Below are 72,089 nucleotides of genomic sequence, written 5' to 3'. Positions count from 1 at the left end.
TGAGTCCATGTAGTTGTTGAGTTGAAAATGATGTTCTGAAACTCATGAGTTGAACATGTCATGAGACAGATGTATAGTTCTTACGATGAGGTGAGCAAGTATTTCTCATTCGATGGATCGTTGAATATTGATTGTTGAACCAATATTCCTTGGTTTGAGCAAATATTTATCATCTGAGCAAGTGTTGCTCATGTGATGAATTGTTGAATATTTGATCGTCTGAGCATGTGTTGCTCATCTGATGGATTATTGGCAGCGTACCAAAAATATTAATTAGAATACTGGTCGTTGAACCGAGCATAATTAATAAAATTAATGACCACGATGTCGTCGTAAAATTATTAAGGTTGGAATCTGGAATGATGATCCTTGGATTCAGAAACCCTAATTTGATCAATTGATGATCAATTCATGGTTCATCGGAAGTTTAACCATAGGACGAAGGAGGGAGCGACTATATGGGACCGTGGACAACCATGTAGTGTCCATATGCTCACGTGAGAAAATACGAAGAACTCCTGAAGAGTTGAAGATTTGTTGGTGGAAGAATGATTAAATGCTGGCTTAATCATTTATTAAAAAATGCTCGTCTGAGCCTTAGGTGAGAAAACCTAATTAATTATGACGAGGCGAGGGACCGACCATAGAGTCGTGCAACCGGCCCTGGGTTGTCACGTGACCGCCTAACGATCACTTTATGAAAATCCAAAGTGTTTGGAAGAGTTTTGGACCTAATACGAGCAATTGTGCAAATTAGGTCAAAACTGTGAAAATTGATGGGACCGGCTTTCGTGAGCCAAAGAGCCAATCTTGGTCGGTCAAGATAGCGTGCTCGTGTCCCCAAGGCGTCCGCGTCTCAGTCCTGAGAATTTTGATATTTTCTGGCGTGCAATTGAGCATCCATTCGAGAAAATATGCCAAAATTAGGGTTTCGACGAAACTGAGGAAAACACCATGAGATGATGAAAAATAATTATAAAATAAGGAATGAGGAGGCGTGGGACCTCCGTGGTCAAGGCATGGTCGGCCGATCGTGACCACGGTCCCGTGGTTCCTTTTCCTTAATTTTATAATATTTTGATGGTTTTATGAAAAATTCATGAATTTTGAGAAATTTGATGAATTTAGGGAGTTTCCATGAAGGAGTTTTCATGAGTTCATGGAAGAAAAATATTAAAATAATAAAAACACGAGCGTGTGGGACCATGGAGGCATGGTCGGCCGGCTATGGACCGGTCTCACGAGTTTTTCATAATTTTTTAATATTTTTAGGTATTTTTGATGATTTGAGGGAATTTTTCCTAATTTGAGAGAAATACCATAAAATCAAGTAATTGGTGAATTCAAGGGAAAATAGGATAAATAATAATAAAATAATAAAGCAAAGGGCGTTTGAGACCGGCTAGTGGCCCGGTCCCACAAGTTTTCATAATTTTATTTTATTTTATTATTATATGATGATTTGTGCAAAAAATACCATGAAATCAAGGAGTTTTTTCATGAAATTAGAGAAATTATAATAATAATAATAATAATAATAATAATAATAATAATAAGGAACCGTGGGGTGTGGGGACGGCTAGGACATGGCATGGACGGTTGGCTAATGGTCACGCCCCACACTCCTTTCCTAAATTTTATATTATTTGTTGTGGATTTATGGAAGTACCATGAAACCGAGGAGCTTCCTCGAGACGAAGGAGATTTGATCAGATGAGAGAATTTTCATCAAATCATGGAAAATAATAAAAATGTATTAAAAATATAAAACTGGCGTGGAACTGACCACGGCACGGTCGGTAGGTCGTGGGTCCGTGTTCCCAGCACCTTGGTCAATATTTTTAATTATTTATTATTTTCTTCCCTATTTTGCATAGGTTCATCGTTTCGTTGTATTTTGAAAATACTCGTTCATGCGGTGACTGTTAGTGTATCGTCGTTGAAAACACTTTCACCATTTGAATCGGGGCTTACTTAGAGGTAGCTCAGACGCTCGGTTGTTGATTATTTATTACTAATTGTGGGATTCAGTGGAGAATAAATCACAAAACTGAGTAATAAGATGTTTATTATTAATTCATAGGATCAGCTGAGGATTCGACTACGAATTCAGAATAATAAAGTGAGGATTACCATTCCATGGGATCGTAGATTCGACCATAAAATCGGAGTAATTAAAGTTTATCTATTACCATTTATGAGACCAGTTGTGGATTCGATCATGAAATCGGAGTAATGAGATAATATAGTTATTGCTATTCTATGAGATCAAGTCGTGGATTCGATCATAGAATCAGAACAATTGTTTATTGTCGTTCCATGGGACCAGACGTGGATTCGACCATGGAATAGGAGCAATAATAGATTATTCTGGGAATTCAGTAGTGAATGTCACGGCAGAATTAATCTTAATTAGGAATAATTAACTTTGTGGCTCTATACTAGCAGAGCAAGCTGTCTAGGAGCATTAATTATCCCGATATGAGCTTGTTGGTAAGTCATATCCTTTATATAGTAAGGGTAAACTCGTTGTATGTTCCTGAAGACGTTATCGCTCTATACTAGCAGACCAAGCTGTCTAGGAGCCATCCATCTCGTGATACTATATATAAATAATCACTGAAAGTGTTCAGTGTTCATGAGATATGCCGTTGTCCAGTCGTGAGACTACATATCTGCATGTACTCTGATAGAAAGTATCCTCAGTCAGAGAATTCGATGAGAGACCCGCGTCTCAATACTCACGTCTGATTGCTGGACCAGAGGTTCGTATAATTATGGGTTTACGATTTTACCCTTTGTCGAAAATCCACCATCTACATTAAGTCCCATGCTTAGTGAGGAAAGCCGTGTTCCTCACTCAGCATTGAATGGTGATTTTCCGGTCATAAACAATATAAGTAATTGAACTTAGTCGTAAGTTAAGACGTTACCGGATTTCGATAGTACGAGCAAACCATGACTTGAATGAAGATCCCAGTGGTATCATAGAGCATCGTCCGATGAGCATAAATTGGTGTTGAACCGCTGGTTTGGACGACGGGACCTTGGTCGTTTAGGATTCGCGGGCCGGGCCCAATAAGGAAATCCTAGTAACCTTAGGTTTTGGAAATAAAATTTGATATAAAAGGAATTAATCCTTTTCTTTCTTTTTTTCCCACAACCGACCAATGCTTCATCACCTCTCCACCACCTTTACGCTAGTAGCAGGAGGAAGAAGAAAATTTTCGCCGGCGCTCCACCGTCCGCCGCCGTCCGATCACCGACCGACCAGATTTCGGCCGGCGCCGACCAGGTAAGCGCCGATTTTTTTTTTCCAGATGTTATGAGTTTCATTAATTGGTCATGTTTGGTTATACATACATGTGCATATATTAGTGTATGTGAGTAGGATTTTTGTCTAAAAACCCTTGTTTTTGAAAACGTATGTTCGTTTGATCGTTAGTTTTGAAAACTAACAATAATCCCTGATTTAGAAGAGATTTTTTTTTAGTATATGAACCTAGGTCCAGTGATAAAACTTAGTGTATGAGCTTTCATGTGTGCCACGGTTTTATCATAAAAGGAGTAACTTTTCACGAAATCGAAATAATCCTTCGTTTTAAAGACAAATTACGACGACTCGAAGGAAAATTCATATGATGAACTTGTGTCCAGTGATAAAATTTTGCTTATGAGATTTCATGTAAATACAAAACTTTATAATATGTATGAGATGTGAGCTTTCACAATATTTTTGAAATAATCCTTCGTTTTAAAGACAAATAACGACGATACGAAGGAAAAATAGTTTTTTTTATATGCAGCCGTGACATGTATTGTGCAAAATATGATGGTATATTTTATTTGCATGAATTTGTTTTCATTATATAAAAATCCTTGAGAATTTATATATGCAAGTTGCATTAATTGATGTTTTTAAAAAATCAAAACGGGTGTTTTAAGGAACCTTCGAAGATAGACGATATATTTATGGTGAAATATTTTATTGCTATAAACTTCATAGGTCAGTTGTGTGAATACTCACATTATGAAAATTGTGTCCGTGATTTCATGAAAAATCAGTTTCGGAAATTAAATAAAGTTTCGTTCGTTTTTGCAGTTTTCGAAGAGACGCACGATTTTGAGGTGTTAACTCTTACGGCATAACTACTATCATTAACAGAATTGTAAAGAGGTAAGAGTTCAGAGTTACCCTTTTTGCTGATGTTGGTTCGTTTACATAGTAGTAATCTTTGATCTTTCGGTTCCAGAAAATGTCGACCAACAATAACAGCAATTATGATTACTGGTATTCCTCTTCTTCCTCTGTCTCTTTTGATGAGGATTCCGACGCTCCTGTAGAGAAATCAAAGGCTAGGGTTACCCATGAAGGGGCGAAGCCTAATGTTCCCTTGGGTGAGCGAAGAGTCTCTTTTGCTGAACTCAAGAAAAGAGGAGCTGAAGACAAAAAGGAGGATACCCGTCAACGTGAGAAAGATCGCACCTGGCGTAAGAGACAGAGGGTTGAGGAGAAGCGTCGATTCTTGGGTGGAGTGCCTTCTGATTCTGATGCTGATGCTTCTGAAGAAGAGATCACATGGGAACCATCCGAGCGTTACATTAAGCCTGATCGATATGAAAGAGAGCATCAGAGGATGATGAAGAAAATTGAAGCTGAAGTTGCAGCAGAAGATAACTCGGATTCAGATGATGATGTTATCTTCCGTCCACCGGACTTCACCAATGATCCTGACAGTGACTCTGAAGAAGATGATTCCGAGAAGGACAGTAATGATGAAGCTGACAATTCGGATGAGTCCGACGAGTAGTTTTACTTCCATCTTCTTTAGACGTTAGAGCATTCCCTTTTTAGTCTTCATAGTGGATATCTTTATTTTGACTATTTAAATGACTTTACTTCAATTAGACTTTTCTTCTGAATGATGAACATTTGGTTAACGTCGATTTTCTTCTAATCCATGACATGGACCAATGTCCATATATCCAAATTCATCATGACTTGTCGATTTTCATGAGAAGTAACATAACACACGGTTGAGAATTCATGACGTGTACAAGGCCGCGTGGCCTATCCTTTGACCCGTGATGTTCACTCCCCAGTGCGTTATTTTCCTCCGCGTCTTCAGTATTGATCTTTGAATCCTAGGGTTTCAGTGAAACTCGTAACTGAGTTGACTATTCGCGAGTGATGACTATCACCTGATATATATATCTTCAAGACTCCAAATCTGTGATCCACGCAAATATTTCTTCCATTCATGAGTCAGTTTCATCGTGCAGAGAAGTTTTGATCCTACCTCCTTGCCGTCATGTCGATAAATAGCATTTCTTCTCAAGATGATCTTCAGTCGAAGCGTGAAATAGCAACGTCTATCTCAGTAAATTGTACACTTGTTCTTCTTCTCCTTTCTTGTTTCTGTTCGATCGAGATTGTTGATCACAAGAGAATGATTTGTCGTAGGACTGTAAGAAGAATGCTACTCCTCATAATGCAAGGCCTAAGCGGACTGTTAGAGCTCCTGCCCGGTATGGATCGGCTCGTGCTGAAGTTGGATCGTCTGTAAGTAAACCTATGACTCTTGAGATTGTATTGAGTCGCGGGATTAACACTCCTTCGTTTCATCGTAGGTGGATGTCCGTGTCGTTGTCGATGCTAGACGAAGAAAGAGTGGAAAGTCCATGACCGTGGTTGAGGTTGAGGAAAGCAGTAACCAGGCATGTGAAGATTCTGCAGGATCCGTGGAGACTGAAGACAGTGTCCATGTTCGTGAATACCCAACCGCTAGACTCTTATTCGAAGCTCCATTGATTAATACCTTCCCAGACAATGAAGTGGTCGGTGTATTCGTGATTCCTAAGTGTCACGCGCCTTTGTACACCAAAATTTGGAAGAGGTATGGTCACATTGCTACCACAGAAGTGTGGAAAGGTTTTCTTCCAACTCTTTTAACCACGGTAGCGGGGCTATTGCCGATCATCGAGGAAATGAACCAGATGCATTTGCGAGACGTCAAAAACCATGAACTGCACAAATGGGATGAAATGATCTCGAATTGTGAGATATTGCGATTCAATGTAAGCTGGCTCCGTCGTCGTCTTGAGATAATCAAGGTTCAAAAGGCGGCAGAGGTTGCCGATGCAATTTCCATGAATGCTGCTTTACTGGATGAGGAGAGGATACTGGCTATGGAGTCAGCAAGGGTTGAGAAAGCGGTCGAAGACTTGAACGCAAAGACCAAGATTTTTCAGAAGAAGCTTGACGAGGCTTCTTACAGGGATTATCCGTTGCTGGATGGTTTGCTCTGAGTGAGCATTTGTGGTTGTTGTTTTTTGAGTAAATCTGAGTTTCTAGTTAGGTGAAACAGTTGATCATGGTATGAACGAATTTTGCTCATTTATGAAATGTTTAATGAACAAAGGAGCATTCGCATGCTCTTTGGAGGAATGAAATTACATTTTTGAAAATGCTTGAAATGATGAAGAGGTAGTTTGTTTCATGGATCAGGCATAATAAGCTTTGAGCCATTTGCCATTGATGATGTTTCCTTTCTTTCCTCCATTGATTGCTAAAATTTTGTAGTATCCGCTAGACACTGCTTTGATAACAACATATGGCCCTTCCCATTTAGGACAGAACTTAGGAGCAGACATGTCTTGTTGAATGTGCTTTGCCGTTTTAATACCAAATATCCTACTTGAAATGTTCGAGGTCTTACCATTTTATTGTAGGCTCTGGAGATCCTCTGTTTGTAAGCTTCCACATATTTTTCCACCTTGGTTCTCCTTGATTCCAGCATATCTAGCTCAGCGATACTTGATCTGGAGATTTCGGCCTCATCCCATTGTACACCAATGGATGCTGCAATCCTGGCTGAAGGAACTTTGATTTCTGCTGGAAGTATGGCGTCGGCTCCATAGACAAGGGAATATGGCGAAGTACCGATCGATCTCCTTGGTGCAGTTCTGTGAGCCCATAGATCCATGGGTAATTGCTCATGCCATGATCGAGGATTGTCATGAATCGTCCGACTGATATTCCTGACCAAAGTCGTGTTGGTACTTTCTGCTTGACCATTTCCTTGTGGATAGTAAGGTGTGGAGAAGATTTGTTTGATCCCATATTTATTGAGCAGCTTCTCAACATCTTGATTGGGAAAAGGAGTTCCGTTATCTGTGATGATATGCTTAGGAACTCCGAATCTGCATATTATGTGCTCTTTGATGAAGGCGGCAATCGTAACTCCAGTGGTGCTTCGAAGAGGAATAGCTTCGACCCACTTGGTGAAGTACTCTATCGTAGTGATGATGTATTCATGTTGTTTTGAAGATGCTGTATTGATCTTCCCAGTGATATCTAGTCCCCAGCTGTAGAAAGGCCACAGACTATTCACAGAATCCAACGGGAGACAAGGAGTGTGGATGAGATTACCATGGGTTTGGCATTGGTGACACCTATGAACGTGTGCGGCTGCATCATCTTCCATGGTTGGCCAATAATATTTCTCATGAATTTGAAGAAATAGTTTCTTCTTTCCTTGATGTTCTCCATCATGTACTTCCTTCAGGATTGTAGGGATTTCATGTTCGGTTAAGCACCTCAGTAAATTCCCACCAAAGCTTTTGCGGTATAAGATCCCATCGAGATAGACGAATATCTTAGCTTTCTGAATGAGTTTGACTGCTTGCCTTTTTTTCCAGTGGTAGTTCGTTATCCCGGAGGTATTTGATGTAAGGCTCCTTCCAGTCCCCAGTGTGGTGGACTGTCAAAACCTCCACGTGATGAGGAGGTGTTTGGAAATCATGACAAGATCCTTGTAAAGATCTTGACTGAGTTTCCATGGATGGCCAGTAGTATCCCATTCTTTGAAGCTTTCTGTAAAGTGTTACTACTAACGTTTACCCGCAAATTTCTTCATGTATGCGCTTGAGTTGTTCTTCCGCTTCGTTGCTCCCAAGACATCGTGATAGAGATCCATCAGGGTTTCGATAGTATAGTCCTCCACGGAGCAAGAAGTAGTTCTTCAATTCTTTAAGGCTGACTTGGCCTTCTGAAACAGAGCTGCTCAATTCATGAATAATGGGTGCTCGCCAATCGTTTGCTGGAATGTCTTCTATCTGAGTGAGCCAAGTTGAATATACAGTACGCCTCTGTACAGTGATCGTTTTCTCTACTCCTTAAAATTGCAGCTTGGAGGCGAGAGTTGCTAGGAAATCAGCATGCCTATTGTTAGTCCGTCCAGTATGGATGATCGTTGCGTCAGCAAAATAGGTCAATAATCACTGAGCTTCGGTTCTGAATGGACCAAGTGTGATTTCCTTGAGAGAATACGTTCCATTCATATGGTTGACCAATAATTTTGAATCCCCCCTTATCTCAAGGTGTGTTGCTCCTGCTTTCTTGGCCAAGGATAATCCTAATAGGAAGGCTTCATATTCTGCTAAGTTGTTGGTGCAGTGGAAATCTAACTTGAACGAATGTGAGAAAACTTTACCAGATGGAGACACCAGTACTATGCCCGCTCCTCCGGTGTCACTACTAGGAGTGGAAGATCCATCAAAGTATATAAGTCATGTTTCTTCCTTGATGACCAAGATGTCTGGGAATTCTCCGTGCACTTCTTCATGTAGTGTTGTTGTGTCTTCCCCTGGAAAAGCAGCGAGCAAGTCTGCGATCGCTTGACCTTTGATGGTTTTAGGTGGCGTGCAAGCTATGTCAAATTCTGACATCTGGAGTAGCCACTTCGCTGGTCTCCCTATCAAGGATGGCTTTGATAGCAAGAACTTTATGGGATCAGCTTTGGAGATGAGTACAACCCTGTTAGATAGTAAGTAATGTCTGAACTTCTGGATTGCATGTACCAATGCCAGGCATGCCCTTTCGGCCTTTGGATATCGGAGTTGAGCATCTCTCATTGTGCGGCTGAAGTAGTAAATCGGTCGCTCGACGCCTTCGTCGTCTTCCTGAGCGAGGAGTGCGCCGATGGCAACGTCATTGGAGGTTGTGTAAAGAATCAGAGGTCGTCCCTGCACTGGAGACCTCATGACGGCCGGTGACAATAATATCTGTTGTATTTTATGGAAAGCTTCTTGTTGAACAGCTGTCCACGTGAAGCTTGCTCCTTTCTTCAGCAGAGGTGTGAACGAAGCAATGAGTTGAGCTAATCCAGGAATGAAGCGTCGAATATAATTTACCTTGCCCATAAAGCTCTGTAGTTCCTTTACGGTACGTGAAGGAGGCATGGTGGTAATATCTTTTTCCTTGTCTGGGTCGACTTTGATCCATTCAGCCGTGACCAGGAATCCTAAGAATTTTCCGGAAGAAACTCCGAATGCGCACTTTAAAGGGTTCATTTTTAATTTGCATTCCCTGCATCTTTCAAACACCTTCCTTAGAACTTCGAGATGAGATGCTCGAGTCTTAGATTTTACCACCAACATCATCAACATAGTCTTCTACTTGCTTGTGCATCATGTCGTGGAATATGGCAGTCATGGCTCGTTGATAGGTGGCACCAGCATTCTTTAATCCAAAGGGCATCACGGTATAGTGAAAATTCCCAATGGGAGTACGGAACGCAGTCTTGTTAGCGTCATGTTCATACATCTTGATCTGGTTGTACCCACTATAGCCGTCCATTGAATGAGAACATACCGTGACCACTGGTTGCATCGACGAGCATGTCAATGTTGGGTAGAGGAAAATCATCCTTTGGACAACATTTATTCAAGTTCCTGAAGTCGACACAACATCTGATTTGACCATTTTTCTTCTTAACAGGTACCACATTTGCTATCCACGTTGGATAAAGAATATGCTTGATGAACCCTGTCGCCAACAGTTTCTGGATTTAGACATTGATTTGCTCCTCGACTTCGTGTCTAAATTGTCTGGGTGGTTGTTTGACAGCTTTGGAACCAGGGACGATGTGCAGGTGATGGGTGATGAGTTTGTCATCCAGACCCTGCATTTCTTCGTACGTCCAGGCGAAGACATCTTGATATTCTTTCAGTAACTTTATCAGCTCGGTCCGCTCCTCTGGTGATAGTGCTGAACTGATCAGGATTGGCCTTGGATCGTCTTCAGTCCCAATGTTGATTGTTTCAAGATCGTCAGTGGTAGAGTCAGTGCCGTCTTGTAGTTGTCGTGGGGCATCCTGGACTTCTTCTTCAAGTGATAGCTCACTCTGACACGATTCTTCATGGTGGGGAGACTTTTCATCGTTCTCCCCGATTAATTGCTAATCTTTCCGTCGGCGATAAATGACTCTCCCTTCTACATCTCGATCGGTCGTGAAGTTTGACCCTGGAGTTGAGACTTGATCATTATGGCGTTTAGTCGGTGTATAGGTGACTTGATCATTTTATCAGCTGAGGATGATGGATCGTTATCAGCCTTCTCGATAGTCTTCCAGCTTGGAAGTGTAGTACTGCAAATCCTGCTTGGAGGTTCCGGGACGCCTTTTTGAGATTCAAGGAACTCAGTATCATAGACGGGATCATAAGGAGATGATGAAGCCGGAATGCGAGCGATCTTGTTGTCGAGAAGAGCCTTCATGCATTGATGGTATGTTGAAGGAACCACCTTGTTATCATGGAGCCATGGGCGTCCCAGTATTATGTGGTAGTCGGGTTCTTACTCGATCACATGAAACTTTGCTTTCGATCGAAGCCCCACCCTCAAATATATGTATGCATATCCATATGTATGGATTTGACTTCCTTCAAATCCTGTCATTAGGATGGGATAGCGAACGATTTTACCTTGTGGGAAGTTGAATTCAGATTCATCATCCAACACATCAATGAGACGTGCTTTAGACTGAGGCTGCTTTTTAGACCAACGCATGATCCTGGCATTATCTTTTTCAGAGAAAATGTGACGAGCATCAGCATTCGGTCCTTGCAAAATATTACGTGAAATAGACGCATAATTCTTGAAGCGCTCCCACATCAAAGCTTGAAGAAACATCGTATTGGCATAGCACTTAATCTTCATAAAGCCATTCGATACACTGGAGTCTATAACCAAGGAGTCTAAGTTAGAATACAAAGAACCCAGGAACAGGATGCCTATTGGGAATTGCTCACCTTGAGCCATCTTGATAGCAAAGGGGATCACGAAGGGCTTCAACAAGTTTCCACTGTCTTCAAATATGTCTCTCGACAACCATAAACATAAGAAAGCACCAATGGGTAACATACCGTCGATGGGTTTATCAGAAATCTCGTCCTTTGGCCACCAGCGTGTCAACCAATGAGCATAGCACCCTTTCTTTCCAGATGCCTTATTCACTTCCTCCATTGTAGCTACCAAAATGTTAGAAACCACAGCCTCCTCATCTGAAATATCCCCAGGGAGATTTCCCGTGATTGGGAGATGCATCAAAGAAGCCACGTCCTCTAAGGTAACGGTAAACTCTCCCCATTTGCATATAAAGTTGTGAGTGGGAATACACCAACGAGCAAGTAGAGCCACAATACCTCTCGCATCATGGAAAATGAATAAGTCTCCAGAATCCTGAATAGCTCTCGTCACTTGCGCCTGATCGAGCATGGCCCTGACATGAGGGAAACCCAGCATATGTCTCGCCCATCCAGAGAACTTTTCCAAAGGTCGTCGAGAAAGCTTAAACTCTATGATTGATGCAAGGAAGATCCCTCGTTCAAGACAAAACTGGATCACTGTCTTAGGAGTCACCAGTTTCTTCTGAGTAACATTTCTGGGATTTATCAGAAGACGATACACTGGAGATTTGAGATGATTCTCAGTTTCCTGCTCAACCTCCACAAAAAATGCATCATCTATATTCGGGACATTCTTAATTCCATGTGGTTCATCCTCTTCTTCGCCAACGGAAGTCTCATCCATACATGTCTCATCTCTGGAGATATCATCATCAATGCACATTTCATCTCTCGAAGCATCATTCGCCTGGGAGTTGGACATTTTGCGGAGTAACTGTAAAATTCACACTACATTCTACTTCAGTATGTCTCCCAAATATAAATCAAGGGAGTACAAACATCTAATGATAACTCTTAACTCTTACCTTTTACGCTTCCACTAACGATAGTGATAGTAATGCTAGAGTTAACACCTCAAAATCGTTCGTTTCTTAGAAACCTACAAAAGACGAACGAAACTCAGATTTTTCATAAAATCATGAACATCTCCATTGCGTGAACATTTACCATGGAATTATGGAAACTAAAACATTATTTCATCATAAATAATTGTTTACTTTGAACATTATTCAAAAAATCAGTTTTGAAAATATATGTTTACAAAACATGAAATAATAACTCACGTTTTATTTTTAATGAGTAACAACTCACGCAAAAAAAAGTACACTCTTTTCCGTGAAAGCATGTCACGGTTTTGTATGCAAATATATTTTTCATGGACAGACCATGATTTTATATATAAAAAAAAACTTTTCCTTCGTACTATCGTCATCCTCTAAAACGAAGGTTTATTTCGGTTTTGTTAAAACTCACTTCTTTTATAATAAAACTTTGGTTCACATGAAAGCTCATAAACTAAACTTTATCACTGGACCTAGGTCTACATATATTAAAAATCCCTCCTAAATCAGGGATTATTATTAGTTTTCAAAACTAACTATCAAACGAACATACGTTTTCAAAAACAAGGGTTTTCAACGAAACTCACACTCATATATGCACGTGTATATAATTTTATTATGATCAAGGCATGAACAACTCATGAAACTCATAACATCTGCAAAAAAAAAAAATCGCCGCTTACCTGGTCGGCGCCTGCCGGAGTCTGGCCGGTCGGTGATCGGACGGCGGCGGTGGCCGGTGATGCTCCGACAATTTTTTTTCTCTCTCCTCCTGCTGATCACGTGAAGAAGATGAAGAGGTGATGAAGGTTCTGGTCGTAGAAAAATAATAAAAAAAGGATTAATTCCTTTTATACCAAATTTTATTTCCAAAACCTAATTTTATAAGGATTTCCTTATTTGGGCCCGACTCGCGAATCCTAAACGACCAGGATCCCGTCGTCCAAATCAGCGGTTTAACACCAATTTATGCTCATTAGACGATGCTCTATCATACCACTGGGATCTTCATTCAAGTCATGGTTTGCTCGTACTATCAAAATCTGGTAGCGTCTTAACTTACGACTAAGTTCAATTACTTATATTGTTATGACCGGAAAATCACCATTCAATGCTGACTGAGGAACACGACTTTCCTCACTAAACAGGGGATTTAATGTATATGGTGGATTTTCGACAAAGACTAAAATCGTAAACCATAATTATACGAACTCCTGATCCAGCAATCAGATGTGAATATTGAGATACGGGTCTCTCATCGAATCCTCTGACTGAAAATACTTTCTCTCAGAGTACATGCGGATATGTAGTCTCTCGGCTGGACAACGACATATCTTATGAATACTGAACACTTCAGTAATCATTTCTATATAGAATCACGAGATTGACGGCTCCTAGACAGCTTGCTCTGCTAGTATAGAGCGATAACGTTTTCAGGATACAAACAACAAGTTTTCCCTGACTATATAAAGGATATGAAATTCCAGCAAGCTCATGTCAGAATAATTAATGCTCCTAGACAGTTTCCTCTGCTAGTATATAGCCATCAGTTAATTATTCTTAAATTCTTGGATTCATCCATTGAATTTCCGAAAATATTCAAATATTTTTGCAGTATTTTGTTACTTCAATCTATGGTTCTTCCCAGCAGAATTCCATGTGTTAATAATAAATATTCAACGCACGGGCGTCTGAGCTACCTCTGAGTAAGCCCCGGCTCAAAAGGTGCAAGTGTACTCAACGATGATGCACTAACAATCACCGGACGAACGAGTATTTCAGAATACGACGAAACGATGAACCTATACAAAATAGGAAGGAAAATAATAAATAATTAAAATATTGACCAAGGCGCTGGGATCATGGGCCCACTGACTGGCCGGCCGTGCCGTGCCGTGGTCAATCCCATGCCAATTTTATATTTTTGTCATATTTTCTGTTATTTTCCTTGATCTCATGAAAATCCTTTCATTTGAACAAATAACCTTCGTTTTGAGGAAACTCCTCGATTTCGTGGTGTTTCCTTTACACCAAGGAAATAATATAAAATTAGGAAAAATATTGTGGGGCCGTGATTATTGGCCAACCGGCCATGCCTTGGTCCCAGTCGGCCCCACGCCTCATGTTTCCTCATTATTCTATTATTATATCCCTAAACTCATGAAAACTCCTTAATCTCATGGTATTTTCACAAAACCATGGAAAATATAATATAAAATTAGAGAACCCCGTGGGACCGGGGCCCAGCCGGCCATCCATGCCTCAGCCGGTCCCACACGCCCTGTTATTTTATTATTATTATTTTAAGGTTTCCTTGATTTCATGGTATTTCTCTCAAATTATGAAAATTCCTTCAAATCATGGAAAAATACACATAAAATACATAAAATTAAGGAAACTCGTGGGACCGGGCCCAAGCCGGCCGGCCAGGCCCTAGCCGGCCCCACACACCCTTATTTTATTATTTTAACATGGAAATTCTCACTTTAAGGAAACTCTTTAATTTCAACAAAATTCCTTGATTTCATGATATTTTCATAAAATCATGAAAAATATTATAAAATTAGGAAAAGGCACCATGGGACCGTGGTCACTGGTCGGCCGGCCATGCCTTGGCTCCAGCGGTCCCACGCCACATATTCCTTCATTTTATAATTATTTTCCTTCATCTCATGAAGTTTCCTCAGTTTCAGCAAAACCCTAATTTTATCATATTTTCTCGAATGGATGCTCAACTGCACGCCAGAAAATATCAAAATTCTCAGGATTGAGACACGGACGTGCTGACGACGTGAGCATGTTACCTTGACCGACCAGGGTTGGCTCCTTGGCTCGCAATGAGCCGGTCCCACGTATTTTCATGATTTGACCTAATTTGCGCAATTGCACGTATTAGGTCCAAAACTCTTCCAAATAATTTTGGATTTTCATGGAATGCTCGTCAGTCGATCCCGTGACCACCCAGGGCTGATTTCATGACCCCTTGGTCGGTCCCTCACCTCTTCGTAATTAATTAGGTTTTATCACCTAAGGCTCAGACGGGCATTATAGGAGAAATGATTGAACCAACATTTAATCATTCTTTCATCAACAAGTCACCAGCTCTTGAAGAGACCTTGGTATTTGCTCACATGAGCATATGGGTGCTACATGGTCGATCCATGATCCCATGTAGCCGATCCCTCCTTCATTCCATGGATTGATTTTGAAATAAACCATAAATTGGTCATCAATTGATCAAATTAGGGTTTCTGAGTCCAAGGATCATAATTCCATATGCGAACACTAATAACTTTACGACGATCTCATGATCAATATTCTTATTAATTATGCTAGGTTCAACTACCAGTATTCTAATTAATGTTTTATTTTGGTCACGCTACCAATAATTCATCAGACGAGCAACACTTGCTCAGATAAGCAATTATTGCTCAAATCAAGGAATGTTGGTTCAATTATCAATATTCAACAATTCATCGAATGAGCAATACTTGCTCGCCTAAACTATCAACGTGAGAATTATACCTCTGTCTCAACAAACACGTTCAATTCATGAGTTTCAGAACATTTTGCAAAATCATGTTCAACTCAGCAAATACATGGACTCATCATCCCATAAAGTCATGAAGTCAACAACTGACTAATTAACCACGAGACGTCAGTCGTGTCACATGGGGGATATTAACTAGGGTTTTGGTCTGGCGGTCTACGGCACGTGTATTCATACACACGATGGAATGTGAGCAAGTCGTGCAATCAGTTGAAGGATTTAACAAAGTAGTGGATGGAAAATCGACCAAGTCTCCGCACGATGAGCAACTGGTTTCAAACACGATTTCCATTTCCCCACTCTTTGATTCCATCAACTGTCACACTTCATGGGATCATGGTGTCTACAATTCCAACAATATTAAAAAGTCTCTGAAATCATGATTGGATATATAAGAATCTCACGTCTCACAGACAACACGAGATAAATACTTCATCAATTGAGCAATTACTCTCAACTGAGTAATTTCAATCATTCAGAACTTATCTTATTTAGAATTCACAACACACCTACAATCTTTTATTACCATTAATTCCACACATTTCTCAGCTTCCCTCCTACAGATCAACCCATCCTCTCTTGTGACCGAATTTACTTTGGAACGACCATTGTCTTGGTTTAGGCCAGAGTACTACGGATTGATCTTTCGAATTCAAAGCAGTCCCTTCTTGCAGTGCATCTATATGAGGTTGAACATTTCGCTCGGTTCAAGGAGTCTCCTCCGTACGGTCGTCTCCTAAATCCCGTGAAAACCAGCAAATCGTTTTGCCCCATCTACAGGTGGGTTTACCATAATAAAGATATCGTCATCTCTCCTCCGTGACTCTATTATTTCTCCATGGGAAAATAAAATATGCAGAAGTTCGAATTACCTCTGTCTGTAGTGGTTGTTGCTATGGTGAAGCTCGGGATTGGCAGTCTTCATATAGTGGTAAAGTTTTTCTCGTTATTAGAGGGAAAATCTAATGATGGAACCGATAGCTTCCTTGATGTTGCCTCATGGAATGAAAAATAGGGAGACAGTCCCCTGCCCACGAGTATCTACTGAGCCTTCGACTTGATAGACGTTGTCACGTTGGGTTCATGAGTTCGTCTTTACGTCTGCATTGCGTTTCATAGACGTCCAGGAACATCACTGGTCTTTGACAATACGTCTGCTCTCTTGAGTATATCCTCATATTTGGACATCTTGGAATCATAATGATAGCGTGCTTGCATCTCTATAAATTCATCATCTTTGAGATGGGCAGTGCTAAGTAGTCCCCAATCACACTCCTTTGCAATTATCATCTTTGGATCGTGTCTTTGAGGAGTAGGGAAGTTTCTTCATGCAAATGACTTAACTAATAGGTTCTGCAAATATGATGAAGCTCTTTTCATGGAGAATCTGTATGTACCTCTTAAGTCCCATGTGCAATCTCCTTTGGTAATGCAACTACTTCTTATACGGGAAACAAAATTCTGAAAGTGTCTCTCATTGATGTTTCTGTCGTCGATACAGATATGGAATATCTTGGACGTTGTTTCATCATTGTGGAAGTCGTGCATGTGGTGTTGGAGTTGGCGATTTTGGACGCGCAGGATGTTGTATCTCGGTGGTTTTCCTCTTGCTGCTTCAGCGAAACTGCTTACAGAAAGTTGAATGTTGTATTGCCTATTGGTGAGATGTATGCTTCCACAAACATCATCATGAGGCTCTTCATTACTGACAGGCTTGTTCTTTCTAGCAGGGCAGGTGCTGTCGCAACTGAGCGTTTAGCAGCTTCACGGAGTTCAGAGGATGTCTGAAAGCGCAGGTTCTTCGACAAAGCACGATAGACAGGTACCATCCTATTGATGCACAATTACACCACTTGTTGTTCAGTCACATTTGAATCGTGACCCTCCAGTGCCTGAATTCGGGACCTCTTGACATAATCATTTGGATGTTCGTTGTTTCGCTGAAGCATTCCTCTTAAGTCTGACAGAATGATTCTCCCAAGCTGCGGATTCTTTCTCGACATGATGATGCGGACATCGCTATCTTCTTGAGGCTTCTCCCTTGAGGTGTCGACTCCAGTAGATCTGAAGATGTCCCGGGCTCGCTAATAGATGAACCCCTTATGATGATTTGGAGATGACAATATTCGTTGAATCTTCTGAAACGCTTCCTTGCCCATGAAACTTTGAAGTTCCTTCACAGTTCGCGGAGGAAGCATCGTGAGGATAGCTTGGGTCTTGGATGAGTCCACTTTGATTCCATTAGCAGTCACCTTTCGAACATTTGTCGTAAGACTCCTGTGTGGGCCGCCCGAGCTTTTTATTTGACTACTATATCATCCACGTAGTCTTCAACTTGCTTATGCATCATGTCGTGGAAGATTTCCGTCATAGCGCGTTGATACGTTGCACTGGCATTAACCAAATGGCATTACAGTATAATAAAAATTTCCGAGAGGAGTTCGAAAAGTTGTCTTACTCACGTCATGCTCATACATCCTTATCTGATTGTACCCGCTATATCCATCCATGAAGGAGAACACGCCGTGTCCGCTGGTGGCATCCGCTAACATGTCGATGTTAGGTAGAGGAAAATCATCTTTGGGGCAGCATCTGCTCAAGTCTCTGAAATCCATGCAGCACCTGATCTGTCCATTTTTCTTTTTTACCGGAACCACATTAGCCAACCAGGTTGGATGATGAATGGGTTTGATGAATCCAGCAGCTAGCAACTTCTGAATATCAGTCTTGATTTGCTCTTCTACCTCGTGTCTGAACTGCTTCGGAGACCATTTAACCGGCTTGGATCCAGGTATGACATGTAAATGATGGGTGACCAATTTTTCATCTAAACCAGGCATTTCTTCATACGTCCAAGCGAATATGTCCTGGTACTCTTTGAGAAGTTCCAGGGGCTTCGTGTGTTCATCCGTACACAAGGTTGAGCTGATGGAGATAGGCCTAGGAGATTCCTCATTCCCTATGTTAACGATTTCGATCTCATCAGTTGTGGAGTTGGTGTCATCTTGCAGCTGTCGTGGAGCATCTAGCACTTCTTCTTGTGGCTCGTTGTTGTTGTAGCATTCCGTTGGGCGGAGAGACTGGGTAACATTCTCCCCTGCTGATTGCTAACAGGTACACGGTTTTCCCTTTCTGATCACCGCTGGCCACAAAAGTTAGCTCCCTCTTAGTATGACCGTGGGTCGTGGCTTCACATGATGAAGAAGAATTGGTACGTCTTGTCAGCAAAGATGCATCGTGGGACTTAGCCTTCAATAATGCAAGTCGGTACCTCTTCCTGGATTGACACCCACGTGGGGAGTGGGGTGCAATGAACTTTGTCTGATTCTTCCCGCAGAGCCTCTCTTGGTTCAAACAATTCCTATCCACATATTGGTGCGTAAGGAGACAATGATGCAGGAATACGAACGACTTCTTTATTTTGCATAGTCTTCAGGCATTGGTGATACGTTGAGGGGACGATCCCGTACGTGTTGGTTTGGTTTCCTTCAAAGTCTATCATCGTGATAGGCTGTGGCACGATCTTGCTTGGGCGAACCTTGGACGTCCTGAGTGTCTTGAGAGTAATCACGTTCAAAGATGCTCCCATGTCAATGAGAGCCCTTTTGAAATATGAATCTTTGATGCGTGCGATAACGTGTAGGGACCGGTTGTGAACTTCTACCGCCATCATGTCTTCTTCTGTAAATGTGACATTATTCACAGACATCTCTGGTGTTTTCGAGGCTTCTGGACGCGAAGGGGTTAAATGCACGTCTAGGGTTATCTGGTTGATTGCAGCAAATGTCTCTGCCTGCTGATTCTTCGAGAGGTGTAAAAGTTCGCATAAACTTTCCACTAGAGAAGCCGCTTCATGATCCACTGGCCTCTGGTTTATAGTGAAACTATTGACTTGAGGAGGATCGTTGCGAGGATCAATCCCCAATGTAGAAATCTCCGTGACAGGAGAACCGCTCATATCTGATGTCATCTTGATGAGGAGATCGATTATGTCGTTTATTGTTTCTTTGACCAGGTCCATGTTCTTCATGTGAATCTCTTGCACCCGTACTAACTCGATCAATGTTGGGATTCTTCCGGTTACACCATCAGATACACCATTGGGAAGAGGGGTATCTTCATTGGAGGAACTTCGACCGGGATTTGAAATTGTTGGGGGAGTCCTAAGACCAACCATTTTGAAATCAGCCAAATGGGATTGGTTATTGAAGAAATTGACTTCACAACCGAGAGATTAATCTCCCACTGTGGTCACCAATTGTTTATGGGTGAAAACTGTTTCTATTGGTTTTGGTAAATTTGGGTGTGTGTGGATGAGAAACGAATCTAAACCCTAAACAAATGCACTGCACGGGAGTGCTTTTGATTCGAGAGATCAATCTATACAATTTTGGCCTAAATCAAGAAATGGCCGTTCCAGACTTGCTTCGGTCACAAAGCGAAGGAGATGGGGTTAATCTTAGGGAGGGAAGCGAAGAAAGTGTTAAAATTATGAAGGTGTTGGTTGTTTATGACTTGTATCAGAATTTTGAACTGGCTTGCATAATGTAAGCTATCAGTTCTGGGTGTTTTCTAGATACTGATGACAACACCTGGTTTTTTCTGTGTTGTTTGAAGATAGGTCGAAGAACCTATTTATAAAAGTCATTTGAGCGCAATCCTCATCTCGTAGGAAGTGGTGGAAGTTAAGGAATTGAGTAGTGGGGTCGTGTAGGTGATTGTCACACGATCACGCCTTTTCCCACTTCCCTCATCATCGTTAACCATCCATGCTTCCTGACACGTTCTCGTAATGGGCGCGTTCCACGCCGCATGCTGTAAACCGCTAGACCAATACCCCAGTAAGTATCCCCCATTTTGTGACATGTTTGATGTCTCGAATGAGTGGGTCGAGTCGTGGGACCCACCGCAAGAAATAGCATACGGTGCTATTAGGTTAAATAACTAAGTTACTTAAGGATTTGATATTCGTAAAATATCGTGCATGCTCGATGCATGTAATTCATCGTCTCAAAAAAATCGATATGCACAAAGCATCATTGTTTTAAAGCTTGATCGAGTAAGTCGCGGATTAAGCGTCTTAAAATGACAGCACGTCTAACTATCTTCGAGTGATCGTTTGGAGGCCGCGTCTGGTCGATCGCTCCTTGTGACAGAGTGGCGGACGGTAATCATTGAGGCGCTTCATTGATCGCCTAACTTTTAATCCAAGTCGTCCGACCAAGCTGACAAAGTTGGACGGACGAGATGATTTACGGCACATATTTGTTGATGTTGATGGATTTTAGGGTTTTTAGAGATGCGCAACATCCCCTCTTTGTCTTGATCGAATCCAAGCATGGACGCTAATTATGGTGGGACCGACCAGGCATGCGTGGAGAGGGCCTGCCGGCGTGCATGCCTACACCTCTCGGTCCCATAAAGATTCGATCTAGGCCACTCAATTTGACCGGCAAAGATGAGTGGTCGTGATCGATTTGCGACAGAAATACATTGCCGCAAAGGTTTAAAAGCCGTGTGGCATGCTACCTTTGGGAATGCGCTTCGAGACGCCGGGTCCTAATCTGCATAGGTCGGCCGGTCACACGCAAAGGTGGGCCCACGGTGATCACGTTGACATCCTTGGGATCTCTTGAGTCTATATCTACACCCTCCGTTTAGGCTGGCGAAGATGGATGGTCTCGATCGAACTACGACATATGTGCATTGCCGCAAACCCTAATTAGGGTTTTGAATCAGTCATGCACGCGTGACTTTGGCCAAACGGTTTGGCACGCCGTGATCCTCCTTTGGAGAGACCGATCACGTGGGGCCCATGTTGGGCTGACGGTGAACGTATGTGCACCTTCCCGATGGTCCTAAATGCGATCTAAGCCATCCAAATAGGTTGGCTAAGTTGGATGGTTGTGATCGATTTTAAGACACTAGTGGAATTCCGCAACCCTTAGAAACATCACGCCTGCCATGGTTTGGGCAATCGTTTCATTACTCCATGACCTCGTCGTGAGAAAACCGACCGGGTGAAGGATAAGTGGGCCCGCCAACGTGTGCGTTAGCGCTTCCCTGATCATTCATGGGATGATCTAATCCGTCCAACCAGGCTGGTGAAGTTGGACGGTGGTAATGGTTTTAAGACTGCCCTGAACAGTCTATGCTCGTCGAGCTTCTCCCAAAACAGCGCGATCACTCAACTTTGGGTTGGCGTTTGATGGTGCTGGGGAAGTATGTGATTTTTTAGACCGGCTAGGGCATAAGTGGGCCCGTCGGTGGTCGTCACAACAATTTCCTATTTTTGCCAGGGTTTGGCTAGGCTTGTTAAATTATGCAGCCAACTTGCGTGGCCACGATCGTTTCTGAGACTGATATGGACAGTCCAAATTTTCCTTAAGGTAATTAAATACGTTCGATCGAGCGGTCTTTAATCAAAGCGCGTCGATTCGAAATTATCTTTGTCAGAGAGTGATTCAGCTGTCTGGGTATTTCAGTTGATATGAAAGTGCTCATATGGCTAACCATTTGGTTAACTATTGTTGAACCAACAAATGTTCATGTTTGGGTACAGTTACATAAACACAAAATAGTACATTTTATTTGTGTGTAACAAGCTAAGTTTACGATCCAACGGTTGAAATATATTAGCTTGAATCTAATCAGGTTTTCATCTAACGGTGAATATTAAATGCTTTGTTACCAAGCTAACATTGATTGCAAACCCTGATTTGAAAGACTATATAAGGGAGAACTCTAACAACTGGGAAACCTGATCCTCACACCTCCTGTGTGATACTAGTTGTATTATCTAGAGTCGATTCTCCTTTAACCTTTGGTTTCTTCTTAAAAACCAGGTTAACGACTTAAAGACTTCATTGGGATTGTGAAGCCAGACAGATACTACTTTCTCGTAGTTGTGTGATCTGATCTTGCTGATTCTATTGTTTTGAGTACAATCGTAACGATTGGCTTGAGATTTATATCTCCGATAGGCAAGATAGAAAAGTAGTCACAAACATCTTCGTCTCATCATTTGTGATTCCACAATATATTCTTTCGCCGCGTCGATTAAGATTATTGTGAGGTGATTGATAATACTAGGTTGTTCTTCGGGAATATAAGTCCGAGTTATCAATTGGTTCATGTTCACCTTGATTTATCAAAAGACGGAATAAAACTTGTAGGTTTATCTGTGGGAGACAGATTTATCTATTCTATAGACTTTTCTGTGTGATACAGATTTGTTTATTAAAGTCTACTTTGGGTCGTAGCAACTCTTAGTTATGGGTGAGATCAGCTAAGGGAATCAAGTGCGTAATATCCTGTTGGGATCAGAGACGTAAGGAGCGCAACTGTACCTTGAATCAGTGTGAGATTGATCGGGGTTCAACTACATTCCAGACCGAAGTTAGTTTGTAGTAGGCTAGTGTCTGTAGCGGCTTAATACAGTATGGTGTTCAATCTGGACTAGGTCCCGGGGTTTTTATACATTTGCGGTTTCCTCGTTAACAAAATTCTGGTGTCTGTGTTATTTCTATTCCGCATTATATTTTGTTATATAATTGAAATATCACAGGTTGTGCGTTTGAATCAATCAATTGGAAATCCGACCTTTGGTTGTTGATTGAAATTGATTGATCCTTGAACATTGGTCTTTGGTACCGTTCAAGTGATTTCTCTTGTATTCAATTAGACTCGCAGATTTCTATTTGCTTGAGAAAGAATTGAATCAAGAAAGAGAGATATAACTCTTTGATATACTTTATTAAGATTGAGTCTAGTTGATTCTCTTGAAAGTATATTGGAGTTTGTCCATACAGATTGCTAATCATAATATTGGGAGAGGTTGTTAGACCCCCGCTTTTTCAGTAGTTAATACGCAACCTTATGTCTTACATTCAGTACAGTACCCAAAAACAAATGCCATACCCACATACAAGAAACCAAAAGAGTAGTTAATAGATAGAATCTAATTGAGTCATATAGAGATAGCGATAGCTTGAATTGGAAAACAACCATACTGGATTTTTTTTTTGAATGATGCGGTAGGCTTATCTATCATCTCATCTGCGTCTATACAACCTAATTACATGGAACAGTTTATCAAAGATAAACAATAACCAACAATAATGTTATTTAACCCATAAAATTCATGCTTGAAACAAAATCCCCAATTCGCGAAATCATAAAATCAATTTTACATAAACCTTTCATTGAAAGTTGAGATTAAAAAAAAACGAACCAAATTAGATGAATATACAACGAAAATAGCAACTGGGTTGGAATAGCTTACCGATTTTGAATCACCATGATCTTGATTTGAGCAGCTTTCCCAACTTTGATGAAGAAGGAACCCTAACGTCTTTGAGATTCAAGTTTTCTTCTTTTAATCAGACGTACTCATCCCCCAAAACCCATAAACGAACTTGATCTCCACTATTTCACTCGATCTACCTCGTTCTTTCTCTTGGTCTCTCTATTTCTATCTCCCCAAAACCCATAACGAGAAGATAATACAACCATTCTCATAGATGATAAGGGTACAAATGTAAAATTGACGCACGTATAACACCACCCATGTGGGATGTTAACCATTTAATGGTTTTCTTCTCTTTCTAGGATAGATTTCTTAATTTTTTCCGTTATGGGATAGATCCCCAAACAGATTAGTGAAAATGGGACACATTCCCAATTTTCCCTTTTTTTATCTTCTTCTTCAGTTCGAGAATTGTTGGGAAAAAGAGACCATGCTCAACTGCCATTATCTCTTCTTCACTCGTTTCCTAACCATTTCGAGTTTTCTTTGCACCATTGAAATCAGGTGAAGATTTTATGCAATGGTTTATCAATAGTTTCTTCTTGTCTTATAGTTCCGTAGTCGTGCCATTATCAATAGTAAACGAACTCGGTAAGTTCTTCATCTTGATTCGTGAATTTTTGGTTGAATATTCCTATAAAAATAAGCCTTCAAGGAGAGAGTTCAAATGCTAGTATAGATGATATTGAACCACATTTTGATCCAAGTTTTCAAACCCTATTCATTAGCAAGGATGCTCGTAACCTATACATGGAATATTGTATCGGAACCATGATTATGGAAAGAATATATGATGCATCAAAGTTTAGGATTCGTAACCTACCCGAGTTTATGAACCTACAGAAATGGTGCCTAATTCACCGACCTATGGGTACTTCCCATATTGAAATGACGTAACAATTATATGCCAATTTGCATGAGGCTGATACTGAAAACTGCACTTTTAAAACTATAGTCAGTAATACAACTTTCGTGGTGAATCGAGGAATAATTGCTGAACTTCTAGCACTTCCACATATTGGTAATTTTCAAGTTCCTCAGCCGGAAAATTTGAGAGCTATCCAAAATGAGATTGCTAATCTGTTAACTGGTAATATTGCATCTTGGAAGAATGAGAAAATCAATATCAATGATGCTAGGCTATTTTTAAGGGCAGCTGGAAAGTTGGTTGTGGCAAACTTGATGCCTAGCACCATCGACAAGTTCTGGTGGACTAGGTCTGCTGTGGAACTGGTTTACTACATTGCACAACAGAGAGATATTGATTTATGTGGACTTATTATTCGTCAGATGATAAGTGTAAGACATATTAAGAAGACTCATGGATTTCTTTGTCTCATTACAAGGATTTGCATCCAAAACCGCGTCGCTCGTTTTGGAACCAGCTTTGGAATTCCAAAACCTTTGACCATGGACAACATCGAAAAGATGAGTTGAAACACGATTCCAAATCCCGAAGTTGCTCTTATTCAACAAATAATTGATTGCATGCAGGAGCAGCTATCATATGCCTTGGAAACTCATCCTGATCTATCTAAACCTTTATTTAAGATTGCTGAGGACTTCCATAACATTCAGGCATCAAATGATTTTTTATTATGTTCTCCTGTCGTGACTGGTTTATGTATGTTGAACTACGTTTGACCCTTCTTTACTTGTTATATGACTTTGATGTTACTTTGGCTTTGAATGACTTTCAATTAAATATATAAAATGTGTCAAATTCAATTTTAGTTCTAACTCTCTTCGCACAATCACTAATGCGTTACTAGGAAACTTCTTGTGAGAATTTATTCTTGCTTTTGAGAAGGATAACTAGGGTTTGGTGTAGCAAAAATTGTGATTACACAAGCTATTTCCAATGACTTTCATCTTGAATGTTTTGATATTTATTTATTTAAATTCTAGAGTTTTTGGAAGATGAACTTGCAGTATGTAATCATTATTGGTTTAATTATGTCAAAAGTCTTATGAAATATATGTGCCTTTATGTTTTCGTGAATCGAGCTGATATTTCATATATGCTCCGAAGTTAAATCTATTATGTTTTCTATAAACTTAAAATAGAACAAACTTTTTGAGAAATTTTCTCGCGCTTCTGTGTTGTTGCTGTACTATACACTCCTTAAGATTTTCTTGTATTGATTTATACCGATTAAAATGATCTATTTGTTCGTAACTGGCATTGAGATTAATTTAAGTCGATGTTCGGGATACAAATCCATGCGATTTGTTAATGTCCAACAAAATCCTTCTTTTTCATCAAAGTAAGGTCACTCATGTTGTTCTCTTGGGAATGACATCAAATGGAGGAGAGTTCTTAAATGAACTGGTGCTTAATTGTTATATCTTTGTGGGGTGTGTGGCTGTGGAATTTATAGGGGATGCTTGTATCTTAAATCTCCTAGATGAGCGCTAAGTATTTTCTTACTATGTGATATCATCTAAATAAAGTTGATATGAGGTGTAACATATTAACTATGTTATTTTGTATTATCATTCGAAATACCCTGGAACAATGATATGTGTCATTGGTGTTATTTGTGAATGTTTCGAATTGATTTAGAGAGAAATATATAACTACTGTAAATTCGGATATAAGACATTATACATACCAGTCTTACAAATTGGTAAAAATGTTAAGGTCTGAAGCCGTAATAATGTACTTAGTACACGTATCGGAGTATTTGTATGTCGACAACAGCTTTTTGGTACGCATATCAGTATGCACACCTTAAAAAGTCTGTGAACTTGTGAAATCAAATCAGTACGCGTACCTGTATGCGTACAAGAAAAGAACTGTTGGTCCCATAACCGGTTTGGTATCCATACCGGTACGCATACCATAAAAGTTCCGTAAACTTCGGAACTCGGTTATGTTTTAATGGTATCCATACCAGTACGCATACCGAAAAAGTTCTGTGAACTCCATAACTCGGTTATGTCTTAAGTTATACATAAAGGTACACGTACCATGACATAACTGTTCACGAACATGTTGAGTATATGTACCCAGTATGCATACTTACCATGTCGATTAAATTCATATGCACATAAAACTATTTCTCCGAGATAATTAGAATTTGAATAATCTCTAAAAACATCATAGACATATTTGATCACATAATTGTGACTCGAGTTAAGTCTTACGTGTTATATGAAAATGCTCAAGCTTATAGTTTAGTTGGCTAGTTTCGAATAACCATTCATGAGAGTGGTGTTTGTGCATTGTTCAGTTACGGTTCACCCTAACCAGAGTGTATATCTTGTTATCTTAATCAGATTCAAAGATTCGTCTGATGGTGGATATTGTTTGCTTGGTTCCAAAGCTATCTTAGCTTAAACCTAAAGCAACCTATGCTTTGAATGTCTATAAAAGAGGAACCTCAAGCAACTGGGATATTTGAATCCCTACACTACCTTTTGGTGTGTGCTAGTTGTAAACTAGAGTCGTCTTCTTTCTAAAACCCTTCTAGGATTTAGCGACTAAAAAGACTTCATAGGGATTCGTGAAGCCAAGTCTTGTTGTTATTTATCTGATATCTCGAGTATCCTGATCTTATTCGATTATTGAGCTGCTCACTTGAACAAGATAGATAGAAATCATCAAAGTTCTTTTCGTCTCATACTTTGATTGACTCCACAAGTTTAATACTTGTGAGGTGAATAATAATCTAGGCTGTACTTCGGGTAGCATAAGTCCGGATTTTGAGGTTAGATAGACTTTATCTATTGCTATCGATCACCTTGATCTACGATCAAAAAGGAAATCACACAAATAGGCTTATCTGTGGAGGCAGATTGGTTTAAAGTCTTCAATTGAGTTGAAGCAACTCTTAGGATGTAAAGGATGTCAGCTAACATAATCATTTGCGCGGAATCCTGCTGGGATTCAAGAGGCGTAAGGAGTACGACTGTAACTGAATTGCCGTGAGGGTTTAATTCGGTTTCAACTACATTACAGTCCGAAGTCAATTGGTAGTTGGCTAGTGTCTGTAGCGGTTAATACAGTTTGGTGTTCAATCTGGACCAGGTCCAAGCGCTTTTCTGCATTTGCGGGTTCCTCGTTAACAAAACTTCTGGTGTTTGTGTTATTTCTTTTTCCGCATTATATTGTTTGTCTTTATAATTGAATATCACAGGTTGTACGTTAATCAATCAAAGTAGATACATCCATCCTTGTTTGTTGGATACGACTTGATTGATACTTGGAAATTGATCTTTGAAATCACCCAAGTACTCTCACATGCAAATCAGGTTGACATACTTGTTTCTGTAAACTTTATGATTGTGAGAGAAATAGATATAACTATGAATATTATTCCTTGATTGAGATTCATTAAGTTGAACTCTTGGAGTTATATTTAAGTTTGTCTATACAGGTTTCCTAAACTGGAAAGGTAATTCAAGAGAAAAGGAATTTATGGGGTATAATTTCCTTTGAAATCTGGTGAACTATTTGGTTTGAGCGCAATAAAAGTTCTTTTCATCACAAATATTGTATTTGTGAGCAGTTTAACGATGGGGTATAATTCCCTTTGCAATCCAACTTGGATAGCCAATTTAACCAGTTTAGATTTAATTTGGGCCAACCAATAGGATGTCAAAATGGCTACCATCCTCATTCTCCTATAGAGACCGACCACCTCATCGTTAATGTACATGGATAGCTCCTAGCAGCTTCCTCAAGATGTCCGGTCATGTTTCTTTTAAGACATTAAGTTCCGCGACCAACCAAGACAGGCTTTATACAACGATGCTTCATATGCATCGATTATTTTGAGCTGATTGTTAAAAGTGATGCTTTATATGCATCAATTACAAACGATATTTTATAAATATTGATTTCACAAATAACTTAACTATTTAGCCTAAGAGCATTAGATCTTGCGGCAAGTCTCACAACTTGACTTGTAACATATGACCCCCCGCCGCCTAGCTTGCGCGTGATTGGTCAAAATAATTAGGTCTTGCAAGTAAGACCCACTCAGCAACTTGCTACATATTTTCTACAAAATACTCGAGACATCAAACATGTCACAAACTGGGGATGTTCATCAAGGTATTGGTCTGGCGGTCTACATCGAGCGGCGTGCAATACGTCCATTACGAGAAAGTGTCAGGAAAGGCGGACAGTTAGTGGCAGTAGAGAAGTGGTGGGAATAAAACCAACCAGTCTTCCCCTTATGGTAGGGACGTGGTTTTTACCATTCTACATGATCTCCACTTCTCCATCACTCAACTACTTCCACTTTCTATGAGATCAGTGTGTGTTCGACTATAACTTGTATAAATATATTTTTCAATCTATTTCAACCAACAATTTTTGGTTATCAATACAAGTATCCAGAAAATACCAAGAACTTATAGCTTACATTCTGCAAGCAAGTTCCACATTCTGATACAATTCATAAAACAACCACACCTTCATCATCCTGATCTCAACACCTTCTTCGCTTCCCTCCCTAAGATCAACCCTTCTCTTTCATTTTGTGACCGAAGCAAGTCTGAAACGATTATTTCTTAGTTTAGGCCAGAATTGTACAGATTGATCTCTCGAATCTAAAGTACTCTCGTGCAGTACATTTGTTTAAGGTTTACATTCGTTTCTCGACAGCAAACCCAATTTACCATTTTCAGCAGAATCAATTTTTACCCCACTACAATAGTATATGACTAGGCCGTCTTGATGAATATCCTGCAGATTATTAAACTCAATGACTGATACTGCATTAATAGTATTAAGAGTAATGTCAGATCCTAAGGAACTAATAGTATCCTCAGATATTTTAAGAGAAGTTCTGGTTGCAATATGTGGATTTAAAGGCTTATCTTCAAACACTTTAGAGTATATGTCTTTCTAGATGCACCAAGCAGTAGTTATGACAATAATTAAATGATCTTGTATATGTCTTGAAGTGAGAAATTTGGAGATCCTGTTCTTAATAATAATAATAGTGTCTAAATCTTGCAAAACAATGTGACTCACGACAGGGATATTAGACCAAATATTTTTTGGAAAGGAACAGTGCAACTTCTGGAGTTTCACTAGTTACACAATTTACACCTATCATCATGACTATTATTGTATCTAGCTAAATTGCTGCCAGTAGGAAGAATATTTTCCACACACTTCTAAAAAAACAATTGAATTCTTGGCGGCAGTGAGGATTTCCAAAGAGCTATATGAGTCTCAACATCAGGATTTTGAACTGAATTATGCATTAGCAAGTAATTTGTAAACAGATTTGACTGTCAAAGTGCCATTCTTATTGTATGACAAATGAGAGTATCACAACCAGAACCGGGGATTCTCATGCTACAAAAAAAAGAAAAAGAATAACACTATTTTATCTTCAAATGATTTGAATGGGCTGATATCATAAAGAAAACCCATGAACTAAGCTTAGACCCATTAGTAGATCGGTTTAGGGTCAGACTTCAGAGGAAGCTTTCACCCTAATATAGAAGTTCTGTCAGTAACGATTTTCCAGGATTCCACAAACAATATCAACCATCAGATTCATAATCTAACGGCCATTATCAGGCAAGGGCAATCCTTATTTGCCTCCGTCATCATCTCTTCTTTTATAAATCTTGTTTCAGAATCCTGCAAAGTCTTTCTTTCTAAAACCTGGTTCTTTAAGGTTACCTGGTTGAGTTACAGCTCTAGTTTCTCTTTGTTTTTTTTTTCTTCTTCTAGGGTTTACTATTAGAATAGTTTCCACAGATCGAAAATCTCCCAAAAGAAAAAAAAAAGAATGATGCAGCAACAAGTAACAAACAGTTCTGATCCACAACAACAGCAGCAACAGCAACAACCACAGCAATGGATACATCCAATGCAATATCCTGGTGGTGCTGCAGCAATGGTGATGCCTCATCATCCTCATCAGATGATACCTCAACATTATCCGCCGCATTTTATGGGGTTTCCTCATCAACAGCAACATCAGCAACAACATATTGAAGGATCTTCTTCAGAAGAGAATAAAACAATTTGGGTTGGTGACCTTCATTATTGGATGGATGAGAGTTATCTTCAAGCTTGTTTTGGTCATACTGGAGAGGTTGTTTTCTTTTTTCCCTAACCCTAACCTTTTTCTTTCATAATTATTTTTTATATTAATTTAATTTATTGTTAAATTGAATCTGTTTTTATTAACCAAGTTTGATTATTTATTTTCATGGAGCTGAGATCTGTTTAGTATATACTTTTTAGATGAAATCTTATCCCTTGGTTTGTTAGTATCGAAATCATATATTTGTAGTTTGATATAATTACCGTGATAGCGATTTTACTTTTAGTAATATGTAAAAGGCAATTGAGGAAAAGTTTATGGTAGCGACTTTAATTACTGCTTATAACTTGGTCTTTAGAGGATTAATTTCAACCTATGTTTTGCCAATCTCGGATGTTTTAGACATTTATTTCCTTGTGAACCCTTAATTATTCTTGTTTATATTTAATGAATGTTGTTTTTTTGCAAACTAGCGTCTATCTACCAGTCTAGTATCCATGTATTTGTTCAATTGTAAACAAAGTTTGGTCCTTAACAACTCTTTTGAGGCAGTGGGTTTCTAATGTTTTGGCATTGTGGTGCTCACCAGGTTCTCAATATCAAGGTAATTCGTAATAAGCAGACTTCAATGTCCGAGGGATATGGATTTGTTGAATTCGCTACCCGTGCCACGGCTGAAAAGGTGTTGCAGGAATTCAATGGCATACCAATGTTGAATGCAGAACAGCCCTTCCGCCTGAACTGGGCTTCCTTTAGCATGGGTGACAAGCGTTCAGATGCAGGTTCTGACAAGTCTATATTTGTTGGTGATTTGGCTTCAGATGTTACTGATACAGTATTGCAGGAAACTTTTGCCTCTAGATACACATCTGTAAAAGGAGCAAAAGTTGTTATTGATGCAAATACTGGTCGGTCGAAGGGTTACGGGTTTGTGAGGTTTGGTGATGATAGTGAGATGTCACGTGCTATGACTGAGATGAACGGTGTGTATTGTTCAAGTAGAGCCATGCGCATAGGTCCAGCAACCCCAAGGAAATCAGCTGCTTATCAACAGCAACAGTCTTCACAAGGTATGCAATTTTTATCGAATTAAAAAAATAATTGGGAAGAAAGATCTCTTGGATTATTGAGCATATTACCTACTACCTGAAAGTCTTCCACTGGACCATGTAGAAGATTTGGTATAACATTCTACTTGGCAGAAGCATTATGCTGATTGTAACTTCGTCTATCTAACAATCATTATGTGAGGATATGAAGTAGGACTATAAAAGTTCAATTTGTCTTCCTCCTTGCAGCAAAAAGGGCCATGTTACTTCTTAACTGACCCCTTCTTACTTTGACTTATATTTCGGACCACTATTGATATCTGAGGATATACCCTTTCATCTGTAAACAGTTCATAACCTCCCCTTGCTATTCAATGTAAAAACATGAATACCCATATTTCATGTGTACATTGTGGCCAACAGTCAGTGTTGTTTCATTTACACAGATAAGTGGTTAATATTTTGATTCCTGTTTTAATGTCATATGCCATTTTTGTTAATCAGCTTTGCTTTTGATAGGTGGTTATGCTTCAAATGGTGCATCAGCCCATGATGGTGATTCTACTAACACCACGGTGAGATAGACTCTTCTCTATGTTGGGCTTTCTTAAGGTTTATTTATTCCTCTAATTAACCTGTGATTCATTGTAGATATTTGTTGGGGGGCTTGATTCCACTATCACCGATGAAGACCTAAAGCAAACCTTTTCTCAGTATGGTGAGATTACATCTGTTAAGATACCTCTTGGTAAAGGATGTGGATTTGTACAATTCGCTAACAGGTAATATTCTGACTACTTTTTTGCTTCTATATAGAGTATTGAGAGAAGATTGCCCTTTACATTTATCTTTTAAATCCCTACATGGCTGTTCTCAATATGAGACATTTTTTTTGCAGAAACAATGCTGAGGAAGCATTGGCGAAGTTGCAAGGAACAACCATTGGCAAGCAGACTGTTCGTCTTTCTTGGGGTCGCAATCCAGCAAACAAGCAGGTATAGATTATTATGATTGCACTTTATTTATCCCTCAATTTTGGGCCAGTCAGCCATATGACGAATTTTGAGTTCGTTTAAATGATTAATTGTTGCTTGCATGGCCTGAGCATTTACTTAATGTTGATTTGAGCAGAGAGCTGATCCTAGTGGCCAGTGGGGTGCAGCAGCATATGGGGCATATCCAGTGTATGACTATGGTTATGGTGGACCTGTTGCTCAGGACCCAATGTATGCTGCTGCAGCATATGGGGCATATCCAGTGTATGGCAACCAACAACAAGTAAGCTGAGGAAACAAATAGAGTAGATAAGAGTGAGTTGTGATTGCGGAAGGTGGTGGTCATTCAACAAGACCACTCCAAGTGGATTTATCTACAAGATGATTAGCTATATTAGCTATAATATCTAGCTTGTTGAGTGTTGTTGGAACACCTTGAGGGTAATACTCTCATGGTGTCTATAATCGAATTTTGACTCATCTTTGGCCCCTGGGTTATTGTTAGGATTTTATTAAAACCTTATCTGAATTTTAAGAGCTTGGCTGAGAAATATTGTGTCCTTTCTTTTTTGTCTGTGTAGTTTTTATATGTTCGGTTAATAATGCATATAGAGCAGCGCAGAAAGGCAGCCAATGTGGTTAGCTGATTGAACCTAGACATCCCATTTGGTTAGTTAAATGTTATTAATATCTGAGTTCACCTAAATTGAGATTTTTACAGAGGAGTACTGGCACCTTTTGCTTACTTGATCCATTCATATAAGACAGTCCATACCAAGATAAGTTATGTTAGAACCATATACATGGGGAGAGACTATGGTTCCATGTAAGCAACTTCATATATCTGTGATATGTGATAATCAAACTGCAATAGCCCTAGGACATGTTTATTTGTGCTATGCAAATGTCTGCTGAATCCGAATAATAATATTCTTTCCTCTTTGCTCCCGATTTATATATAGCTTATGTAATGTTTAGGGGTAAAAATCCTTTTCATGAATCAGAATCATTAGTTTAAGAACTCTGTGCAGGCCATATATGTAAGAACCCTCGAGTTCTTTCTTATCACTGTGATATGTGCTAAAAAAAATTGCAAGATTACCCCGGAACAGGACATACTTGATGTAGTAATGTTAGCGTCTTCTCCCAATAAAAACAAGTCTCCATGAGTTGAGTTGGGTACTTGGATTTGAATGAAGATGCATGCAAGTATGCAACAATGTAAAGAAACGTACTTTTTTTTCAGATCTCTGTTTTTTTAGTATTAAAAGGAGGGTGCTAGGAGTTTACCAATGAAAGGAAGAAATATAGTTTGATATTGTTAAGGGGAGCTGACCTTTGGGATTCTCCAAAAGATGATGAAATGCAGACTAAAGAGGATTGAAGTTAGGTCACAGTGGTGCATCATTAGGAGGAATACATGGTCCCCTACCCTTCATCGTTCGTTGCTTTCTAAAACGAGAAACATATAATCATCTCTCTTTTTTACTTAATTAAACCTATAGAGGCATATTTCCGTACAGTCCTTGGTGGTTTTAAATAGAAACACGAAACTTTTTATGGAAATTTTTTTAATTTTAAATTAAACTTTCCTCTAAAGTAACAGTCCTCTAGACCCCAAACCAATAATACAAGGAGATTTCTCACAAAGCAAAGATTACTAATTCCAAGCCAAACTTACTCAAAGTACGAGTTGTTGGATGGCCATTAGGCTGCACAAAACAATATATGTATCTAGTTCGTCTTTTCTATTTCCCTTTGTTTCTGGAAAGGGCTACTACCTGGAATGTTAAAGAGAATAATGTGACCTGCCAGGAAGCTGAAGATTTCATACCTTTTGCCAAGATATGGGGGCGTTTCAGTCAAAGACATTGGCATTTGTCTTGTATCATTCAATGAGCACAGTGTAGAACCCCCTCTACCACATCATGATTCCCATAAATACGTAGTTAATCCAATAAAACTTGAAAGGATAAAAATGGATTGGAACTCCTACAGATACGAGTTCTTTAAGGGTTTGTTTGGCATAAATAGGAATTTTTTTGATGACAATTTTATATTTATAGTACCTGCTGTTTTATTTGTGTGACTTATTTAGTTCAAGTCACTAGTCCAAGCATTAGGGTACTAGTAATTCAGTACGACAGCTTCCGTGTTGAGATGGGTTAACTAATTAATTAATGCTTATGCTAAACAAAGTTATTGTTAACATTAACTAAAGAAATAGAAAGAAGTATGAGTAGAGAATGCGGGAATTCAGTTCCCTTGTATTTCTTGTAATAATAACTTCCGGTAAAGTTCACTTCTTACAATCAACAATATGCGGCTATTTATAGCCGAAGGGAAAGTATCAACTATGTACATGGTGAGACCAAGTGTCTCTTTGACGTGGCAACACATAATTAATGTTTATCTTAAAGATAAACATGTTGATGTTAATTTTTAGAAGGTCGGTCGGTGGATTAGCCACCAGACTATTCTTCACGTGACACTCCCCCTTGGATAATCCACTGGCAGAAAACGTTGCTTTGTTAACCATGGTAACACTCCCCCTTGGACCACCATCTCTAAGAACGTTGCCTCATTAAAACCTTGCCGGTAAAACCCAGTGGGACAAAACCTGGACGAAGGAAAAAGAGTACAACAAAAATCTTAGAACGGTGTTGGACACGCGTATGCTGCCTCGTTAAAACCTTGACAAGAAAAAACCCAGTGGGATAAAAACCTTGGCGAAGGAAAAAGAGTACAACGCGTTATAGTCCAAAACTCTCCCTGAACAAAACCTCCGTTAATTTGTCTGCTTGTACATGTGGCGCATTCCGATTCCATATACCAACTTCCGAAAACTTTAGTCGGCAGAGACTTGGTGAATAGATCAGCATAATTCTCACAAGATTGTATCTTCTGGATATCAATCTCCTTATTTTTCTGAAGGTGGTGAGAATAAAATAACTTCGGTGAAATATGCTTTACTCTATCACCCTTGATGTATCCTTCTTTCATTTGTGCTATGCACGCCGAGTTGTCTTCACAAATTGTCGTTGGCACGGTAGTTATGGAAGTCAGACCGCAAGAGCTTCTGATGTGTTCGATTAATGACCGCAACCATACACATTCTCTACTTGTTTCATGGAGAGCAATTATCTCGAAGTGATTCGAGGAAGTAGCTGGGATGCTCTGTTTACAGGAACGTCATGAGATTGCAGTACCGCCAACGGTAAAAACGTACCCTGTCTGAGAGATTCCTTTGTGCGGATCTGATAGATATCCAGCATCCGTATATCTTGTTATCTGTGGATAGTCTAAAGAATCTTTCGAGTAAAATAAACCCATGTCAGTAGTACCACGAAGGTAACGGAAAACCTGTTTTACCCCTGTCCAATGTCTTTTTGTTGGCGCAGAACTATACCTGGCTAATAAATTTACTGCAAAAGAAATATCGGGCCTGGTACATTGAGCTAAATATACTAAAGCCCCAATTGCACTTAAGTATGGTACTTCCGGACCAAGAAGTGCTTCATCCTCCTCTTTAGGACGAAATGGATCTCTTTTGGGATCAAGGGATCTTACAACCATTGGGGTGCTAAGCGGATATGTTTCGTTCATTTTAAAACGTTTCAAGATTTTCTCTGTGTAAGTGGATTGATGAACAAGAATTCCGCTTTCATAATGCTCAAGTTGTAGGCCAAGACAAAATTTTGTTTTACCGAGATCTTTCATCTCGAACTCCTTCTTCAAGCATTCAATTGCTTTGGAGAGTTCACCAGGAGTTCCAATTAAATTGATGTCATCGACATATACAGCTATTCACCAGGGATCTTACAACCATTGGGGTGCTAAGCGGATATGTTTCGTTCATTTTAAAACGTTTCAAGATTTTCTCTGTGTAAGTGGATTGATGAACAAGAATTCCGCTTTCATAATGCTCAAGTTGTAGGCCAAGACAAAATTTTGTTTTACCGAGATCTTTCATCTCGAACTCCTTCTTCAAGCATTCAATTGCTTTGGAGAGTTCACCAGGAGTTCCAATTAAATTGATGTCATCGACATATACAGCTATTATTGCAATTCCAGATTCTGTCTTTTTAATAAATACACATGAGCAAATAGGATTGTTTACATATCCCTCTTTTATTAGGTATTCACTGAGGCGATTATACCACATTCGCCCGGATTGTTTCAATCCATATAGAGCTCTATTTAATTTTAGTGAATACATATGACGTGGTTTCCCTTCAGGTAATTTGAATCCTTCCGGAAGTTTCATATAAATATTTGTATCTAGCTTGCCATATAGATACGCAGTGACCACGTCCATTAGATGCATGTAAAACCTTCCATAGACTGCCAGACTAATTAAATATCGAAAGGTAATTGCATCCATAACAGGGGAGTATGTCTCTTCATAGTCAATCCCGGGTTTTTGTAGGAAACCCTTTGCCACTAGTCGTGCTTTATAGCGAACGACTTCATTTCTCTCATTACGCTTTCTTACAAACACCCATTTGTAATCTACAGGATTCACATTTTCTGGTGTTTGTATTGGGCGCCCAAAAACGTTGCGTTTAGAGAGAGATTCCAATTCATCTTGGATTGGCACTTTCCATTTAGGTCAGTCGTCTCTTTGTCGACATTCTTCTATAGAGTGTGGTTCAATATCATCATTATCTGTGGCGATTTCAGTAGCTACTGAGAATGAAAATATATCGTCGACAATTATTGTATTACGATCCCACACTTCTCTGTCGCATGCATAATTTATGGAAATTTCCTCATTCACAGGTACCTGTGTCTCAGCGGAGACTTTATTCTCTTCAGGAGGTTCATTAGAGAAAGTGGATCGTTCTTTGATTGTCTCTTCAGGAGCACTATATGTAGCCTCTTCAGGAGCACTACCTTTGATTGAGACAGATTGGCTCTTCCTCTTTCGAGGGACAGAATCTTTTGAACCAATTGGTCGTCCACGCTTCAGGCGTGGCTTTGATGACTCGTTTGCCGCTGGGCTCCCAGTTTGTCCCGTCGGTACATCAATCCGAGCTGGAGCATTTCTAGCAGTCATATAGGATTTTGTAATTCGACCAGTATCAGTAAATGCATCAGGCATTTGGTTTGCAATATTTTGCAGATGTATAATCTTTTGCACCTCAAGTTCATATTGATTAGTGCAAGGGTCAAGATGAGACAGACTTGGTGTGTACCAAGATATTTCACGCCGTTCTTTTGACGGCTTATCATCTCCCCCTAACGGCGGGAAAAGTGTCTCATCAAAATGACAATCTGCAAATCTGGCTGTAAAGACATCACCTGTTAAAGGCTCTAAATACCTTATAATAGACGGTGAATCAAAACCAACATAAATACCAAGGCGACGTTGTTGACCGAATTTAGTACGTTGTGGTGGTGCAATAGGCACATAAACAGCACAACCAAAGACACGTAAGTGCGAAATATCTGGTTGCTTCACCAAGACAAGTTGTAGAGGGGAGTATTGATGGCTAGCAGTTGGTCGAAGTCGGACTAAAGCCGCTGCGTGCAAAATAACATGTCCCCATGCAGAAACTGGTAATTTAGTCCTCATAAGCATGGGTCGAGCAACCAACTGAAGATGCTTTATAAAAGACTCAGCTAATCCATTCTGAGTGTGCACATGTGCTACATAATGCTCGACATCAATACCAACTGAAAGGCAATAAGCATAAAAAGCTTTAGATGTAAATTCACTAGTGCCATCAAGCCGAATGGACTTAATAAGAAAGTCCGGAAAACGGGCTCGCAACCGAATAATTTGGGCAAGCAGTCTGGAAAATGCAACATTACGTGTTGATAATAAGCAGACATGAGACCATCTAGCATATGCGTCTATCAATACCATAAAGTATTCAAATGGTCCACAGTGTGGGTGGATAGGCCCACAAATGTCACCATGTATCCTCTGTAGGAATGTTGGTGACTCAATAATAACTTTGGTTAAGGATGGTTTTATAACCAGTTTTCCTAGGGAACAAGCAACACAATTCATATCCTTACTTAACAAAAGCTTCTGGTTTTGTAACGGATGTCCATGAGCATTTTGTATTATTCTACTCATCATGGTAGAACCTGGGTGTCCAAGCCGGTCATGCCAAAGCTTGAATAATTCAGGGTCATTAAACTTCTGGTTAATGACAATATGAGATTCGACTATTCGAATTCTCGTAAGATATAACCCAGAAGAGATGGCCTTAAGCCTCTCCACAACGTGCTTCTGGCACGAGGCAGATGAAGTAATATACAGGTACTCCGTATTATGCTCATCCGTTGTTTCAAGGTGGTAACCATTACGCCGAATATCTTTAAAACTCAACAGATTCCTTTGGGATCTGGTAGAATATAAGGAGTCTTCAATAATTAATTTTGTACCTCCTGGTAGAATGATACACGCTCTTCCGGAGCCGTCTATCATATTACTCGAACCCGAAATGGTATTCACATTACCTTTAAACCTCTTCAAGGTTATAAAATATTTATGGGTTCGAAAAATTGTGTTTGTTGTTCCACTGTCAACTAAACAAACATCTCCATCGTCCATTTTGGATAGATTACTTCTGGAATCCATATCCTTCAACACAAATAGACGAGAGAAAATTAAACAACAATACTACCAAAATGTCCACTTATATTACACCAAAAAAATGTGGTATACATCACCAAAAAGAACACACCCAAAATTACAACAAGAGAAAAGAAAAAAAAACATACAGAAAACACAAGGAAATATACTACAGGGCATAAGGAAGAAACAGTTCTACAGCTCATCAAAAGAAAACTGACTAGGCCCGCCACTTTCAAGGTCGACGAGATAATCAGATACATCCAAGTGGGTATCACTGGTACTGGGGGCACTGGCTTCAATTAAATTTGTTTATATGTCTTCGGCAGGTCGCTTCAGGGACGCCTGATAGAGCCTAACAAAATGTTCTGGCGTACGACAGGTACGCTGCCAGTGATCAGTTAAGCCACACCGATAGCAAACACTTTTCTGAGGAGGTTGACTAGAAGAACCCTTTCCCTTTTCTTGCTTTGATTCCTTTGGTTCCGCAATTTTTTGCGGTCGTTGGTACGGCTGGTAACGGACACCCTTTCCTCGTTCATTTTTGTGGCCCCCACGTTGGTTTCCTTTACCATTTCCATGTTTGCCCTTGTTACCATGATTATTTCCTCGTCTAAAATGCGTAGCAGCGTGTGCTTCAGGCACCGCTGTGGAACCAACAGGACGAGCTTCATGGTTTCTTAACAAAAGCTCATTATTCTGCTCTGCAATCAACAAACAGGAAATTAGCTCGGAATATTCTGTAAATTTACGCTCTCGATATTGCTGCTGCAGGAGCACATTCGAGGCATGAAAAGTTGTAAATGTTTTCTCTAACATTTGTTCGTCAGTGACATTTTCCCCGCACAATTTTAATGTGGAGGTAATTTTAAATAGAGCAGAATTATAAGCTTCCACTGATCGAAAATCTTGCAGCCGCAAGTTCAACCAATCATTCCGAGCTTTTGGAAGTATGACCAACTTCAGGTGGTCAAACCGTTTTTTCAGACAGTTCCATAAAGTAAATGGATCCTTAACTGTCAAATATTCCCTTTTTAAATCATCATGGAATGATGGCGAAGGAAAATTAGAGCCGTAGCGCGGTCCTGGTTGGACGCGTTGTTTCCTTCCGTAATAGTATGCCCGAGGCCTTTAGCTTCCAAATGAAGCTCGACATCAAGTGCCCAAGAAATATAATTATTTCCTGAGATGTCAAGACTTGCGAATTCGAGTTTCGTTAGATTTGCCATTTAAGAAAAGTATTCAAAGGAACAACAACTACCTATACTCCCTGTATTTTAGTTGTTGAATAGTAGTAGCTTGGCCGTCGAGCGTCGGGAGCGATTCGTGCTGATAACATTGTGTGACTTATTTAGTTCAAGTCACTAGTCCAAGCATTAGGGTACTAGTAATTCAGTACGACAGCTTCCGTGTTGAGATGGGCTAACTAATTAATTAATGCTTATGCTAAACAAAGTTATTATTAACATTAACTAAAGAAATAGAAAGAAGTATGAGTGGAGAATGTGGGAATTCAGTTCCCTTGTATTTCTTGTAATAATAACTTCTGGTAAAGTTCACTTCTTACAATCAACAATATGCGGCTATTTATAACCGAAGGGAAAGTATCAACTATGTACATGGTGAGACCAAGTGTCTCTTTGACATGGCAACACATAATTAATGTTTATCTTAAAGATAAACATGTTGATGTTAATTTTTGGAAGGTCGGTCGGTGGATTAGCCACCAGATTATTCTTCACGTGACACTGCCCGAACTTGTGACGACTTTGCTATTCAGTCACAGTTTTATAATAGAAAAGTGTGGCTAAATGTCCAGAGAGATAGTGTTGTGTTTAAGGGTACCGAAGGGCTGTTGGGACACAGAAGGGCCAATCTGCTGCTTATTTCAATAACCAAAATCCACGGACGGTGCTTTTTCATTATTTCATGATATACTTTTTATCAAGGTCGGTCTAGAACCACTGCCACGTTGCCAATCTTTTTAGAGATCCGTTTCAGTGGGCAGGGGCAACAATGTAAAATTGTTTTTATTTATTTATTTATTTTTTAAGTTGAAAGTTGGAAATAGAGAGTAGAGACCAGAAACAGGTGTCTGTGAAAGAATTGAAAGAGAAGAGAAGGAATCCTTTCTCCAACCAACACGTCTCGCTTCCAATGGCTCTAACTTCCACCATCTCTCTCTCCTCGTCTTCATCTTCTTCTTCTTCATTTCTTGCTCAGTTTTCTTCTTCTTCACATAAGAAATTTCTACCCAACTCTGTCAAAATCCGAGCTGTTTCTTCTTCTTCTTCTTCAGATTCTTCTCCGAGACCGAGAGTGGTGGTTACACGAGAACATGGAAAGAACATCAAACTCATTAATGCCCTCGTAATCACTCTCCCTCTCCTAGATTTTTATACTAGATTCTGTAAGAAAACAAAAAAATGTTCTTATTTGTTGTCATTTCTTGCATTTTAAAAGTGTTGTTGGATTTATATTTTACTGTTAAAAATTCTTGCAAATTAATGCATAAATCTGAATTAGCTGTAAGATTTAATCTTTAATTCATGCTCTGTGTATGTTTTTTGAGAAAGTTTTAGTGGATTAGGTAGGTTAAACATATTGTTAGTCTAAAAGGGGTAAATGTGAACTAAAATAGTCTTTTTCTTTTCGTTGTAAACTGTTTCTAGATATATCAGGATTAAATTGCCATGTAAGTGTTTGATGAAACCTAGAATCTAGATAGGTAAATATCTAGTTTATCTAATGAGAAATGCAATCATATAATTTTTTTTACTAATTTTGTATGAATAGTATAACATATGAACAGTATGACCTATAATTCTTATTAATACATGCAATCATATAATTTTTTTTTTACTAATTTTGTATGAATAGTATAACATATGAACAGTATGACCTATAATTCTTATTAATACAGTAGAGCTGTTTTTGAGTCAAGGACTAGTTGCACCATGAGCCCTTAGGATCACAGGTCTACTTGGTAACCTAGAATGATTGCGTATACTAATGAGTAATACAATGTTAAGCTTTGAAAGATTGCATAATACTAATGAGTAATACAATGTTAAGCTTACTAGATATTGGTTTTAGTTTGTAAATTAGAAGCCAATATAATGAGGCTAAAGAGTTGTGAGATTTTAAAGCTTGAAGTTGACAACTTTTCTTACTTTTATAGTTTTTAGGACTGCTGGAATGAAACTTTATTCTCATTTGCATCATGCATATGTACTGTAAAACCAGTCAGACTCCCACATGAAAACATAAGTATGTCTTTAGAGACTTCCAATATTGATAGATTTTTGTAGCTACGGTATGCGAAGCTGATGTTAGATATGTTTTATTAATTTTGCAACTAGTGGTGATTGAAATGTATAACATAGCAAATCCACAAAGTGCATTTCTAGTTTCTCTAGGTCAGACATAAATGTTGCTACTTATGACTTTTACAATCGCAAAAATAAGTAGCACAAAAGCATGGTATGGAGTATATGTTGTTAAGTGGTGTATTACTTCAAATGTCTATATATTAATATGTGCAAAGATACTCCATAAAAAAAGTTATGAATGAGTCAAGATGACATTATATTTTAGATATCATTTCCTTTTGCTCAAATGGTTCGTCATTGATGCATTAATTTTTTGTTATTGTAACAGGCAAAACATGGAATTAACTGCTTTGAGCTACCTCTCATCCAGCATACTCAGGGCCCTGATTTGGATAGGCTTACTACAGTATTACGTGGTAATATACATTATACTTTTTCAAGATGAATGTATATCCTTTACGTTATCTATTTTCTATTAGTGATCCTTAATTATATATGTCACAGTTGACTTGTTAAATCTGCACTCTGTTATTTTTTTGAATTTTACTTGCTTCTGTAGATATACAAAGAACAAAAAGAAGAAAAAAAAAAGAATGCTTACATATTTGCCCGTTTTCATGTTTGCAGGGACTTCATTTGACTGGATTGTTATAACTTCTCCTGAGGCAGGATCAGTATTTCTCAATGCTTGGAAGTAAGCATCAAGAGATTCTTCCACTAGACCTTCTAATAGGTTTCTTCATTTGTGATATGTAATTATGGTTCCTCCTTTTCTCTGTTTATCTATTTAGAAAATCTGATGCGAAACAATTGATATTGCAAATTGTTCAGTACTCTAAGCTTTTCTTTTCTCTGTTTATCTATTTAAGAATATATGCTTACAGAAACCCATCATTCTTTTAGGCCTTCAACCGTACAAAAATCATTATATAGTCATCAATGAATATTCTGTCAGTTTGTATTTGTTGGGAATTTATGTCTGCCATACACCTTTGTTTTTGGGTATGTTATCCCCAAATATAATAGAGCACGAAATGTACTATGCAAAGTATGTTAGCAAGTATATTTTTTGTTAACCTTGTAGTTGTTTTGCATGGCTGTGTATTAGTATGGCTTGGTTATTCTAAATGAGTAATTAGAGCACGAAATGAGAAATATAATAGAGCACGAAATGTACTATACGAAGTAGGTTAGGTATTTTTTTTGTTTAACCTTATAGTTTGTTTTGCATGGCTGTGTATTAGTATGGCTTGGTTATTCTAAATGAGAAATTAAGCCTGCAATTTTGCTACTAGGGCTGCTGGGAGCCCTAAAGCTCAGGTAGGCGTTGTAGGAGCTGGTACAGCAACCGTTTTTAAAGACATGCTACAGTCACCTCAGCAATCTCTGAATATCTCGTTCTCACCATCAAAAGGTTTGCATCTCTTCGGACGCTCCGATATGGTTTGTTCTTTTGGTCAGAAATTTCTGTCTTTTTGAATACATCTGTTATATAGTCTTCTGTTGCTACAGGATGTTTTTCCAGTGACTTCGTTAGCATGTCCCTTATTTCGTGGTATTTTCTAAAACTTGATTGTTTTCTCAGCAACTGGCAAGGTACTAGCGCTGGAGCTTCCAAAACACGGGAGTGGAAGATGCACTGTCCTGTATCCCGCTTCAATGAAGGCAGGAAATGAGATTGGTAGGCCTACAACCCCTCTTATATCAGTTCATCTATTGGATATAATTTTTCGACGTAGGTAATTTGGACAATCAGTGATCAACTAAGTTGTTTTCGTTGGTACGAGGTCACTGGATGCTCTGAGCAGTTACAACTAATGTTTTGCAAACTCCACCATGGCCAATAGCTGTCTTTTTTCGTTTCTTGATACCAAAGAATTCCAGTGGAAATCACTACCCATTGAGAAGTGCCCCTTTAGTGTCAAATTTGCTGTGCATCACCATTACGAACCCTCTGGAGTAGTGGACATCTAGGTCCTCGTGTTATTGGAGCTTGATTTGATTTAATTACTTAATATATCATATTATAGTAACCTCTTTGATTGCTTGAAAATGAGTAAGCACTGTAAAGTATCGTCCTCGTGAAACTAAAATGTAATGCTTGCTTAATGTATGATTGATATGATGCAGAGACGGGGCTGACTGCACGTGGATTTGAGGTCACAAGGCTAAATGCTTACTCGACGGTACAATTTTATCCTGATATTAGATGCATGTTTCTGGACTTCAATGCATGTTAGGTTGCTCAAGTTTCGTCACATTATGTATGCTATATGAGATTCTGCCTATTAGTTTGGTCTAAAGAAAGGTTTAGGTAACTTCTGCCGTTTAGTTCTATCTCCAGATGTGGCTCTCTCCCCATGCTCTTGGTGTTTTCTATCCTTCGTTAACCAAACACAGCTCTTTTTTATCTTGCCTTCCAGTCCAACCTTGTTCTACATTATAACATCTTGAATAGTATAATCAATCCCCACTAATAGAGATTTCTATTTAGCCAAGGACAAAGCTCTACATCGCCCGACTATGGTCTTCGTCAAATATACGGATATCCTGAACCCCTGATCCTTGTCATCATTGTTAATATGGCCATCATCATTATCAAACCTGGGCATCTGCGAATGTCAAAATATTGTTGTTTCCGCATATCACTGGCCCTCATAGTGATGAGTCAACGACTGATCTCATATAAACATGAGTCCATTGTGGAAGTCCATATGTTTCTAAGGTTAACTGCTACAAATTTAAAAAGTCTGTTTGACAGTTTTTCTTCAGTTCCTTTATTTGGGGACAATTAGAATTTATGGATTATTGATGTTCACAACTATGAAATATTCGTGCATACTAAGTGTGCTAATTGCACACCTGCTTCTTTCCGTCCTTAACAGGTTCCAGTCTATGATGTAGACCAAATGGTTTTGGCACAAACACTCTCTGCTCCAGTTGTCGCTGTTGCTTCTCCATCAGCAGTTAGGCAAGTGTTCAATGAGTAACATTTTATCTTCCCACAGTCATCTGTTTTCACTTCCTCAACCCCATTTTGGCTCATGTATGTGTAGTAATTTGCTCGCTCACGAATTCTTAGAAATTGCAATTTCGTTTTCTGTATCCAGGGCTTGGGTCAATCTTATATCAGAAGTAGAGAGTTGGGACAGCGCCGTTGCCTGCATTGGCGAGACAACTGCTTTGGCAGCTAAAAGATTAGGTTTGAAGAATGTATACTACTCAACAAATCCTGGTCTTGATGGGTACTCCTCAATCTGAGCTTTATAATAGAAAAGTCATTAGAAAATCTGGAATTCCATTTAGCAGTTCGTGCTCAACCTCTGTTGCTAATAGTACACAGAGAAAGCTCACACTGTTAGCCATTCAGAGTTGATTGTGGTGTCCAAAGTTACCTTTTCTGACTTACTGTCTTTGTTGTGGTAGGTGGGTTGGTTCCGTCCTAGAAGCTTTGAGTGTGTGTGGCGAAATAAAGAAGGTTTGTATTGTGTGTATCATTTTGGTTATCCTTGTTATTGTGTCGGTCTGTTGTTTGTTTATTGGATATTGGTTGAGATGAGTCAAGCTGTTTCCTCTTCCTCTTTCTCTACTCACTCTTTCCCAGGAATTGGTTTTCTGACGAGGATCAAACAGATGCTGGACTAACCCCAAGGGCTCTAACTTAGCAGCGTGTCTAAACAGGCATCTTGCGGTTTTAGGCAAAAACTCAAGATTGGAAGAAGAGGGAAGGACAACATGTATTATCGACGCTCTTTGTTTCCTAGGAGACTTCGATCTCATCCCAATATGTGATATCATCGCCTAGGATTGGCGATGCGTCCTTGAAGACTGAGGAGGCGGCTTTCGGAGGTGAATAGCCTGTAAATTTGTTGTATATATTATTGTACCCTTTTATGGTTAGGATCTGTATCTCTTACTAGGAGTTCGTTGTTCACAGACGATATATGCTAAAAAATTATAAGGTTGCCACCACATATTTTAAGAAGTATTATACTGGAGTGGACTCTTTTTTTTATTCAGCAGATCTAATCTTGTAATCATTAGTACATCTTGTTATGGTGCATAATCCTGACACTACTCTTAGTTCCATTGTTACCTCTGGTTCTGTAATCAGTATATTTCAGAGCCTGAACTCCATCACATTTAGCATATGTGATTTTTGCTCATCTTTCTTCTGAATATAAGACAAATGTAATACATGATAGGATGCCTTAGTCCGAGATATTCATTTGCTATTGAAAGACAAAAGTGAAAACATTAAGCTTTTAGAAACAAGAGGTCAGTAGTACTGCTAAATTAAATGCCAGGTACTCTAAAACATGTTGATTGCTTGATATTGGTGCCATTAGTAGGAAGGAGTCATCCCATATAGAATGTCCTTCCCACGAGCATCTTCAAAGATATTATCTGTTCCTTTAACTAACCTGTAATTCATTGTAGATATCCGTTGGGTGGCTTGATTCCACTATCACTGATGAAGACCTAAAGCAAACCTATTCTCACTACGGTGAGATCTGTTAAAATGCCTCTTGTCAAAGGATGTGGAGTCATACAGTTTGCTAACAGGTAATAAACTGACTATTTTTTTGCTTCTGTATAGATATGTATTAAGAGAAGGTCGTCCTTTAAATTTATCTTTTAAATCCATACATGGCTGTTCTAACTAAACAACTTGTTTACAGAAACATGCTGAGGAAGCATGGGAAAGTTGAATGGGACAACCGTTGGCAAAAACAGACTGTTAAGTCTTTCTTGGGGTCGCAATCCCTCGAACAAGCAGGTATACATATCAAAAGGGATATGTTTAAGTGGTTTTTTTCTTAGTTATCCCACGATTTTTGGCCAGTCAGCCAAACAATTAAATTATTAGTTTGTTTTTTCTTAAGAATGATCTACTTTATGTCCTGAATATTTGTTTTATGTTGATGTGAGCAATATCCCAGCAGCAACGGTTACACTTGCAGTATACTTTGGAGGACAATTATGTCATGTGTGACTATGTATATGGTGCAGCTCAGGACCCAAGCATGTACGTTGCTGCTGCTGACGCAGCGTAGAGTATATACGAGTTATTTGTGATTGCATAAGGTGGTTGTCATTTCTCTGTTCATGTGAGGCCTTCCATGAAAGATCTGGATTCTTGGTCATGATTGATGGAAGCATTTCTACTGCTTGCACTAGGTACTAAGAGGTTAACCCATTTTATCATTTAATATCCATCAGTGAAAATGATCAAGTTACATTTAAATGGTGGATATGGGGTTGGATGGGGCTTCCTCCGGGCAATTGTTATGGTTCCCATGATAGCAATTTTATAAATCTGTGATATGCTAAACAAACTGCAAGAGCCCTAGATGAGGACGCGTCATATGGATGTGCTATACCGCTGATGTCGGTTGGGTCCTAGTAAAAGTTGGTTTCTTATTCTTTACTCCTTACCATGATGTGTTGATGGCTGCTAACGGGGTTACCAGTTTAGGTATCAAATCACTCTGTAAACTGATACCCCAATTAGCATGATGTGTTGCATTGTTTATCTCTTTTTTTTTTTTACTATTTTGTTTTTCTTTTTTACTATTTTACGTCCATGGTTTGATGTCTCACTGCTTATGTCTCCGGACAAAAACAAGTCTCCATGAGTTGGATTTGAATGAAAACGCTGCTCTTTAATTACTTAAATAAAGCTGCAAGGATTACCAATGGAAAAACTACTGTTTAATATTGTTAAGAGCTGACCTTTGGGATTCTCCAAAAGGTGAAAAATCAAATAAAGAGAAGGATTGATATAAGAATCAGTTGGTGTTACTTGTTACTGTTAGGTCACGATAGTGCATCATTAGCATTAGATGGTCCCCTACCATTGCTTTCTAAATTGAGAAACATACAATCACCGCTCTTTTTTACTTGTTGGACCAATAGAAGGCATATTTCTGTACGGTTCTTACTGGTTTTGATTGGATACATGTACTTTTTTGGAGAATTTTAATCTAATCTTCCCTGTAAAGTAATAATAGGCTTCTCATAAAGGAGATTTTTCACAAGCAAAGATTACTAATTCCAACCATAATTAAACTTACATCAAAGTACCAGTTGTTAGATGAGGTGGTCTTCTTTATTTTACTTTTCTGAAAAGGGCAGTTACCTGCTGGTTTGTTAAAGAAAATAATGCTCTTCCAGCTTGAGATTTCGCACTTTTGCCAAGATTAACCAACCGGTTTGACTCTTTGACATACATTGATATTAGCTTTTAAATAAACATGACGTAAGTGCGTCCGTCATCAACCAACCAGTTCACCCGCACCCGAGGGGTGGGTATTGGTCTAAATGTACTTGATTTTTTTTTTTATTTTTTTTTTGAAGCATATGTACTTGATTCTTAAACTTCACATTTTTTTTAGCAACTTTCTATTACACTAGGGAGCTGGTTCATTTCTTTTGTCTATCATAGTAAAAACGGAAGATTTTAACATCTTCAGGAAGATCATGAGAAAAAAAATAATTCTTTTTTTTTTGTATAGAAAAAGACGTAACCCTCATATTACATATAGAAATGAACCATAACGTTCATAGTTTGAGTTTCGATAAACCATTACATCTTGAATCCAATTCTGTAAATTTATATAATTTAAAATCGCCCATAAAGCTTTTATGACCATATATGTTTAATAACATACTTGTTACAAAACACTGCTAACTTAGCTGGCCATATTATGTTTAATCTCATAACTAAAGCAAAGGATTGAACTAGAAAATTGATATCAAATTTCGTGTTGTTGCGGAAATCTGTGTTAACTGTGTATTTTTGTTCTCTTACCTTTGCGTACTTTTCTATAAGCAACAATAGAGTAGGTTCCGAATCGCTTCTAAAACTGATGGTGTGTCCACTCCATTCTGTGACCCATTTGAAAGCTGCTTCTGATCCTTCCTTTTCTAATTGATCTCTGGTTGTTGCTGTAGAGTGTATCCCTCTTGCTTCTATGATAAACCCTGTTGATAATGGTTATGAGCTCATAATCAATTATCCGGTTGATAATATTGTAGGGCCTACGACCCATAGATGTGCGACCCAACTAGATACCTAGGGTTTACCTTTCTCTGTATGTAAAAAACATTATACCTATGTAATATCTAATGCCTCTTTTATCAATAAGAAGTTCCTCTATTTTCCTGCCTCTAGATTTTACCTATTTGAAACTCTAAAAGATAACCTATTATATGAGTGTTTTTAATTGATTATTAAAAACCATTATAATCATAAATAGAAAAAATTTATTTTTAAAATCTATTATAATCAATTATTTTTTTAATAAAATTGATTTGGGTTTTTCTTCTTATTTTCTCTAAACTACCAATACAGAAAAAAAAACAATAACGGATTATCATAGGTCCTCATTCTTTCATCTCCTCTTGAGAGCGCTTTTCTAAGATAATTCCATTATTTAAAAATGGTGTTTGTCAAAGTTTATGACAGATATCAAAATCATTTATCTAAATTCTACTAACAAACAAACAAGGCTATTATTTTAGTTCTAGCTATCCACTATGAAAAGAAACGTTTGTCTAAATGCGAATAAAACAAGAACTACTAAACTTAAATAAAGTAGTACATAATCTGATTCTATTTTGAGATTTTCAAGTCAGATTATTTTCTTTATTTGCATCTTCAGAGAGATTCAAAACTAAACTTTTGCAATAACATCGAATGGAACAGTTCTTCAACCCCTATCTGTGGATTAACTTGAGAAACTCACTACATTTAGCTTCTGTATCAAAGGGGCAGGAATCCGTGCTTGGTCCTGCGTTGACAAATCTTGATGTTCCTGAAGAGTCATAAATAATAGAGGCGAAACCCATACTGTAGTCAGTTTCTTTGAAAGAAACATCAAATTTATTTGCATCTTCAGAGAGCTTCAAAACTAGACTTTTGCAATAACTTCGAACGGAATAGCTCTTCAACCCCTATCTGTGCATTAACTTGGGAGACTCACTACAATCTTTAGCTTTTGCATCAAGGGGGCGGGAAGCCCAGCTTGGTCCTGCATTGAAAAATCTTGTTGTTCATGAAGAGTCATAAATAATAGAGGCAAAACCCATACTGTAGTCAACTTCTTTGAAAGAAGCATCAAATCTAACTTTCCATTAATAATTTCGAACACAGTTGTCTTGAACATAATGATGTTTACTAGAAGAATCTTAAGTGGTATTCATGTGAAGGTCTTTCAGATAGGTCGAATTTAAGATTCAAGTCTATTTTTGTTAACAGACTTGTTTGTTTAGGCATAACATTGTCAAATATGACCTCATCTCTGTAAGTCCAAATAGTCCAAAGAATAATAGCTATTTTATTTAAGTATGGTTTCATAACAACAGATAACAACATCCAATTACATAACCAACTTTTTTATGTAATTGTTATAATTATTATTCACAATATTAATTAAAGAAGAAGCAACCATATGGTTTTAACGAATTCACATTTAAGAATATCTTTATTATAAAGTATGCAGAAAGGATAAGCCTCTTTACTAAATTGAGAAGTTTTCCTCATTAAAGGAAGAGCACCATAAACTATTTTTCAGCAAAGATTTAAATCTTTGGAATGTTAAAAATCTTCCAAATCCGATTCCAGAACTTTTCAGATCCAACATTTTTTTAATAAAAAATTTCCAGAATTTTTATTTGTATTTTTTATCTTAAACATACACTCATGTACTAGTTTGTACAACAGAACCCCGCCACAAAGTCAATATTATTAAAGGTACAAAAAAAAATCATGTAAGACAAAAAGTCAAGCATTAAATTAGTATACACAGTGAGTCGTGAATCAAAGGATAATTTGTTTAAATATTGTTTAGCCTATTTTTTCTGAAAAATATTAGAAAGTTGAACAACGAAGGCTAGTCCGGTTGTTTAGGATCCCGACTCAAATTTGAGATTCGTGGATCGAGTTTCCACTCTATAATTTGGAGATTTCGTAGAACCTACTTAAAATCACTAGGGTACCCAAATACACCACGCTTTTTCGTTTCAACCTATAAGTCTGATACCAAGTGTGATCGTCTATGGACAAAGTCGAGACAATTTAACAACAAGGTATTCACTTGAAAATAGTTACGATACAAGACTGATTGACTATAGGGTCAATCTTAAGTTATTAGGATTACGTGCAAGTGTTACTTACTTTATGTTAGAGCATAGCTCGGTTGAATTCACCAAGTGTTGGTATGTCAAGTTTGGTTGTCATATTTTAGTATTAAAACTCATCTAAAGTCGCTTGATTAAATACTAGAGTCAACTTCGTTTAGGTTAGAATAAAAAGTCTAGGAATGTTGAGACATACAGGTATTACTCCGAAGACCTGAAAAATGTGAAGAAGTAACGAACTACAACGACGACATCATCCTTCCACTTGAGGTTAGTAATATTGACTTGAACTGTTTCATTCCTAACGTATCGCTCAGGTCGTGCTATATTGAAAACATAACTGCGAAGTTGTATATACTGTACACAGTGTATAATACTCTAGTGATGTGACATGATCATAATAGTATGGAATTAGACTACGAAGTATAAATCTTATCTTTTGAACTTCGTAGATATGACATCAACATAATCTTGTATATATTGTTATGATTATGTGAATGGGTTATGGTGAAGATTTCATCATAGGAAACAATGTTTTACATTTGTTTAAAGGAAGTACATTCATGAACTTGTTTTATGAATCGAAAGGGAAATCATGAGGCTTATTGGTCCGGCTATTCATTGCAAATCTTTGGATGACCAATATGTGTGATATGTTATGTATCTTGGTATAACTAATCACAATGCCTGACTTATGATTTGGTATGACTGGTTTTTATTAATTGGTGTAACCGATCCTAAGTAATCACCATGTGATGGTATGATCGATCCTTATTGGTGTTACCGATCCTAGTAATTGGCGTGACTGATCATGAGTATGTGTAACCGATCCTTGTAATTGGTGTAACCGGTCCTGGTAATTGATGTAACTGTTCCTGGTAACTGGTGTGACCGATCACAAGTAATACCATGTGTAGATGGAACCGATCCTTGTAACTGGTGTAACTGATCCTAGTGATTGATGTGACCGATCACAAGTATTTCCATAATTAGGTATAACCAATCCTAGTGATTGGTAGAACCGATTGAACCCATGTATGTGATTTGGTATTTGATCAATTACATAGTAGTCTTGGAAAGCAGGTGAACCAATTCTAAACTTGTTTGGAAGTGTCGTATAACCGATTCTAAGAATGCAAAGTCATGTAATTATGAAATAAGGATTTGCAGTGAAAAGATGTCAACACACTTTGAAAATAAGCAGTAAATCTTATCATTTATTGTTCAAAGATATTCCTTAGTACTCAAGGTGATCCTGTGCCGAAAAAATTAAAAACCTTTTAATTAAGGTTTTTGGTTTTATATGCTTTAATTACCAGCAATTAATGCATATTTTTAGAGAATAAAATTAGTAATGTGCATTTACTAATTGGAGATTTTATATTGAGATATTTCGGAAATATTAGCATTTATTGGAATTATGGAAACCGAATTTTGCCATTCATTACATATCTTGGGAATACTTTCGGTTTTGGAAATTCCTTGGTGTCCAAACATCCTCAGTCTATAAATACCTAAGTTTGCATTTCTAGCAAACTATCCTAAGAGCCGGGCAAACTTCATTTCTTGTTGTTTCTGGTGGAGCCGTCTATTCGAAGAGGAAAGTATCCTAATTAGGTGAAACCTCTTACAACCGCTCGTTTAAAGACTTCTGTGGGATCAAGAAACTCTACGAGTACCGTTGGTGGGAAACTAGATAATTGCAGTGTTATTAGTTTTCGATTGATTTGATTGACTAACAGTTGTTGAAACTTTGATTGCACCTAGTTTATTTATTCTTGAGAATCTTCTCTTCTGATATAAGATTCACTCAAACTAGATCGAAGTATCGACGGGATCTTTAGAACTGTTGTGATGATCCATCGTTAATAGACTCCGTTCTGTGTGTGATTGATCACAAGAGATTCAAGTGGTGTTGTGCAGGTTATTGAAGATTAAAGAAGATTTCTTATTGGTTTTCGTATCTTGTGAATTGTGTGCACAAACCTTGATCGGCTGGGATCCAACCAGAATCGGATTTATTCGATTGATTAGTTGCGTGAGATCGGCATTCTCAATATATCTCTTTGAGATTTATTTTGATTGAGTGTGAATATATACTTGACTATTTCGGTAGTTAAAGTTAGATTCATCTAACCAGACAAAGTATTTTATTAGATTAAACATAAGAGCCTTTGTCAACGACTCATCTATATCTTGCAGCAAAGATTGATTAGAGTGGTTACCAAACAGATTCCTCCTTTGCTTTTTGGAATACGATCCAAAGGACTTGCTATTCACTATCAACTCCGCATTACTTGATAATGATCCTATAGAGTTTGGTTATTACCGAACCTATTACCAAGTAACATACTTCGTTGTTGTATTGTCTCAATCTTGTATCCATAGTCAATCACACAAGTTATCTTGTTGTCGTATTGTCTCGATCTCGTATCCATAGACGATCACATGAAGTTTGAAACGAATTGTCGTATTGTCTCGATTTTTTCCATAGACGATCACTTTCGGTAGATGACTTATATGTTAAAACAAAAAGATTGTGGTGTATTTGGGTACCCTCGTCTTTTCACTTTATTATAATAAAACAATTATAATGCGGAAGTAAAGTAAATGACACAACAAGATTTTGTTAACGATGAAACGGCAAATGCAGAAAACCCCCGGGACTTAGTCCAGTTTTGAATATTCTCTAAATTAAGCTGCTATACAAAGAACAAATCCAACTTCGTATAGTTGAGACCAAATAATCTACCCCTAGTTACTTAGTTCCCTCAATATCCATGCGTCTACGACCGATTGGTCGCACACATGAATCCCAAGATAGAAACCAATATCTAGAGTTGCTTTATCGATATAAAGTCTTAAGCACTTAACTCTTTTTGATCGTCTTTCAAACAGTAAGTAAACAAAGTTTTTTGGTAACTATATTTTAATAAAAATATTCGTTGAGTTTTGACAAAGGCTCTTCCGTTTAAACTAGTAAACTCCTTTGTCGAGTAAGATCAATCCAAATCAGTAACTTAAATCAGATTCACAATGACTATCATATTCAGATATTGAAAAATACCACCAAATGATAGTTGTCGATTCTAAACTACTATATGATCAAATCTATCAAAGATAAATCGGATCCCAGCCGATCAATATGTGCACAAATCATGAGATACGAAAACCAATAAGAAAAATCTTATTGTCTTCAAATCTTCAATTGCCTACTATTGTACCCGCACAACACAAACTTGAATCCAGTTATGATCGATCACACACAGAACGGAGTCTGTTAACAATGGATGATCACAAGTTGTCTTTAGATCTAAAAACAGTTCTAAAGATCTCGTCAATACTTTGATCTAGTTTGAGTGACCCTTATGTCAGAAGAGAAGGTCTCAAGAATAAGCAAACTAGGAAATAAAAGTTTTAACAACCTCAATCAAATCAATAATAGAAAACTAAAATAACAATGCAATTATCTAGTTTCCCACCAACGGTACTCGTAGAGCTTCTTCATCCCACATAAGTCTTTAAATGAGCGGTCGTAAGAGATTTCACCTAATTAGGGTACTTTCCTCTCTGGATAGACGGCTCCACCAGAAACAACATGAATGAAGTTTACCTGGCTCTTAGGATAGTTTACAAGAAATGCAAACTCAATTATTTATAGACCAAGGTTGTTTGGACAACAAGGAAATTCCAAAACCGAAAATATTCTCAAGATATGCAAATAAGTACCTAATTTTGGTTTTCATATTTCCAACTAATATCCAACCTGTAATTCCAAAAACTTAAAAAATACAAATATTAGTTTAGCACTTAACTAATATAACTTTCTAAGAGATATTGATTGATTTCTGGAAAATCAAAAAACATATAATCGAATATCTTAATCTAAAGATCCTCAATATTTCGGTTCGGGATCACCTTGAGTATCAAGGAATATTTTTGAACAATAAAAGATAAGAATTATATTCATGTTCAAATTATGTCGACATCTGTAACTTTCCTATTTATTTAACCCTAATTCCAAACTCACACAAAACTGAAAGTAATAAATGAATGTTGGAAATCGGTTTCGCTCTTGGGATCGGTTATACCATAACTCTTAACATAGGTTAAGATCGTTTCTACCAAGTCTCCAAATATAGGTAGGGATTGGTTCTACCATGACTCCCAACAATAGCTAGGATCGGTTCTACCATGACTCCCAATATAGGTAAGGATCGGTTCTACTAAGACTCCCAACAAAAGCTAGGATCGGTTCTACCATGTATCCCAATATAGGAAAGGATCGGTTCTACCAAGACATTCAACATAAGTTAAGATCAGTTCTAAAGTAATCCCAAACTAGTTAAAGATCGTTTCTACCGTAACTCTCAACATAAGTCAAGATCGGTTCTACCAAAGTTCTTACCTAGGTTTAAATTGGTCATCTAATAAATCTTCATTGAGAACCGTACCAAAACGCTTATTGGTTTCTTTTCGAATATGAAACATATGTACTTCCTTTAAACATATGTAATCAAACATAGTTTCCTAGGATGAAATCACACCTATATCCAATACACAATCAAGTAACAAGTTACACAGATTATGTCGATGTCGCATTTACGAAGTTCAAAAGATAAACGTTATACTTCGTAATCAAATATTCTTCCTTGACACATTGATCATGATAAAATGACCAATTCTAATACTAAAGTATTAAATATAACCTTGCACGTTATGTTTTCAATCTTAAACGACTTGAAAGCAACGATAGGAATGGAAACAAGTCAAGTCAGTATCACTAACCTCAAGTGGAAGGATGTTGTCTTCATTATAGCCAATACGTATTCACGATCTTCAGGTCTTCAGAGTAATACTTGTATGTATCAACGTTCCTAGACTTTCGAGTCTAACCTAAACGAAGTTGACTTTAGTACATTTAATCAAGTGATTCTAATTGAGTTTTGATACTAAAATATGACAACCAAACTTGACATACCAACGCTTGGTAGGTTCAAACGAGCAATGTTATAACACTACTTTAATGTACCAAAAAAAATTTGTATCAAAAAGAAATAAAATTTCAAAGTTTATGTTGAGCAGTTGGACGAGTCTCACAAAAATACAAATATGAATTTCATGAGAATTCACGACCCTCTGCATGTTGGTGCATCTAGGCCGGATCTCATGGGGCATGGCATATGACCAACTCCCCTATAGGAAAATGTATAAGAGACAGGGTTTCTATCGAACGACAGAGACTCTATCCCGGTGTTCGAATTTCGACCGCCAACAGATCTTTCTATTACGCTATATATATGAACGGATTTCACTTATGCCTTCAGAAACTCTAATAAGTGATCCAAGGGGGGAAAACATAAAAGGAGAATAATCAAGCACCACATGAGGGGAATAAACTGGAGTCAGGATTAATATGAAGAGTTGAAAAATATTAAACAACAATCTAACCTGGTGTATTCCCTGAGCTTATATCTAACCACCAATATTGAGATCAATTTACCCAACTAAGAGGTCGGTGGTCTGAGTTCAATATGGTACACGAATATATTTCCGCTGATATCTGAAACCGAGTCCAGAGATGTCTTTGACGACGTTTCTATTTCATAAAGCATAAACACTATAAGACTTAAATTGCTCAAGTAATATATATTAGAACGTTGATGGAATACTATAAATATGTTTTATTTCAAGGATTTCAGTAAGTTTGTTTCTTCTCTAATTCAAATTTTGGATTTAATTTATTTTTTTATTTGTAAATTTTAAATTACCTTAGGAATGTGCAAAATTCAGAGTATGCAAAGCTTAGGATGTACAAAATTCAGATTACAAGGCCCCCCAAGTCACAGAAATATGCATGCCAGTAGAACAAGGTTGTCTGGGTTGAAGAGGTTTCTTTACAGTGCTATCATCAGAAATTCGAAGAGGATAACACATACTTGAACCCTGACTATTCAAATGAGCTCGAAGGAGTATTTGTTTTATGCGTACAATGCCAATGTATATTTTTACCCTGATGCTAGCTCAGTAATAATAAGTGGTTTTCTTGAAGCGTTAGAAGATTTAAAGGTAGCACCAACAAAATATAACGGGGTTTCTGCAATTTAACAGGATTTTACATAGGCATTCATGAATGCTCGAGTAACAAATCAAGCTTGAATAGTTTTTGAGGAATCTTGGAGGTAAAAACCTCACTTTGTTTCCATTATCTATTTATGTTTATTTTATTTTCATACTAGTAGTGTACTAAAATGCCAATGTTATTATTTTTAGTATTGGTGGTATACATATACTTCCGTGTTGGTAAACATGTTCTTCAAAATGCCCGCAATATTTTTCCAGTCATATAGAAGTACCAAACAAATAATTAGGTGCCTAATCAGGTTGACGGTGGTCAGATTCTATCCTGGTTCATAGTATTTATGAGTAGAATAAGCCATAACGTTGTTGACAATCGTATCGTAATTTTGCAGAGAGTTTAAAATGATGGGGCAATGAGGATGCCAGCTAGATAAAGCTAAAAGAGATCTGTGTTACACAATTCTGTTTATGGAAAAGGTGTTTGATGCTTCGGTGAAAGACACCTTATGCAGCTACAATGCAGTAGAGTACAAGCAATTAACCCACTTCCAAGCGGGAAGATTTCTTATGAGGATTTCATAGAGTTGTTAAATAATGATGAACCCGACTTGGTCGAGGAGGTTCGCGATGAATGTCATTACCTTGCTTGGTTCAACAAAATTTACAAGACTAACATTGTTATGTATCCACGCTTTATGTAGGATGCCACTTGATCCTGATTTTCTTCCTTCCCAACCTTCACCACCAAAGCCCGCTTCCTTCATGTATCCCAGTCAAAAAGCTTCATCATCATCTTTTATGCCACTATTTGCTCGGGAGGTGAAGTATAACTTCACAGTGGGTGGCTGTTACAGTTCCAAATACTTATTAATATCTCGATCGGACTTACTATAATTATTACATCTTTCATTGATTCCGATAATTACATTTTGGATTAAATAAATTAACAGTTCTATTTAAATTAAAAAAACTATAACTAAAACTTATTTTATTGATTTTTTTACCTTGTTGCTACTGCACATTCATTGTTTCAGTGTCCGATGTAAGAATCTTATGCTTGTCATACTTGTTGAAAAAAAATTTCCCTGAAAGAGGACTTATTTAAAGATCCTTATTCACAATTTCTGGGTCAACTGATATTTGTTTTGCGTCTAAACATTGATTCTCCATGAACTCATCCATGCCAAACCTAAAATCCATATTACGAAATATTAGAAGAATTTTGAAATGTTTTAATAATATAAAATAATTCGAAATGAAATTATGAGAAGTGTAGAAACAAATTTTTGAGTTTGCCTGGTGCATATGAACCATCCATCCAGAGACTTTGAGACATCCCAAATTGGTTGTTCTGGTAAGCGGATTTTACCCCAGTCATAGGTTCAACTATTTAGTGTTTTCTTTGTAAACGAAAAATCACGGTTACATATTAGTAAGACTAAGCCACCCCTCAGTCCCACAAAGGTTTTAGAGTTGAGGGAGAATCCACTCACACTGTCATACTCACACCATCTAACATTTTGGACGATTTTTTTGTTGTAAAACCTAAACAGTAAGCTAATATTTCAGGAGTATGTTCTACTTGCAACTCTGCGTACTTATGAAAAATGAGTGCACTCGGAAGTACCAAACCTCACTATCTACCAATTTTAATGGTTAAGAATCCGTAGATTTTCAACGACTTATTTTCAAAGTAGTAGATGGCGGTGTTATACATTGCGGAATATGTTCATTTTTGGTAGGTATGTAGAGGTGTGTTAGGGAACATATCCTACCTTCAAGTACATTACCGTTCAAGTTAATCATTTGAGTGAATCCACCCTATTCAGAGTTTGTCCTAAACTGTTTGATTATATATTAGTGTAGCATAATGTCCTAGTTTGATGTGCTTGATGAAAGGGTACAATATAAGGGATGTTCGGTTACAGAAAGGCCAATTTATTGCGAATTTCAATAGCCAAAAGATTAAGAGAACAGTGCTTAAAGATCTCTTAACAAACAATTCAAAAACCGCATCTCAAGATCGTGTTTTTAGTTTCGCAGTAGGACCAACAATTCTTCCCAAAAATGTTTTATACAAAGATGAGTAAGACCTATGAACCCTATTTAATACTTCCTCTGTCCCACTATTAGACGACCTAGTTCAATTTTACACAATTCTTAAGGCAAGAAAGAGAAAAGAGTATTTTTAAGTATTTTTTTACAATTATACCCTTATGAGTAATAACTAGTGAAATTTTGAAATGATTTATCTCTCAAATTACACCACGGATGTTCGCAAACTTCATATCATTGAAAAGCATTTTAAAACACCTACGTAACGAATATAAACATGCATATTTCTTATACTAACAATAATCGATTAAAAGGATAATTTTAGAAATATCTCATTGTTTAGTGATATGGGTCATCTATTATAGGACAAAATCTAAAAGTAAATAGGTCAACTAATAGTGGGCGGAGGGATTTTTTTTCTGGATTATGCTGTTTTGTTCTTACAAGGAGGTTAACTACCCAGTTTGCTTATATTCCTTTGAACTTTTGTAATCCTAATGACTCCGTTGATTATATTGTTCAGGGTGATGACTGATAAAGCTTTCAAAGAAGCTCAAAAGTGTTGTAAACCTACTGTGATTTGGTGATATGATGATTTTTTTTTGATTTGGTGCACAATTGGGGATACCAAATTAAAAATGTCCCCTTAGCCAAAATCCAGCCCCATATAACCGTGAGTATCCCCTAATTTGTGAGAGTATCTCCCAATTATGCCTTCTCATAAAACTTAAACCGCAAGCTAAATATTTCAACAATATGTTTCACTTGCAACTCTACATACCTATTAAAAATGAGTGCATTCTGAAATACAAACCTCACTATCTACCAATTTTACTTTCAATGGTTGAGAATCTGTCGATTTTCAACGGCTGATTTTCAAAGTAGTAGATGGTGGTGTTATACATTTCAGAATATGCTCATTTTTGGTAGGTATGTAGAGCTTTGTTGCGGAATATATCCTAGATTCAAGTAGACATGACAATTTGCTCCACCCAAACCCATCCCGGTGAGCCTATTGGGTAGGGTTTTACCCGCATACACGAGGAACGAGATCGGATACGGGTAATCCCTGAAATTAGTGATGCTGGGATGGGATTTAAGGTCCCCGCTCCGTACCCACCCGTACCTTTCATTTTTAGGATTTAGACTTTTTATTATAAAAAGTACTAGTATAGATTTTATTCAGTATTTCGTTTAACGTTAACAGAGATTTACTAAGGATACGATGCGCGTGAGATGCATCTATAACTCACTCATACAAGTTATACTAGTGATGATTGATCTTACAATGTTACTTATATTTTCTTGTAGTCCACATTTATAATCAAGCTTACTGGATTGTAAGATTGTTTCTTTTTTTGTATTAATAGTTTCGTTACCAGTAACAATATTTTTACATTTTTTTACCTCATTGTGGTATTCTTGAAAACATTATGAACATAGTTCTAAATATCACTTCTAACATTATGGATAACCCATGGAAAACTCATTCTCTAAGAGCATTTTTTGTTCTCGTCCCTGCCCAAGTTCTAATATCATGGATAATCCATGGAAAAACCCGTCCTCCAAGGATATTTTTCATACTCGTCCCCTCCCCAGTAATCAACATGCGATGTTTTTTATTTATTTTTTGAACATATAGGCGTGGTTAAGAGAAACTCCAACGGGCACATCAAACAACTTAGTTTGGTGCTTATACAAGTACATTGGGACTAGCAAACCACTAAAACGGATGATCAAACTCTCAAATAAAAAGTTTTGTACACCGCGTCTCATACAGAGTCTATTAGCTCAATATGAGACGATCGGGTTCATTAGAGATGATCGGTCAATACAGATCCGAGCCTCGTCTCAAAGAAAGTCGAGTATCGTTCCTCCTTGAGCCGGTCGTTTCATATTGAGACGACAACGGCTAGTTATATCCAACGGCTATGAAGCCTCTTCCTATAAACTGAGTTGATTTGAACTCCAAAATTACACCTGCATTGTACACCAACAAATTTTCTGATCAGTGGATCAACCATATATTAATCCAGCTGAATTTACGATGGATAAAGATTTGTCGCTCTGTCGAAACTACGTCGCTCTATATCCGGCTAGGGGAGCAGAACGACGTCAAAATGGGGTAATGAGTATGAGTTATATCCATAAAATCTTTGATAACTTCTGCAATTATACCGACAACCCCAACAATCGCAATGCGGCTGAGTTGTTTTGCCGAATTGGAGATATAAAAGATGAAGTTGGAGAATTCATAACTTTGGTTCGGCTATTTGGTCGTTATAGACTGCGGGAAGAGACAAATGATGATGTTGTATTGCAACCTCTATAGGAATGACGAAGATGGAAAAAAAGAATTTTTACTTTTGAAGCTCATTACGCAATCTTAAAGGATTTTTTGATATCTCGTTTTGGGTATTGATAAGTACGAATACTGCTCGAGAAAAAGTTATAATTAAGTTATAATTTCATTTCTAGATAAATTAGTACTGATTACATGTAACAGTTACATTATAATATAATTTTAACTTGGAAATATTAAAAATTAAGGATAATTTTAGTTATTCGGATCCACTCCAGTTCTTGTAATACGCCCCCTCTTGCATCAAACTTCCAAATCCACCATAAGTTCCCGCAGATTGAGACCCTTGAGTATCACCTCCTCCCCCACTTTGGTTTCCCAACCATGTACATGAAGGATCAATAGGAGACCCATCAAAGTTTAACGATCTCTTATAATCTTGATAACCTTTGGGGCCTTCTTTACTTTCCTGGCGATATGGAGATTGTTGAACTTAAAAAACTGAAGAACCTTGCACTGGATGATATGGAGATCGTGGCACATCAGGTACTTGTGTTTCTCGCACTACATCCTGGGAGGACGGAGTTATTGTACGCTGAGAAAAATTAGGAATGACGTTCAATGTATCCCCTAATGCGCGCAATTGTTGGACGTAAATACATCTAGTTTCCATATCTCTTAACTTCATTTGATTCAATTGTTCGACCAATTGTTCTTGAGTTGTCGAAGTTCCTGCATAAGAATTAGGACACTCGAGACCTTGCGACACAATCAGAATAATTTGGCGCTCTCCGGCAAGATTAAAAGTCTCAAGCTCCCAACTCAAAGCTGGCAAATCAGACCCAACCGATGAGGAAGAAGATCTCGTTTTTCGTCAAGTCGAATAAGATGAAGGTCCCGCTATAAGATAACTTTTGAAAGTTGGAATCACTGGTGGTGCATGTGTTGGAGCATCCAATTTCGGTAATTCTCTTCCTATTGCGACGAAATCTGGACCATAGATGTGTAAAACTTCGCTAAGAATTATCGGCTATGTAACACTCTTGTACCATAGGTCATACTGATCTTCATCACAATGGGTGAATTTAGTCTCATACTTTTGCCAACCTCTTGCCTTTAGCTCTAAGTATTTCAACCCGTACACGGTATCTATTCTTGGAGGATTGAGCGGCACTCCCACTCGACCAACTAACTGTCTAGCACATCTCTCCCCCAAAAAATAAACACCAATGTTACTGACAGAACTATACAACACCATGCGCTGCAGTGAAATGTTTTCTATCCTTCTGACCGTCTCAGAGTTGTATTCTTCAAAATCCTCATACGGCCTCCAAATAACATTATATTTGTTCCTAATCGACATTTGGGACCTCCACACATGAATGTTATCCCCCTCATTCCTTTGTTGTCTTTGCTTCCAATTATCACCTTCTGATGCGTGTCGTAAGTGCAATCAAATTAATAATCTTATTTCCACACAATTAACTGGTAATATAATGAAGTACGGATCGTTCCCACGAAGAGCAGTGAGTTTTAGTTGTCAAAATGTCACAAGGGGGGTTTTGTTTTAGATTGTGAACAAAATAAATAATCAAAGCAAATAAAATTGTATTGTAATCAATAAAGAGAGATATGATCGAGGAATCCTTCTTCATATATAAACCGTCAATGAGTTATTATAATTTCCTACTCGTCGTTAATCATAGATTATCACCAACCGTAGAATAACAGCTAGATCAGTGTTATCCCCTAAACTCCTTATATCACTGGATACGGAAGTTCTCGCCTACCAGATTCTATTCAACGAACCACCAAGTAGTAGATCACTCAAGGTGTAATCCAATCGAATGCTTTATATTTTGTGAATTTATAGGTTGATCCTACTAGTTAGACTCTTAGATCAAGGTCAACTTTTTAGTGTTGTTTATACACACAATCGCTCCACAGAATCACTCTGCAAGTTTTTGTGTTCTCTACTTGTGTACAAGTTATTCGACGATTACTTATCTCCTAAATCAATACTAGAAATAGATTGGATCAACAAATCAATTTAGTTATCCACCTAAACAATCTATCAATCAATCATAAATATTGATTAGTATAAACAAACGATAATCATATGAAGAACTTCAAAGTAGATTAATATAATAACTCAAATCTTGTTTACAACTTAGAATTCATCCTCAATCAATAGGTGTTTAGCTACTCATGGATGTAGAAACATCCATGATATGCATGATAGAAAAGTTAAGAGATAACGTTACGATTGAGAATCGCTCCGAAACCCTAGCTTTGATATTTCTCCTCTCCAAACCCTAACAATTTCGTGACCTAATGATGTGATGTGATTTCGCATAACCTAATACCTTTTTATATGTTTTACATTGCTTGGCGTTCACGTATTGGGTTCGGTTCAGGAACCCGACCCAAAATAACGAATTAACGTTCCCAAACGTGCCCTTAGGTCTTCCAAGGTGTGAATACACGTTTTCCATTTGCTAAGTTCACGTACCCAGTTCGCAAACTTCAAAATCCAGCATAAGTTTTCGGAATTAAGTCTGCAAACTCGGTTCGCAAACCCAGTTCGCGGACTTCACTGTCTTCGGTATTCAGTAAAAACTGTTTTGGCCACAACTTCTTCATCCGAACTCGGAATGACCTCATTCTTTTTGCATTCTTTTTATCTTTAAATTCTATTCAAGATGAGTATGAGAAATCCTTAATTTTAATGAGTTAATCCTGGTCTTTTTCCCGAGTCTTGATTTTGAGCGTTTTGCTCCTTTTCGTCGCACTTCTTCCACTTCTCTTGGATTTGGGCGCTTGGATTCTTGGAATACTTCTCTTCCTAGCTTTTTTCAGCACTTTATAGCTCATTTTTGGATGATTCACATAATTTATACAAATAAGAGAAAACAAAAGTAATAATACGAAAATATGCAAGAATAATAGCTAAAACAAGTATGGAATGAACACTAAAATCATATGAATTATGCACTTGTCAAATTTCCCCACACTTAGATTTTGCTAGTCCTCGAGAAACCTAAACAAAACTAATCATAAATACAACAACTCCATGTCGTGAGGATACGGTTACTCTTAGCATGAATAACAAGCCTTTAAACCCCTAGGTGTCCCTAGTGGACGAGTTATAGTCTTGTGAGGGCTTACAAGAGGTATACCCACAAAACCCACATACATTCCAATCATCACACACAAGCAATTACTTACATGTGACATTCAACCTGATTGCAAAACTCTACTAAGATAGTCATCTACTTGTTGCAACGTTTGCCACAACACTCGCATACTGAAATCACATGGATTGATAAGAAAATGAAAATAGAAAAGTGAAGTGTGCAAATGTTGACTTAAGTGAAAGATGTTACCCACAATACTTGTATGAATGTCGTCAAAGGATATATATTTATAGCGCACTAGTTGAGAGAAGCACCCATTTAACTCGACCACATGATTAGATATTCTAAGCACATGTTCCTTTTCAGCAAGTATGTGATAATTTCCTTGGATCCTTCACTCCACGCTTGCTTAGGCGACGGAGACAGGGACAACGTTTCACACATACTGCTATCCAAGTGTCAAGAACCTCATCAATAATCTTTTTGACTCGCTATATAATGATGATATGGTTTTTGTTTTCATCGACTATGATTAATCCGCAATTCCGGACCTATCATTTATTAGTGTCGATAAATGAAGAGGAGCCATATTTATTTATTTATTTATTTACTTTTTTTTCCGGCTCACTCTTTACTCTTTAAGAGTGTAAGACAATTGTCGTATGGGACTTTTATACACTCAACCAATGATTATCTTGCTACAACATCCACGGCAGTATTAGGATCCCACCAAATCACTTTAGAGAAACATAAACTGCAAAAACAAAAAGAAAGTGATTCAGTAATGATTAATTGCGAGGATGACTCTTTCAAATAACTACCATAGTTTAGTTTCGCATTCAGTTATGAACATATATATATTTAAGGATTGTAATAAATGGAACTTAATCTATAGCCGTAAGAACTGTAAGAGGTGTAGAGTGTCATCCTAAATAGCTCATAATTAACTCCAAAAGATGAAGTCTCAAGGATGCAAGAAATCAAAGAGTATTATTTTTTATGTGCATATGCAAATAGTAAATGCTCCCCCACACTTAAACTCAACATGTCCTCAATGTTCAAAACCGAAAATTCTGAAATCTGACTTAACAACAAATTAAACTCGAAAACTGTACCAATGAGTGGGGAACTAGGAAAAACATCCTAAATGAAAGTTGTTTGCCTACGTCTTTTATATAAAGTGTCAAAAGGGCACATCGTTTCGATAAAACGTCTGACTTTGATGGCTTCCGGACTGACTGTCATGCAATCTGAAAAAGTTCTGGAAAATACCGAAACTCAAATGTCCAGGCCTATATCTCCAACTTAACAGACTCCGAATTCAGATTTTATTTTGTAAAATAAAGGTGAGTCTGTCCTCTTTAAAAGTTGGGGCCAACCACTCAAATCGGACTCCGTATGAAGTCTCGAGAGCTATTTTCGTGACAACTGCGCAGTCAGAATTTTCTGACGAGAATTCGTCAAAACTTTCATTATAGATATAGGACTTGTAAAATCTAAGATGGGAATGCAAGATGTGATATGCAAAACCAAGAAAATTAAAAACAAAAGGGATAGAGATACAAAACCGATGGGTTGCCTCCCATTTAGCGCTTGGTTTAATGTCCTCAACCCGACTTGGCATTCCGTCAATTACTCCTCCAGAGGGAGATAATCATGAAATTCTTGCACATCCATATGCACATAAGCAATGCTTTAATAATATGACTTCAATCTATAACCGTTCACCTTTAAATTTGTTCCATCTCTAAGACTAGAAATTTCAACTGCGCCATGAGAATAAACATTAGTAACAACATATGGTCCAATCCATCTGGACCTTAGCTTACCAGGAAGTAATTTAAGACGAGAATAAAATAAAATAACTTTTTGCCCCACAACAAATTTCTTTCGAGAAATCATCTTGTCATGGAAAAGTTTCGTCTTTTCCTTTTATATACGAGAACTCTCGTACGCATCATTGCGTATCTCCTCTAGATCATTAAGTTGTAACTTCCTTTGTTTCCTCGCATTGTCATAATCCATGTTGCACATCTTTATCGCCCAATATGCCTTATGTTCAAGTTCAACCGGAAGATGAAAAGATTTTCCATAGACCAACCGATATGGAGACATACCAATCGGTGTTTTGTATGCCGTTATGTATGCTCATAATGCATCATTAAGCCTATAACTCCAATATTTTCGTGTAGTGTTTACGGTTTTCTCAAGAATGGATTTAATCTCACGGTTTGAGATTTCGGATTGCCCACTAGTCTGTGGGTGGTATGGCGTACCAACCTTGTGTGTTATGTTGTACTTCTTGAGTAGAGCATGGAAGGATTTCTGAAAATGCGAACCTCCGTCACTGATAACCACTCTTGGTGTACCATGTCTAGAGAAAATATATTCCTTCACAAACTCACAAACAACTTGAGAATCATTAGTAGGGATGGCTTTAGCTTCCACCCATTTCGAAACATAATCCACATCAAGAAATATATAAAATTTTCCACTAGAATTGACAAAGGACCCATTAAATCGTTTCCCCACACATCAAATACTTCAACAACAAGAATTGGTGTGAGTTACATTTGATTTCGAGCACCTAGATTGCCCGTTCTTTGACATCTATCACAAGATTTGCAAAAAATATATGCATCCTCAAATAAGCTAGGCCAATAAAATCCACTTTCAAGTACTTTGAAAGCGGTACGTTTAGAACCAAAGTGACCACCACATGCATAAGTATGACAAAAAGTAAGAATAAATTGAATTCAGAATTAGGTACGCACCTGCGGATGATTTGATCAGAACCGTATTTCCACAAGTAGGGCTCATCCCACACATACTGCTTGGCATTTTCTTAAGCTTAAGCTTTTGAAAATTAGACATTGTACTAGGTACTTGTCTTGTAACCAAGTAGTTCACTATATCCGCATACCAAGATGTTGAATCTTCAATTGAGAAAAGTTATTCGTCTGGAAAACGATCTTGTAAAGGAAGTTCTTCTTCGGAAACAACAAGTCTGCTGAGATGATCCACAACAGTATTTTCAACACCTCTTTTATCCTTGATTTCATAATCAAATTCTTGCAGTAGCAGTATCCACCGTATAAGTCTTGGCTTTACTTCTTTCTTCTTTAGTAAGTACCTAAGTGCTGCGTGATCGGAATACACAACCACTTTTGAACCAACCAAATAGGATCTCAATTTTTCAAGTGCAAACACTATAGCCAAAAATTCTTTCTCGGTGGTAGAATAGTTGATTTGTGCATCGTTTAGGGTCTTAGATGCATAATAAATCACATGAGACAGCTTGTCTACTCTTTCACCCAAAATGGCTCCAACTGCATAGTCACTTGCATCGCACATTAATTCAAATGGCAAACTCCAGTCTGGTGACTTGATAATTGGTGCAGTTGTCAACAATTCTTTCAATATATCAAAGGCATCCTTGCACTCCTTGTTGAAGTCAAAAATACCCTCTTTTTGCAATAATCTGCACATCGACATTGAGATTTTAGAGAAATCCTTGATAAACCGCCTGTAAAAACCTGCATGACCAAGAAAAGAACGAATTTCCCTCACCGAAGTGGGATATTGTAAGTTTCTTATTAAGTCTATCTTTGCTTTGTCAACTTCAAGCCCTCGAGAGGACACAATGTGACCAAGCACTATGCCATGGTTTACCATAAAGTGACATTTCTCCCAATTAAGAACAAGATTAGTGTCTATGCATCTTTTAAGCACAAGTTCAAGATTTTGTAAATAAAAATCAAATGAATCACCATAAACACTAAAATCATCCATAAATACCTCAATAATGCGCTCCACATAGTCAGAAAATATACTGACCATACACCTCTGAAAAGTTGCAGGTGCATTGCAAAGACCAAACGACATTCGTCTATAGGCAAACGTACCAAAAAGACAAGTAAAAGTAGTCTTCTCCTGATCCTCCGGCGCAATAACTGTGACGGACCGGAAAATTACGCATTTGGCGAGTTGCCCCGCAGGCCGTAACTTCCCCGATGCGCCATGATGAAGCTACGATCCGGGTCTTATGGCTAGGCAAATGCACATCCATTTCCCCTCGCAAGCATGCTCGTGGAGCATGATGCATTTAATTTAGTTTCCACACCGTTCCAACTTACCCTTGTTCCGCGAAGGGTTTATTAGGAAAACAAAATTTTTGCTAAAACGACAAAAACGACTTTTTGAGGCCCTAAACTATGGAATTTGGCTAAATTATGGTGACCATGTGGATCTATAGATCACCATGTCTTGATCTTTAGGTCGTTTCCCATCAAAATGGACTCCTCTTGAGATAAATTACGACACTCGGGTTTTTAGCCTATGTCGAACACCTTGATAGGAAGTATGAGCATTCAAGGAATGGAATGCAACTAGCCTCATCAAGTCTGGACACAATCATCTCTTGCATCGAGCTACCGATCATAGATGATATGAGGGGCCAAAATGTCGCAATCATCTCCCAATTAGATGATGTGAGCGACAAAGTGCTGGACCGACAATGCTGCAACTCATTGCGGCTGCCTACGTACCCTTCCCTACTCTAAAGGGATCAAGCACAGACCGTAGTTCATCCTCGAAGGATCAGAAGCTTAAGCCAACTCGTTTTCTTGACCGTGTCCAAGCAATAATGGTAATGGCCTAGTCCGTATAGGACGTTCCGTCAACATGCATCCAAGTGATGAATACTTGGTCTGCGACATGGCATAGTGATGCCCATGCTTAACACGCTCCATTGGTAAGTCTACATATCTATAAATGAGGCCTAAACATCATTTATACTCTTCCGTCTAAGCTATGAAGCTTACTTGGTATATGGTCTGCATATGTACCTGATGTAGTTTTGAAAGTGGTAGTAAAGTTCGTTCAACTCGGATTGTGTAAAGGTTTGATTTAAGAACTAAGAATAAAAATACTAAAAATATATTCACAAGGTTGTCACGAATATCGAGAGGTACTGGGACTTAGGATTTCACCACTAATCACATTCAATTGATTCATATGATGACTCATAACAATTCTAGCTCTTTTGTTGACTCTTTTCTTTGCCAAAAGTAGATTTTATAAAGCATTAGATGTAAATCACAAGCATGACGCATCAAAAGTTCCTAAAACCCAGCATGCGACATCAAACAAAATCACAACTAATCAAGAAAAATCATAAATCGATTAAAACAAGTGCAAAAGTCATAAAGAATCAATTATAGTTACCAAGTGATTGTGAAAGAGGGCTTCCTCCATCATCCCAGTGTTGGGGTTTAGCTCCTCATGTCAAAAACACGCTCAAAATATTTAATCATGTCTCAAATAGGTGTTTTTATTGAAGAAGTGAATCTGTAACAGATATAATTGTTACAGAATCCATTGTTACGGAAGCTGCCTTTACAAATAAATTCTAACAGGAATAGTTATTGCAAAGCTGTTACAAAGGTATTGGATTTGAAAGATTAGGTAACGGTTTCTTGCTAAGTTGCGAAGTGTTCTACGACGTTGTTCTTCAGCAGCAGAAACGTCTTCTCTGCAACTCTTGATTTTCACCTCTGCAGCTTCACCAAGCCCTCAGCTCGGTCCCCAAAGTCTCGACCTTCTCCCTTGAACTCCCAGAAACTTATATATAGCCAACAGAGCGATTTAATCTCCCCAAAAACTCATCGAAATCTCTTCTTTCCTTCCTTGGAAGTTACGGCAATAATCTTTTCTCTAAATTGTTCCACGCGTTTCTGAGCTTTCCCGATTGTCTCAAACTCTTCCTTACATATATATGTATCTTTGGAAAGAGTTTTAGGTCTTTAGACTCTCTAGAACTTCTAAAAATAATCTCAATAGGGTCCGTGTAAAAACACTTTCCCTGTTTATCTCCAAATCGGTTTCTAGCCCAATTCGATCCAAACAAACGACTATACCAGGCTTGTTTAGTTGAATCACGTCTAGCCCAATCAATTCTGGCGATTGAATCTCACTAAAACACCTTCGAAATCAATCCCCAACTCTGCCAGTTGCATGCACAAAATTTCCCGCCAATTTCAGTTTTTAAAACGATGAAGATGACCTCCCCCTATCCTGTGCTGGTCTCCCTTTAGCAGCTGCCTGGAAATGGATGCCCCTGAGTAATTAGTCACCCCTTATCCATTTGAGGGGTCCGAATATCAAGTGTCCTCCGGGGATGCCCCACGCAACTTTTCAAGCCGATTTTTCCAAAAATGTTTATTGGCCAAAAATACCTACACACACATAAAACGCCATAATAAGTACAAAAATGAGCCCTATCAATATATAGAATCGAGACAAATTAGACACAAAAATGTGTCTATCAAATACCCCCAAACTTATTATTTGCTCGTCCTCGAGTAAATTAAATAAAATAAAAATCCTAACTCACTGACGCAGGCATCGTCGATTGCATTTAGCGTATGCAATAATC

At 38.1% G+C, this 72,089-nt stretch overlaps 2 protein-coding genes across 6 annotated transcripts; both read left to right on the top strand.

The window, feature by feature from the left end:
• Window positions 1-30,563: 30,563 nt before the first annotated feature.
• On the top strand, window positions 30,564-33,587 carry LOC113297324 (polyadenylate-binding protein RBP47-like). The gene is made up of 6 exons (XM_026545761.1): window positions 30,564-31,017; window positions 31,559-32,039; window positions 32,538-32,593; window positions 32,670-32,800; window positions 32,917-33,013; window positions 33,150-33,587. Exons 1-6 carry the CDS (start codon window positions 30,709-30,711, stop codon window positions 33,303-33,305), a joined length of 1,230 nt encoding a protein of 409 aa, XP_026401546.1. The 5' UTR covers window positions 30,564-30,708; the 3' UTR covers window positions 33,306-33,587.
• An 8,095-nt stretch (window positions 33,588-41,682) lies between these two features.
• Window positions 41,683-48,613, top strand: LOC113297302 (uroporphyrinogen-III synthase, chloroplastic-like). Of its 5 annotated transcripts, none has more exons than XR_003333425.1 (13): window positions 41,683-41,972; window positions 43,263-43,350; window positions 43,562-43,628; window positions 44,230-44,348; window positions 44,520-44,615; window positions 45,065-45,120; window positions 45,820-45,905; window positions 46,045-46,179; window positions 46,361-46,412; window positions 46,616-46,783; window positions 47,375-47,500; window positions 47,617-47,714; window positions 47,881-48,613. XR_003333425.1 is itself a non-coding variant. In XM_026545748.1 (10 exons), the coding sequence occupies exons 1-10, from the start codon at window positions 41,760-41,762 to the stop codon at window positions 46,724-46,726; spliced, it is 1,023 nt and encodes a 340-aa protein (XP_026401533.1). In that variant the 5' UTR covers window positions 41,683-41,759; the 3' UTR covers window positions 46,727-47,023. The 5 variants fall into 5 exon arrangements, 2 of the variants coding, with proteins under 2 accessions (XP_026401533.1, XP_026401537.1); XR_003333423.1 differs by having other exon boundaries at window positions 47,878-48,613; XR_003333422.1 differs by having other exon boundaries at window positions 47,617-48,613.
• Window positions 48,614-72,089: the final 23,476 nt, after the last annotated feature.

This window comes from Papaver somniferum, chromosome 1, assembly GCF_003573695.1.
Source record: "Papaver somniferum cultivar HN1 chromosome 1, ASM357369v1, whole genome shotgun sequence".
Taxonomy (NCBI): Eukaryota; Viridiplantae; Streptophyta; class Magnoliopsida; order Ranunculales; family Papaveraceae; genus Papaver; species Papaver somniferum.
This window is presented reverse-complemented; position numbering and strand designations above follow the sequence as displayed.

Bases quoted from the DNA above. Each gene is read 5' to 3' on its own strand.
- LOC113297302 (XM_026545748.1), top strand. From the start codon at position 41,760: ATGGCTCTAACTTCCACCATCTCTCTCTCCTCGTCTTCATCTTCTTCT. The intron at 41,973-43,262 runs GTAATCACTCTC...TTATTGTAACAG, and splicing joins TCAAACTCATTAATGCCCTC to GCAAAACATGGAATTAACTG. The intron at 44,349-44,519 runs GTTTGCATCTCT...TTGTTTTCTCAG, and splicing joins CTCGTTCTCACCATCAAAAG to CAACTGGCAAGGTACTAGCG.
- LOC113297324 (XM_026545761.1), top strand. From the start codon at position 30,709: ATGATGCAGCAACAAGTAACAAACAGTTCTGATCCACAACAACAGCAG. The intron at 31,018-31,558 runs GTTGTTTTCTTT...GGTGCTCACCAG, and splicing joins GTTTTGGTCATACTGGAGAG to GTTCTCAATATCAAGGTAAT. The intron at 32,801-32,916 runs GTAATATTCTGA...TTTTTTTTGCAG, and splicing joins TTTGTACAATTCGCTAACAG to AAACAATGCTGAGGAAGCAT.